We start from the raw sequence: 72,089 nt of genomic DNA on the forward strand, positions 1-72,089 counted from the left end.
AAGAGAGCCAAATCTTCATATCTCTTTTTAAAAGAAACCGGACATACTATTTTTATACAAAATACCATGACTTTGTTATTAATGACTAGGTGCCTGGCCTAAAAGCTCAAGGAAAATGTCCTGGCCCCATAGAACATGTGGCTGAGGCCAGGTGGCCCTCCACACCTGGTTATCATGCCCAAGTGAGAGCCCTCAGAGTGACATGTGAGCCCATACAAGGGCCAAGGAGAAAAGAGGCAACAAGAGAGGTGTGCTTTGGCAAAGGTGGGTGTCAGGGGGGTTTAAATTCAGGAGTGTCCCAGGAAAGTTGCTTTCCTGAGTTAGAACAGTCTGTATTATTAATATGTCCATTCTCCCCAAGTTGATTCAACACAACACTGACTTCAATCCTCGCAGGATTTTTTCATATATCAACAAGATCTTTCTAAAAAAAAGTCTGTACAGAAAAGCAAAGGAGCCATACAAGCCAAAATAATTTTGACAAAGAAGAAGAAAGTAGGAGATCCCACACTACCTGATATCAAGACCTACTATAAAACTATAATACTCAGGACATGTGATATTGGTGAAAAATTAAACACATAAGTCAACGGGCTAGAGTGAAGAATCCAGAGATAGACCAAGAAAAACATGGTCACTTGATTTTTGGCAAAATTGCAAAAGCAGTTCAATTAAAAAACAAAAAGAATAGTCCTTTGAATAAATGAGCATGGAAAAATTAGATGTTTAAGCAAAAGAAAATGGACCTCAATCTATACCTCATATTTTATTTTTACAAATTCACTTAAAATGGATTATAGACTTAAACACAAACTATAAAACTATAAAACTTTTAGAAGAAAATCTTTGTGACCTTGAGTTAGCCAGAGTTCTTAGAAATGACACCACAAACATCATTTATAAAAGGAAAAATTGATAAAATGGACTTGATCAAAATAAAAATGTTTACTTCTGGAATACATTGTTTAAAGAGTGAGAAGAAATCCAAAGACTAGGAGAAAACAATGGGCTTGGATCCAGAACATATAAAGAACTCTCAAAACTCAACAATAAGAAAACAAACAGCTCAATAAAAAAAAAAAAAAAAAAAATGGGCAAAAGATTTAAGCAGACCCTTTATCAAAGAAGATATACATGTGTAGATAAGAAATGCGTACATGAAAGGATGCTCAGCATCATTAGTCACTAGAGAAAAGGGAATTAGAACTGCGATGAGATACAAGTACATCTCTATTAAAATGGCCATTTATTTTAACAGCCAATAGCAAGTACTGGCAAGGAGCAGAGCAACTATAACTCTCACGTATAACCTACTAGACAACCTACTTATTCCTAACAGGGGTAGGAATGCACAATGATACAACCACTTTGGGAGATGGTTTGGCATGCACTTACCCTATGACACAATTCGACCCTCAGGCATTTACCCAAGAAAAGTGAAATATATCTAATAAAATATATCGACACACACATGCACAAAGCCTGTGTGTGAACGTTTACCGTAATTTTATTTATAACTGCCAGAAGCTGGAAGGACCCCAGATGTCTCTCAACTGGAGAATGGATAAACAAATCTGTGCATTGGATCACAACTAAGCAATTGAAAGGAAGGAACTAGGGACACATACACAACACGGATGACCCTCAAATGCATGAAGCTGAGTGAAGAAGGAAGCTAGACTCAGAGGGCAGTTGGTTCCATTTATGTGACTTTGCATAAAAGGTACGACTACAGGCATGGACCACAGAGCAGGGGTGGCCAGAGGCAGGGGTGGGGCATGGGCTGGTGGGGGGGGTTGACCACAAAGCGGGTGCAGAGGAGAATGCGGGGAGGTGCTGGAGCTCTTCTTTGCCTGCAGGTAGTGGTGGTTACATGACTCTATGTATTTGCCATAACTTATAGAACCATATACTCCCCCAAGTTTTATTATATGCAGTAATAGTATCTACTGTATACTCCATAATAATAGTACCTATTCCGTATCCTTGTTGTTTTTTTTTAATGTTTTTATTAATTTATTTTTGAGACAGAGAGAGACAGAGCATGAGCAGGGGAGGGACAGAAAGAGAGGGAGACCCAGAATCTGAAGCAGGTTCCAGGCTCTGAGCTGACAGCACAGAGCCCGACGCAGGGCTCGAACTCAGGGAGTGTGAGATCATGACCTGAGCTGAAGTCGGACACTCAACCGACTGAGCCACCCAGGCGCCCCCCGTATCCTTGTTTTATAATAGCACCTACTTCATACCTACTCCATACTCAGAAGAGGAAATCTAATGAAATAACACACATACCAGACCCACATTCTTTGGGTCTTCATTTTGGTTTCTTGGTTTTAGGCGAAGACAAATGCTTAGCATAGGCCTGGTGCATAGCAAGCGCTAGGAAAAGCTTTACTAACGCTATCAAGAAGCAGTATCGTGCTGTGGTTAAGAGTGTGACCACATTTGAACCGAGAGCACTGGTGTCTCAATCCCATTTTGTCACTAATTACCTATTTGACCTTGGTAAATTACTTCATTCCTATGCACCTGGATCTCTTCATTGGTAAAATGGGGATATTAATGGTACCCACTTTCAAGGCATGGTAGGTGGAATAATGGCCACCAAAGAGGACCACAAGCACATCCCCACACCTGTGAAGTTGTTACCTTACATGGCAAAGGGGGATTCAGTTTTCAGATGGAATTACATTTGTTCATCAGTTGACCTTAAGATAAGGACATGATGCTGACTTAACCAGTGGGCCCCATGTAAATCACAAGGGCCCTCAAACGTGGAGAAGGGAGACAGAGAAGGAAAGTCAGAGGGAGATGTGACTATAGAAGAATGGCCAGAGTGCGACATCAAGCTGGCTTTGAGCATGCAGGAGGGTCCATGAGCTAAGAAATGTGGGTGGCCCCAGGAAGCTGGAGACGGCAAAGGAATGGATTCTCCTCTAGAGCCTCTAGAAAGGAATGCAGCCTTGCCCACACCTAATTTTAATGAGACCTTTTTGGACTTCTGACCTACAGAACATTTGTGTTATTTTAAGGTACAGTTGTGATTAGCTACAGCAGCCAAAGAAAACAAAGGTTAATAAATATAAAGTACTTCAAATAGCACTGGGCATTAGATAGGAGTTCAATAACCCATCCTCACTTGATCGCAATGACATTGCTGATTATCACTCCTTCTATTGTCAGTTCCAACATTTCTGTTTATGCTGCACCAAGACACATGGCTCAAAACTACATCTCTTTGACACCATGTTGGACCTTGGAGATACAAAATGAAAAATAAATACTCTCTGGCCCTGACTCTCAGGTCAGGAGTTCACCGTCTACAAAGAAACCCCCTGCAAATAAGTCACTTTTTGCTACAAAGTGGCAAGTGTAACAAAGAAAGAAATCTAAGCGCTTTGCTCTCTGGCATTCCCGCTTCCTCTCTCCCCAGCAGCGCTGTTAGAGGAGGTGTGCTGGCTGAGTGGAGATTAATCCTGCCTGGCTTTCCCAAAATGTGAAGCAAAAGAAACTCTCTATGGTCTTCTGATATGATGAATAGTTGTGCTTCTCGTGGGGATTCGGCGCTGTGTGGGAGAGCTGAGGCAAGCAGAACTCATAGCTGAAATGGAAACTTCAAGGCAAGCTTGAAATTTGTTGCAACAAGTGCTTTTAGGAAGGTCAGGAAGGTTAAGAATGGGCCAGGAGACCATCATGGGACACTTTGTTTCAATTATTTATTTTAAAGCTCCATTGTACCATCTCCTCTCCCAAATGAGGCATAATAAAGAAAGATAGGACATGCTCTGTGCCGAAAGTGGTTCGGGCAGTAAATGTCCAGAAGGGAACTAGATCAAGTCTGGCTGGAGGGGCCACTCCATGCTTCATGGTATGTTGAGTTACCTTCGTAAGGCAGGACTGTCTAAGTGCGCACGTGCATCTCCACACCTATGCACACTCGCTCATACACACACATACACGCCACCACCACCCTTGGTCCCTCCCACATCTCTGACGTTTACAGCCTCGTGGGGAGAAAAGAAGGAACGAGAAGTGAAGGATGTCTTACAGCTATTTGCGGTCATTCATTCATTCAACCAACATTCATTCATTAAGCACCAGCTTTGTCATGCCAGGGACGATCGAGGTGCTAGAGACAGACACGGAAACAAGACAGTGTCTGCCTGTGAGGGGCTCTCCATGTAGCAGGAAGGGCGAAGAAGAAAGCTGGTGATCGCAACGCCAAGCCGCCAAGGCGAAAACAGCAGTTACTACAGGAGCTCAGGATGAAGACACATAACAACCTGAAGAGGTCAGAGAAATGTCCCAAGGAAGTGCCCTTGGAGGACCAGAGCTGTTGGATAACCAGTCATAGGCCCAGCCACAAGGAAAGGAGCATGCGCTTTAAAGAAAGCCAAGGTAGAACTAAGGGCTCACCCCCCTCCCATCTCCAACATCCACCCAGAGCTCCGTCCAGGAGTTCACATCCTCCCATAATAACATGGCAGATCACATCACACACAACTGGCCCAGCTCATAGACGTAATGCCACGTGCAGCCTGTGGCCTGGCGAACACGTGGGCGGATAGAGCCCAACGCGCTGTGCCTACCATTTGCAGATGCACGAGGCTGCTCCCAGATGCACGAGGCTGCTCCCAGATGCACGAGGCTGCTCTGGGCCGGGGCCAGAGGACCATCTCAGGATGAACCCTCACTCTGCCACCTGATAGCGGGAGGGGCTCGCGTGGGTTGCTTCGCTTCCCAAGTCTCAGTTTCCTCGTGTCTAAAATGGGAAAGAGAGGACTATTGTGAAGACAAAGCAAGATGCACACAGACACAGATACGGCAGGAATTCCGTAGTAATACTCAGCAAACGTTAATGGAGAATATCCACGAGCCGCTCCAGTAAGATCCAGAGATGCAGCCGTGGACAGACAGACTAGGTTTCTCTTCTCATTCCTGCCCACGACTGTCTTCCTTTGATGGAAGAGCTAAGGACTCCAGGCTCCATCTGCTTTCTAGAACTGCAGCAAGAAGCTGAGTGACCACTGGGTGCCAGCTACTTACTGCCTTTGTCACCCTGTGGTGAGTTCTGTGTGAAAGTCTGCCTCTAGTGCAAAGAGCATTGGGCAGGTGGCTCTGGTCTCAGCTCAGCCCCTGACCTGCCACCAAGGGTCGCCCAGCCTCTGGGCTGTGGTGTCCTCCTCTGTCAAGGAGGAAGTCAGACACAATGGTCTCTACAGCCCTTTCTTGTTCTTGGAGTACTGACAGAGAAGGCTCCGTGTGCCCATATCGGAAGAGGCAGAGACTGACCAGCCATGACCTCAGCCCTCAAGGGGCTCACAGTCTGATGGGGAAAGCTGGGAACACACAGCACAAGACAATATGTGCTCTGTGCAGAGTATAGGGGAGCCTTGGGAGCTAGGTGTCACCTTTGGGTTCAGAGAAGATCACCACATGATGGGTGGTCTGGGAGAGCTTCCCGTAAGAAGTGGACTTGAGATTCTATTTTGATCCTAGGTTTAGGGTCTAGGGTCAGGGCAGTGGGGCATTCGGCAAATTCCCAGCCACCAAACCATTTTCATTCATGTGACAAATGTGTGTTGAACACGTGCTTATGCTCCCCTTCTGGGAAAAGTGGAAAATTCTGTGGTCCCTCGGTCTTCTGGACAAATACAAATACTGAAATCCCAATTTCAGTCCTACTGTGTTCCCATTTGGGCCTCCATAACCTGACCTCTCTTTCTGTATAAAAACTTTCCAGTGTGTTTGCCACTATCCTCACGTTTACTTCGAGGGGGATCTGGCGTGCCATTCTGTCTGCTTCTTTGTGGGTCTCTCCCCCAGCACGAGCGTCTCTTTGCAAGCAGCGACATTTCTCACTCATGTTTTTATCCCCAGAATCTAGCAACATGCTCTGGAGTCAACACACTTGTGCTGCAGAGAGAGTTCCAGAAAATGCACCCAAATTCTCACATTCGCCCTCATCCCATGACCTCTTTTTCATTAAGAAAGGGGAAGAAAAAAAAAAGGGAAAAAAAAGAAAAAAAAGTTAGAGAGAGGGAGGAAGGCAAACCATAAGAGACTCTTAAATACTGAGACCAAACTGAGGGTTGATGGGGGGTGGGGAAGAGGGGAAAGTGGGTGATGGGCATAGAGGAGGGCACCTGTTGGGATGAGCACTGGGTGTTGTATGGAAACCAATTTGACAATAAATTATATTCAATATAAAAAAAAGAAAGATCTAACTTGGGTTGTCTATCATCTTCCCCTTCTTTTCTAAAAGACATTTTTGGCCCTTTAGTTGAGCTCCTGGAGGCACCTATACAGGCCAGGAAAATCAAAGTAAAAATTTAAGAAACGGGAGCAAATAGATGCTTACATTGGAGAAATAGCTATCAGGAAGACTGGCAAAGGGGAGGCCCCAGAAGATGGGAAGAAGGGGGACAGAGGCAAGACCCGCATGGCCGGGATTTCAGGAGGTTTTGGTGGAGAGCTGGGAACGAGTATTGAAGAAAATAGGGGCTTGGGGGCCACTGCAAAGTTCGGGAGATATTGGAAGTGATGGAAATAGTAAAAGAGGGTTTTAAAAAATATTGCCAAGATTTATGAATTGGATCTCCTGTAATATTCTTCAGGAGATGCCAGTAGAGGCTGAAATAGCTTTTTAGAAATGTTGGTTGTTATACAGGGTTTCATTGATGGTGATACTATGCAAAATCTTGGCCATGGGACCCACTGCCTGTCTCTGGGTAGCATGTATTTAGAGATTTGGTTCATGAATGAGCCATGCTAGGTTGTCTGATGCACAGCAGGATTAGGTTAAGCAGACCACTGAAGCTTATTCTATACTGTTAGGCGGTGTTTAAGAACTTGAGCTCTGGAGCCAATTTTCCTGGGATCCAGTGCTTACAAGCTGGGTAACTCAGACAAGTTGCTTAGCTTTCCCGAGCCTCTGTGTCATCATTTATTCAGGGGCTAATACCAGTATCTACAGGACAGGGTTAGAATGCAGATTATAGGAGTTAATCCATGCAAAACTCTTTGGACAAGTCCTGAAATACAGTAAGCACTTAATAAATGTTAAGTTGTATTGTTTGTGTATGGTTGTCATTATGATTCCACTACAGTCTACATAAACACAAGGCCCTGTAAGTGTCTTGAGTTTCTTGCTCACCAGTCAAGCCACAGATTTGTCCCCTGTACCAATGTAGACCACCCTTCTGGGCCTAGGTCAGAACTCATTTACTTGTAAGTACCTTAGCAGGATTTTCTAAACCGTCATTGGGTATGGATGGTCCTATCTGTCTGGTATTGTTCATCTTGCTTCTCCGATGCAGCTGCAAGTTCCTTGAAGAATACAGGAATCATACTTTTTGGGTTTCCTCTCCCTGGCCTCAAGCAGCCCAGAGGAGCACATACTGAGCTTGGAATGTTCTTTGGTTGAGTGGAATGGGCAGGGGTTGGTGAATCATTTGGTGGACATTTAGCTTTTGTGTTAACATACTCTTCATTGACCTCCCGCTCACCCTCATCTATCCTATTGTCAAACCCAAGAAATGACTAGACTGTATCATCCAGAAAGTTCTAAAATGCATCAGAGACTCTTACGTACCAAGAAAAAACAGGGTTGCTGGAGGGGAGTTGGGTAGGGGAATGGGTTAGATGGGTGACGGGAATTTAAGGAGGGCACTTGTTGGGATGAGCGCTGGGTATCATACGTAAGTGATGAATCACTTGGTTCTGCTCCTGAAACCAGTACTACACTGTATGTTAACCGACTTGAATTTAAAGATATAAATTTGAAAAATGAAATAAAATGCAGTGACAAGTGTTATGTGCTTACGACTACAGCTGTGTTTCATCTCAAACGTCCTAGGCTTAGTAGATAGTACGCAGACTTTCCTGCGTCTCTCAGAGCACCACGGCCAGCATGGTGTCTGAGAACGAGCACAGGGTTGGGAGGTAGGAAGCATGTGCTTGAGTCCTCTTCTATCATCTTTTGGTTGCAATGATGGCACTTACCACCTCCTTCTCAGCTCGAAAATGGGAATAATAAAATACCTGCCCCATGGACGCGTAGGTCAGATGAGAAGATATGACGTAGGGGAAAGTTCTTTGAAATGGTAAATACACCAATGTAGTGATTGTTCCCATTATCAAATCTAAGAATCCACCAGAGAGAGGGTGTCTCACAGAAGAGGCACAGGCCGTTGACCTCCTAGTGTGTGTTCAGCCTAATTAACATTCACCCAGAGAGATTCTGAGACTGAGGAATGAAAAGAATGGGGGATGTGGGCATGTGGGTGGGGGAAGGACAGTTGGGGATGAAAAAAGAAAAATCTAATCTTCTGATAATACCGAGGGCCCCAGCTTAAGAACACACAAGTAAACAGTGAAGCGTGGTGACCCCAGGACCAGCTGGGGGACCTCCTGAACAAAAGCTGTTAACAATACTGCTTTCTTCTGAGCAGCTCACCAGGGCCTGCTCAGGCCTGGGGCTGCTGGAAGAAGGAGCGGGGTTCCTGCCTGGAGGCCCAGCCTCATGGTCAAATGTCAGCCCATCAATACCAAGTGAGCAGAAAGGAGCCTGATGCTCAAGGCCTTTGTTTCTTTGTTTTTAATTAATTAGTCTTTTGTTCGTCAGTCTGGGTCGTAAAGAAATCTCTTTTGCAATCCTTTCAAAATCCAACTCCCCCACATGTACCCACATTAGTGAAAACAGAATAAAATCTGTGGTTTTGGCTCATTGCCTTGGCCATGTGGTCAAATAGGACTTTGAAGGGCTCCTTTTTTTTTTTTTTTTTTTAAACAAGTGTTTATTGAGTGACTGCTATTCACTCAACAAACATGAAGCGAGTGCCCTACTACACTCCTGGCCCTGTGCTTGGTGTTAGGGGCACAAAGATGAATAAAACCCAAACTTGGAACTCAATAAGCTCTGTAGGGGAGGTCAGAGACTGACCCCAGTTAGCACAGTGCCTGGTAGAAACTGCTAGCTGCCATGAGACACAGCCGGATGGGATGCCCAGTGAGCTCCCAGGAGGAAGAGAACACTGCTCTTGGGCAGGAGTAGGGAAGGCCCTATTTCATGACGGCATGTGAGTGCCGAAGTACTCAGGCGTGCATTCCCCCACGTGTTTACCACGTTAAAATAATAGCAAACTGGTGCAGAACATCCACTGGGTGTGCCAGGCTCTGTTCTCAGCACTTTCCCGCTAGAACTCACACAGTGATCTTTAACATGGGCCCTCTGGTTATCTCCACTTTGCAGATCTGAAGCCAGGCAGCCAGGCTCCAGAGCCCAGGCTCTTGACCTCAAAGCTCTGCAGACTCTGTGTTCCAGACCTACCATTTCTGGGAACCACCCGCCTCTTCCCCCGGCTCACCCTCCGACCCCCACCGCGGGCTGTCAAAAGCAGGGGACATATCTTACTGATCTTCATGTCCTCGGAGTCCAGCACTATTCCTGACACGACGTGAGCCTTCGAAAGAGCTGCCTGGAACTGGTGGACTGAACCCTCTGCCGCCAGATACTGAGGTCCCAGCAGGCCCCCGCGGTAGGGACTGGCGGGTCAGAAAAGCAGGGAGGCCAGAGCCGGGCCTGGGCTGGGGTGGGGTGGGGAAGAAGGGAAGACACAACAACGCGTTTCATAAGGCCTTGCTTGTGGCTTTTTCCCAGCGCAGGAATGAGAGCAGAGCTGGAATTTGGGAAGTGGAGGCCCCAATCCTGCATGACCCCATGCACATGCCGCTCCTCCTCTGGGCACAGACCTGCCCTCGGGTGCACTTTTGTGGCTGTGAGGGCAGGGTTTGGGCTTTAGATAATAATTGCATAGATTTGCTTAGTAAACACAGGGCAACCGTAGGATAATGACATGTTCTTACAGAGATGGGGCTTGGTAACTACTTTCAGTGGCCCCAAAGTATTATTTAACACATATTCTGGTTTATAAGACAGAAATAATGATGAATTTGCTTGGTAATTACACAGCACTTACCCACTCCATATCCTGCCAATAGCTGATACTTAGCCCGTCATTAAGGGGCTAGCAGTCGCTTTGGTAAATAGTAACTTCTTCTTCTTATTGGTCTCTAGGCCCATAAAGCATTATTAAAACACCATTAGTGACATTTCTCCAAAGACTACATACACAAGTCTGTGTGAGAAGCCAACTTTCCTTGAGCTAAATGCTTTATTTTTATCTTTCTGACAGGAGCAATAGAAAAGAATTAATTCTAACCTGAGGCTGTGCTCGCTGTAGACATCCCCTCAATGAAATGGAGTTGAAGAGGCAAATGTGCCCTGGCTGAGGGAATGGGAGCCGAGTCACCACCGTCTTCAGTATGAAGGTTGCTCTTTAACTCACCCAAATCGTTGCTCCAGTTGAGAAGGAGCCCCAGGTCTGGCGCCACAACCCCGGTGGGGGGCTGGGTCAGCAAACTGAGAGCCAGGGCAAACCACAGCCTTTCAATGGGTCCCGTTGGTTGCATCCTCAAGGCTTCTCCTTGGATGGGGCCTGAGAGGCTCATGGGGATGTGGGGCTTGGGGGGGGGGGTTCTGGGACTCTGGGAGAGGGGGCACCTTGGTTCTCAGGCCATTTGGGGTACACGTGGAGAAGGAACATACACACACTGGATACCAAACAAGGGAGATGCAAGTCCAGGACCAGCCTCCTTGTCCTTGGAAAGGGCTCTTGGGAAGGCTGCCTGACATATTTTGTCCGGAAGGCAGTAATTTGGGGGGCTATGGCGCAGCTGTAACTGCCCTTGGCTTAGCCACTTGCATCAGAAGAAATCAACCCTCTGTAATCAATAGGGGGCTTAAACAGGGTGGTCAACCATGATGGCTGGTGGGCAGAATAGGGAGTGGGCCCTCTAGAGCAAACAGAGCCCTCATTACCATTCCATTCCAACCCATCTCGTTTCTGGAGGGTACGATTCAACACCAAATATGAACTCAATTCCAGATCCCAACTGCCAAGGCAAGTGGCCAGTTGCAATGGTCTGTTTCTGCTGTAATGAACTCCAGGACTCTGACTTTGGCTTTGGGAGTGACTTCAGTTACCATGGAAGCCAGTGGGGAGTAGTTGGGAAAAACTTAGGGTTAAAGCCAGAAGACCTGGGTTCAGATCCCAGCCCTGCTCCTTACTGGCCCGAGAAATCTTTGGCAGTCACCTCTCTGAGCTTCAGTTTCTTTGTGTGTGAAGCAATCTGCAAAGGCTATAAACTCCATTAGGCCAGAAACCATTTTATTCACCATTGACTTCCCTGGGCCCAGCCCAATGCCTAACACTTTCTAAATATATAATCAACATATTTCACCAAATAAGATTGGGGAAATGCATCACACAAAGAGAAGGAAATAAAAACAATTATTTAAATAGTCCAGAAGATTCTATTTGATAATCCACTGAATGCACACGTGTCCCAGGATGATCTTAAAAACAAAGATGTGAAACTATTCTTCTCTCCCTTTCTGGTTGTGAAAAACTTGCTGCATTAGATGCATAAATGGCTGTATTTTGATATTGCACTTTGGGAAATGTTCTCTCCCTAAATAATAGGCAATATGTTCGTTTATCCATTCCACATAATTCACAAGTATTCCTGTATTTGGTCACAATCACAAAACCTTTTAAACTGTACTTTATGGATGATTTATAGGAGTTTCCAGGGAAATTTTGATTACACCCAGTTTTTGCCTTAGACTTAACCTTGAAGCTTACCCCATAGCATTTGGATTATCTCACAGGGTCATTGTAAGTGAGCCAGCAATGTAAGTATTGTGAACCAGAAGCACTAGACAAAAATAGCTGTTATCCTGCTCTGTGCTCTCTTGGTATGGCTACTTAGCTCGGCAAAAGTCAAGAGACTTGATTACAACCCACACCTTTTGATTTCCAGGCTTGAGCACTGGCACCTACATCACAATTTCACAATAAAACCCGTCGGGTAATTGTTAGGTGCTCACCAAAGTACTAGATACATAGGGTGGTATAAGAAAAATAGAAGGCATACGGCACTGACCAGCAAAAGCTCAATGATTCACACAGACTCAACAAGTGTTTGGCTGGCCCCAAATCACAGCAAATCTTGGCATCCCATCTGAACCTGGAGGCAGCCACTGGGGGGCCTGAGATGGAGAAGCACTCATACATACAGGTAGAACTGGCCCCAGTCCTTGCCACTAAGGCCCGTTTCTTCCCTGCTCCAAACTAATAACTGCTGTAACTATTTCCCCCTGATTCAAAGCTGCCTCGTTTCCATTTGATTTCACAGGGTTTCAAACAAGGAAAGGAAACACAATGTGATTCCTGCCCCCCATGTACTACCTATCGCCCCGATTACAGTGATTACTTCATAGGCAAACACGAATGTGTCCCAAGTGGTCCAATCAGGCCTATCCCCAGGATCACTTTTTCCACGCGGGAGTTAACATGGTAACATGCAAGACTGGAGCCCATTCAGTGCCTACCTGAAACTCGGGCCAATGTAAAAGACAGAGTCTAGACCTGAAGAAATAGACTAAGACCAGGTCCTGGAAAACTCATTTGAATGCCTAGATCCAAGTGTACCTATCTTTGAAGTCAAGTGGTCCTGGATTTTAAGTTACGTTATTCAATAAATGTAGTTTTTTGCTTCAAGCAAGTTGGATTGGGCTTCACTTAACCTCCATGGAAAGAGTCCTGACAAATTAGATGGTCATAAAGAAGGGGAGGCTGTACAGAAATGGAGAATGACATGAGCAAAGACTTAGAGGCAGGGTTATAGGTTTGGGGGCATCTCAAGCATATTCATCAAGACCATAGAAGATAAACGGGGAGGGGCGCACATATAATGAAAAACACTAAGTGATAGTGACTTGGGCTTCACCTGAACTTCTGAGAACCCAAATCCAGAGGCAAAAGGAGGAAAATACATGCCTGGACCCAAAGGCATCTCATAAGCTGGCTGGTCCAGTTACCGTTCTCATTCAGGGAAATCCCTATCGTATGCCAGATGCTGCACATCTGTGGTTCGCATTGTTCCTTTAAAGAATAGCATAGATTCTTCCCCGGGCAAGCCACACATTTTCATTAGCTGTGGTCAGGAGGGAAGCGTGCTCCTTCAGACAAGTTTCAGCTGACAGACTGCTCTGGGGCACGTCTTTCAGGGAAGCTGATTCATCTTCTCTGTCGGCTGGCTGGGGGGGATGCACACCTGTGTCCTGGGATGACTTCAGAGAGAGGGGAGACAAAAGACCACTTTGGGCTCCAGCTGCCTCTGCAGACACTCCTGCAGTGGGGTGGACACAAGTGCAGCCATGCCTGGTGGGCAGTCAGCACCGGGGCTGTTTATGTTCAGCTCCTGGGAACCACCCCCCCCCCTCCCAATGGGGACTCTTCCCCTGAGTTCTGTCCCAGCCCTCAGCTTGGGTCGGGGGGAGACTGACTGACATCTGGGCTTGATTCGATCCCCCACTTATCCACCTCTCAGCCATCCACACGCTACTCGTTCTTCAACTATTGCAGAAAGCAAGCTGTTCAGAGATGCTTTGATGGTGGAGTCCCAAACAGGGCTGGAGGTGAAGTCACAGCAGGCCCACATTTAATCTAGAAGAATTCCGCTAGATGTGGTTGGCGAGAGGGAGAAAAGAGAGACCAAAAGAGAACAATATGTTATGGACATGACTTGACCTTCCAACCCACTTAGACGGCACCTGCTCCAGAGTGACTTTGAGAAAGCGTGTCATCTGTGCTCTCTGTGTTCATACGCCTCTCATCACCCACAGCCTTGCTTTGCTGACCACAGTTGTCAGAGTAAGTAGAGCTGGCTGCTGTAACAAACAATACCAAATCCAACAGGCATAACACAATGGAAGTCACAGGGTGAAGTGTGTCTGGAGGTGCTCCTTAGTGACTGTCCTCTAAGCAGTGATGATCAGCACCTTCCATCTGTGACACTGCCATATTAAACACTCCAGAGGGAGATGACAGCTGCTGCTGGCTGGATTCCCCAGAAGCAGACTCTGAGGGTGAGATTAGAATGCACGATGTTTATCAGGGAGGGAGGGCTCCTGGGATCAACACTTGTGGAAGGGAGGCAAGATTGGGCAGAGGGAGAAGATGAGCTGCATTGCAGCCCCAAAATAGTCTCCGGGAGCCCAGTGGAGAATTCTGGAACTGGGTGGCCTCCCAGAGATGCCCTGCGTCGGGGCAAGGTGGTTATGCTGTGAAGCCTCGGTGTTACCAGTCGGTGAATGCAGATGAGACCACCCTTCCGCAGCACTCCCAGCAGCTGAGGAATTAAATTTTCACTGCTAAAGAGGGAAGTGGGTGGTGCGTCAGAGCAACCACTGCAGGGGGACTAGAGCAGATGTCCGTGAACTTGTGGTAAATATTTTTTTCCCCAGGTTTTCCCCCTTCTAGTGTTTTTAATTTTAATTCCAGTATAATGTACAGTGTTCTATTAGCCCCAGGTGTACATTAGTGATTCAACACTTCCAAACCACAGCTGGTGCTCATCGCAAGTGCCCTCCTTAATCCCCATCACCTATTTCACCCAACCCCCCACCCCACCCCCTGTGTGGTAACAATCAGTTTGTTCTCTATGGTTAAGAGTCTGTTTCTTGGCTTGTCTCTCTCTCTCTCTCCTCTTACTTGTTTTGTTTCTTAAATTCCACAGGTGAGTGAAATCGTATAGTATTTGTCTCTTTCTGACTTACTTCACTAGCATAATACCCTGTAGCTCCATCCACGTCATTGCAAATAGCAAGATTTCACTCTTTTTCTGGCTGAGTAATATTCCATTATATATATAATGGAATATATATATATATATATATATATATATATATATATATTTCTTTATTCAGCTATCGATGGACACTTGGGCTATTTCCATAATTTGGCTAGTGTAAATATCACTGCTAAACATAGGGGTGCATGTATTCCTTTGAATTAGTGTTTCTGAATTGGGGGGGGGTGGTGGTAAATACCCAGTAGCATATTTACTGGATCATAGGGTAGTTTTATTTTTAACTTTTCAAGGGATCTCCATATGGAGATTCTGTTTTCCACAATGGCTGCACCAGTTTGCCTTCCCACCTACAGTGAAAAATGTTCCTTTTTCTCCACCTCCTTGCTAATGCTTGTTTCTTGTGTTGTTGATTTTAGCTATTCTGACAAGTGTGCCGTGATATCTCACTGTGGTTTTGATTTGCACTTCCCTGATGATGAGTGATGTGGAGCATCTTTTCATGTGTCTGTTGGCCACCTGTTTGTCTTCTTTGGAGAAATGTCTGTTCATTTCTTCTGCCCATTTTTTAATTGGGTTATTTCTTTTGGGGTGTTGATTTGTATAAGTTCTTTATATATTTTGGATACTAACCCTTTATCAAATATTTCATTAGCAAATATCTTCTTCCATTCAGTAGGTTGCCTTTTAGTTTTGTTGATTGTTTCCTTCACCGTGCAGAAGCTTTTGATGTGATGTAGTCTCAATAGTTTATTTTTGCTTTTGTTTCCCTTGCCTCAAGAGACACATCTAGAAAAATGTCGCTACAACCAATGTCAGAGATCTTTCTGCCTGTGCTCTTTTCTAGGATTTTTATGGTTCCAGGTGTTTAATCCATTTTGAATTTACTTTTGTATATGGTGTAGGAAAGCGGTCCAGTTTCATTCTTTTGCATGTGGCTGACCAGTTTTCCCAACACCATTTGTTGAAGACAATTTTTCACATTGGATATTCTTCCTTTTGGTACATATTTTAGGTTTTGCAGGCCATGTGGTCTCTGTCACAACTACTTGTGTCTGCTCTTGTAGCATGAAAACAGCCAGAGGCAATGTGTAAACAAATGAGTGTGGCTGTGTTCCAATAAAACTTTATTTACAAAAACAGGCAGCAGGCCAGACTGGCTTGGGGCCATAATTTGTCAACCCCTGGGCTATCGAATGACAGAAGTATTTAAAATCCAACACTGACAATGACGTAGATCACTCCTGTCCATATTCCATTGGCCAGGACTCAGTCACATGGCCCAATTTCACTGCAAAAGGCTAGGAAATGCAGTCTTCCTGTGAGTCCCAGGAGAAAATCAATGAAATTTGTGAGCATCCAGCCAGACTCTGCCAGTGTGATTCTTGTGTTGAAAGCCATTTTTTAAACATGATACAGACCCGAAATATATTAAAGCGTTCTACATATCTATTACTAAGTAAAGTAGTATCCACTGTACTTCAAAGGAGACTTGGGAGATTTTCAAGAGTTCTTTTCATGGTGTGTGAATTTTGCTCCACGCACCCACTTGGGAACCTAATCCGCCTGTGAACTGTGATTCTACGTCAAGTGAAATGGTGAAGGGCCAAAGAGGCAGGATCTAGATAGACCCAGGTTTAGAGCTCAGTGCTGCCACTAACCAGCTCTGGGTAGCCGGTCTCATTTCCTTCTTGATCCTCAGAGTCTCTTGTTCTAAAACGAGATGCTAATAGGGCCCGCTCCATGTGGTTTTTGCAAGGACAAAAGTGCCACTTAGCAGCTGGCACATAGTAAGTACTCAACAAATGGGAAAGACCATCATCAGTTCTTCATTAAGAAAGGGGGCATATAATATAGGCGATCAAAGTCTGCTGGGTGACGAGAGGCAAGTTTGTGCGTCTCCCCAAACCTGTTATTACATTTGTAAAATAATCAGACAGTCCCCCTAGATGTGAAGTTGGGATGAGTAGGAATTTCTGTGACTCTGACAATTAAAAATAAATACAAAATGGTAGTAATACTTACCTGACAGGGTTGTTGTTGGGAAGATAAAGCTTACGTCCATAAGAATGCCTTGAGGGCAGAAATATGCCAGGCAATATAGTAGGTTCTGGGGAAACAGGCATGAATAAGTTGTTTTATTGGTTATCTATTGCCACAGAACTCATTAATTTAAAACAACAGTTTAAGTGCCACAATTCTGTGGGTTGGCCAGGTGGTTCTTTGACTAGTTTCGCTTGGGCTCACTTACGCAGCTTCACTTAGCTGGTGGCTTGGTTGTGGATTGTGCTCAGCAGGGACATCTGGGAAGGCTGTGTTCCATGAGAGCAAGCACAAGCCTGGAACAAGCTTCTGATTACATCATGATTGCTGACATCGCATTGGCCACCACAAGTCACATGGCCATCATGTGAAAGGGAACCACATGAGGGCATGGATACCAGAGGAGGAATTCATCTGGGACCGTTATTGTAAAAATTTACCACAAGTACCTTATATGCTCTTAAGAAAGCTGCCATGAAATGTCCATCTTGCTCCAGTAGACTCATTATTTTCCACAGCCCATCCTCCCTGACATCTCTAAAGGAAGCATTGGTAAAAGAACCACCTAGTGAGCTTGCATAAAATTGCATAAGTCAGAGAAAGACAAATACATGACTTCACTCATGTGAGGACTTTAAGAGACAAAACAGACGGACATAAGGGAAAGGCAATAAAAATAATATAAAAACAGGGAGGGGGACAAAACAGAAGAGACTCATAAATATGGAGAACAAACAGAGGGTTACTGAAGGGGGTGTGGGAGGGGGGATGGGCTAAATGGGAAGGGGCATTAAGGAATCTACTCCTGAAATCATTGTTGCACTATATGCTAATTTGATGTAAATTAAAAAAAAAAATTGCATAAGTCAGACTCTCCACCTAGAACATCAGGCATCATAATGTCTATCTCACACCATCAGATCACTCCTATTCAGATCCCATTGGCCAGAACTCAGTCACATGACCCAATACAACTGCCAAGGAGGCTGGGAAATGTGGTCGTCCTGTAAGTCCCAGAACTGAGAAATGGCTCAGCTTTCACAGAGACTCTTACACTGATGTTACTTCTGCCTCCACAGGTTCCTTCACACTCTGGGAAGCTCATAGTAGGATCTTCCTTTACCTGTTGGCATGGCTTGGCTGACAGTGTAGCAACTAGGAGGACGTAGTAGGATCTATGGAGGTTGGACAGTTGCCCAGGCCTCAAGTAGGTTGGGTTCAGGAACATCCAGACATTATACCATGGCCCCAAAGTCCTGGACATGAGCCCCTCAAACAGACACTGGGTGGGACAGCCCTGGAGAGTGTGTCTCTCCTTACGTTCTGGGAAAACAGTGTAGGAAGATAATTGGCTTCACTGTTTTTCTATAAAGGTAGCATGTCATGGAGTCAACTAGGACTTGTCTCCTCTTACCATTACAAAGGACGAGGACCCTTGGTTCTTGGGGGTAACCCCTACGTCTCCAGGGAGTATCCCACATGGAGTTTCTCCTCCACTTATTCTCTACTTCTCTTGTCTCTCTGCGGACCTATAATTCTCTCTTTTTAAGCCATCCCCTGTATAGTATCTCTGCTCTGCTGTTTCCTAGACATGCCAACCCTCCTTAAAGATTAGGGGGGAGGGGTATCTCACAGAATGATGGAATTGAGGGATATGAAGGAAGGCAAGATAATGAAGAGATAGCCAAGCTAAGAAGACTCAAGGGACAGAGAGAAAAGATATTTAATTGGTAGTACCAACAAAATTCGGTGATGTGGGGCTCTTGGCCTATTTCCTACCCAAGGCCAGCTTCATAATTTGCAGGCCTCAGTGTAAAATAAAAATGTGGGATCCTACTTAAAATGCAGGAAGAAAATTGCCATCAAAGGTACTAATTGTTGTTTTTTTCTCTTCTTCTACAGTCTCTCTTAGGATTTTTCATGGTACTTTTTATTTTCTATTTATTGTCATTCTAAGTAAAGAAAAATTAAAAATTATAAATTAGTAGCATGAATGTACCATTCACCTTTATACTGCTCACTGTCAATTTTAAAGTTTTTATTTATTTATCTATTTTTGAGAAAGATACAGAGAGCAAGGGGGGGAGGGGCAGAGAGAGAAGGAGACAGAATCCTAAGTAGGCTCAATGCTGTCAGCCCAGAGCCAATGCAGGACTCAAACTCCCGAACCATAAGATCATGACCTGAGGTGAAATCAAGAGTTGATCACTTAACCAACTGAGCCACCCAGGTGCAATGTCAGGTTGTTGTTTTTTTAATTTTCAAAAATGTTTTATTTCTTTTTGAGAAAGAGACAGAGAGACAGAGTACAAGAGGGGGAGGGACAGAGAGACAGGGAGACACTGAATCTGAAGCAGGCTCCAGGCTCTGAGCTGCAGCACAGAGCCCAATGTGGGGCTAGAACTCATGAACCGTGAGACATGACCTGAGCCAAAGTTGGATGCTTAACCTACTGAGTCACCCAAGCGCCCCCAATGTCAATTTTAAATGCAAATAGAAGAGCATTTAACTCCTATGCATAACCATCAAAGGTGCACAATTCATGCCTCTTACTTGCATACGTACCTCGTACCTCGTTTTTACCACAACAGTAGAAATGCTGCACCAAACTAACTCAGTTACTTTCATTTCTTAAATCACCCATCCTCTACCCAGAATTATGAGTAAGGAAGGAACAGAAGGAAAAGGAATGATAGGTTGCCTATGTTTTCCTTTCCTTCTGTACCTTCATTTTCAGCTTAAGTAAGGATCTGATAGGGTTCCTTGGTTATTTGTGGTTCTTAGAATATCATTGTTTTCCTTCTGTGTTCTAAGAAAGTTGTTTTAAGTGGAAGGTATGGCTTCTGGGGGTTGTCGGTGCCCTCATTTGGCCAATCATAGATGTGCTCACCTTGTGCACCTACATTGTGCTCACTTTGAGAGTCTCACTGAACTCCTACTCACCATGAATCTACTAAAATTTGTGCTGGGGACATGACAACTACTATATGTGAATAGGGGGACAAGGAATGGCAGACATGCAAACTGGGTGTATTTCTTCTGCTCACACACGTGCTTCATTGTCCAATCCAACTTCACTTAATTATTGGGAATTTCAAAATGGCAATAGGAGAGCATTAAACCAAGCTCAGGAGGGCTCATCCTTCTAAGCAAAGAGCTCTGCACATGCCCACGAAGCTGAAATAGGCATTTGGAATTTTCACAGGCACCTCTATCTAAATGCATCCCAAACTGATGTCTTGATCTACCCACTACCACCGCCATCAAATATTCTCCTCATCTCCTCTTCCCATCTCAATGAATGGTTCCACTCTCCACTGTCTTGCTGAAGTCACGCACCTGGTAGACACCTTCCTCTCCCTCACTACCAGCCCCTCTCCTCTACCACATCCAATGCATTGACAAATCCTATTGATTTTCACCTCCAAAATACACCCCCAATCTGTCCACTTGTATTTATCTCCACTACTCCTAGTGTAAGCCACCATCAACTCTTACTTGGACAACTGTAATTACCTCTTAGTTGGTGTCCCTGCTTCCATTCCTGCCCCTTACAATTCATTTTCCACATGGCTTTCAGAGTGATCAACATAAAATGTGAAAATGAAAGTGTGTCAACCCCTGCTGCTGAAATCCATTCCTTAACTGGCTCCTTCTGGTCCTTGAGATCAGAAGTTCAAGCGTTCAAGTGTTCCTTCCTCAGAGAGGCCTTCTTGGGCCCCCAGTATAAAGTAGGCCTGCCCTACACCTCCCCCATTCTTCTCTCTCAGAGAGCCTGTTCTTTCCCTTTGCCATGCTTATCACCACTCGAAACTATATATTTGTGGGTGTTTCTCGAGCCAGCGTATAAATTCAAAGAAGAAAATACTCTGTTTCATTCACCACCTTATATACCCAGCAACAAGCACAGTACTTGATCCTTGGTGGGAACTCAAACCTTTTTTTTAAGGAATGAATGAATAGACTCATGAGGTCAAGGAGAAGGAAGAGCCTAGGCTACCTCCCAGACCTCTGGCTAAAGAGGACAGGGAGCTAGTGGTGGCACACAGAAGAAGGAGCGGTTCTGAGGGGAAAATAATCAATTTGGCAAGAGAATGAGCTGATGTAGGTGAAATTGCCTTATAAGCTATAGATATCATAAATGCGCAGTAGGAAGTAACAGAAGGCAGTTCCTGTTGGTGTGAATTGAGGTGAACATATCATCAAAACCAGTGTACTTTAAGAGTAAATGGGACACTAGAAATAATTATGTTTGGGTAATAGGATAAGCCAAGACTAGCCAGGCAACAGGATGTATGGTCACCCTAGGAACAGATTATAAAGACAAAGACACAGGTCTATGTTATAAGGCCCAAGAGCAAGAGTGCCCTGCTTTGGCCAAGTGCCAATCCCCTAGTTCACTCTACTAGGAGCAGGGGAAGAAGACCACTTCACAGACATGGTTTCCAGGTAGTACAAGAAGCCAGGTAGATTTGATCTAAAAGAAATCAGTCATAAGATGTTAAGGCATTCCAACTTAACTGGCAAGGCATGATGGCACATTAAATAGGTGGTAGTTGAATGTTTGCAGGCTCCAAGCTGGGAAAGGTAGTCAGGGAAGACTTCCTAGAAGAGTTGCTCCTTGAGAGATTGGTAGACTTTGGACGGAGGCAGACGAACTGGAAGAGTGTTTCAGGAGAAGGGAACACATGAGCAAAGGGCAGGAGGCAGGAAAAATGAAGTTAAGTTGGTCATTCTCATTCATCCTTTGATATTATCACCCCTCACCACCATGTAGCCCATAGTTCCTTATTGTGGAGTCTTTTCTCCAGTAACAATCTGTTCGAGGATTTGAAACCTTGATCCTCATCATCATCCTGTCCCGTGTGGGTGAGCAACCAGAGCAGCTGACCGTAACTGGTGTCATCTACGGGGTCCGGGGGTCCGGACCTGGGACTGACTAATTAATGAAGCCATTTTAGGAGAAGCTGTTTTTTGACCAAGATGTCTATAACAGAGTTTTTCCAATCATGCGTGAGTGGGTCAACCAGTAACTTTTTTTTTTTAGTAATATAAAATAGAGTGGAAGAGAACATTCCAGAATTTATTACAAAAGTAAGGGTAAATATTGCTTTGTAAAACTTTTGTTTCAGTCACATTCACATGGATGTATGGGTCATGCTCACAAATATTTAAGAACACTGCCTGAGTCAGAGCCTTTTTATTACCTCCTCCTCCCGAAGAAATGGCTCCTTGGGAGAAAGCGAGCTGGAGGTCCGTGATGGTAACTGGATGCTTTCCTAAGATTCAAAATGCAGACAGAAGAGAATGCTCCAGCTTTTGGATTTTGCATTCTAAAAAGGAGCCAGAAAAGCATGTCATGGTAAATTATAAAGTGCTTCTGTTACCTTCCTTTCCTTCTCCACCTCCTACCCTCCTTCTATCCATTAATAGGTTCATCAGTGTGGACCAGACAAAACAGAGACGACACAGGCTGCCATGTAATACTGACGCATGGAGTGGACACAGTGACTGATCATGACCCTTAACCGTCTCTCTAAGATACAAAATGACCAGACCTCCCTCCTGTCCATGAACAGATCAACGCTAAGCCTCAGACAGCCATGCCAAGCCTTTGGGTTTCCCAGGTTGCTCAGGGTGAGCCAGAGACTGATAAGCAAGCTAAGCAAATTCCCAGGGTTCCAGCTACTAGGTCAAGTTCCTAAGAGCCAACGGATCCTGCTGTACTCTTCCCCACCCATGGAACATTGCAGCTCGGGTCACTGCACAGGCCGCTGAACAAATGCCCAGTTGGCCCGTGAGCCACGCCTTGATCGCTTCACTGTGGGAGGTCAGTTTCCTTTTCCCCCAAGAATCCAACATTGAACTTCCCAGTCCGTCTTTTCTCATTATATAAGCCAGCTGTTTCCTGCAGCCGCCTGCTGGGATGAGAACACTGGCCCCAGGACCGGTCTCTCCCGCAGGCCGTGGCTACGGCCTCTGTCCTCTTGGATCTCCGTTTCCTCATCTGCAAAATGGGACAGCCCTCCCTTGCCTTCCCACAGGGCCGTGGGGAGGATCTGGTGGCCTCATTGCCACTTCCTTCCCCTTCTGCGAGCGAGGTGGTGGTCGTATCATAAGCCACTGCTCCTGTCTGCCGTCTTGGGGGAGCCCGAGGGGTGGGGGTGAGAGAGAGGCTGGGGTTGGTGCTCACGCGAAACGCTGACCCAGGGATACCTCCATCGTACTTGGCCCCCGGCCCACCCACAACTTCCCCAGCAATCTTGCCGCTGCCGCACCTTAAAACCACCCAGCAAGAAAAGGGGGAAAGTATTTCTCTCAGTGAAGCCCTCAGGTCCTCCCTCTGAAACCAGAGCTTCGGGGAGAGCAGCGAGTGAGCGGTGACTCAGTGTTTAGTCTGTGGCATTTCGTGTGCGGACGGACTCCGGAGGGTCTAGCTAAGCTCCCAGCGGCTCTAGGAGGGGTCCATGTGGGAACGAAGCACACTCAGAGGGCGGCTGAGCCCGGCACAGCCGAGGCTGAGGGGAGACACCCGTCCAGAGTGAGTGAGGACAGAAAGGTTAAAAGGTAGCCCTGAGTGGGCGAGTTGGGGTCAGGCAGGGGATGGTCTGGGGCCAATCAAGATAGACATCCAGGCGGAAGCTTCTGGAGCCAACGTGAGGCAGCTTGGCAGCCAGAGAGTTTCTTCCCCCCCATGGATCCCTGGCAGGGAATGTCAACAGCGCGGGGTCTCGTCAGGGCCCCACGCGTGACCGAAGCAGGGGAAGAGCTGCCGGCCCACCTCAGGCTTCCGGTCAGACCCCCCACCTCGAGCCCAGTGAGCAGGCAGGGATGGTGCCCCCACATCGCAGCCGCTCCAGACGAGGAGAAACTCACATGAGAAACATCTGCTCCTCTTCATGGGAGTAAAATGGCCTCTGTGTGTGCTTGTCTGTTTCCTCCTCATGCCTCCCCTCTTCGATCTCTCTTTCCTCTTGACTTTTGTAAACATAAAGTGTGGTGCCAGGGCTCGCAAACCAAATCCCAGAGATATTGGGGTGGGTTTGACGTGTCATTTGCTACCGCGAAGGCCTGCTTGCCGGGGGAGACATGTCTGCGAGGAGAGGGAGGGAAGGAACGGGGGGCAGGGAGCACGTCGGAGGTGTGAAAGGAATCCAGGGAACGGGGACGAGCTAGGCTCACACCTTGGAGATGTCACCACCTTCTCAGCCCATGTGCTTAGTGACAGCTGTGGAAGCTTTGCTTGGTCCCGTCCTTATGTGGAAACCTCCTCAGCCCCAGGCCATGCCTTCCACCTGCACCTTATTTCATCCAAAGCCTACTGCCAGGACTCAGCAAGTCATAAATAACGGTAAAATAAAGAACATCCAGTGGACGTTAAATAGTTCAATAAATCAGGCTAACTAGACTTCTTCCTGCTCTCACTGGAGGGACTGGTCACAGCAAAAGCAGCTGTTCCCCACTGGCCACTAGCCACTCCCTGCATGGCCACGCCATGCATTTGGACTAATAACTCGATCAGTTTGGAGCACCCATAATTATTTCCTTCTAACGTTATTGCAAAGTCTAGCTACTCTCTCAGGCTCTGCCTTTTATCTCCTGGCTTCCCATTTCCCAGTTATAGGAGACCAGATATACTCCTGCTGATGACCCGAATGTCTTCTGAGGAATGTCCTTCTGACTCAGAGACTGAAATGTGAAAAGAGAGTGGTGTCCTGAACACAGAGGTCACTCGCTTACTGGTCTGGATAGGGGGAGATATGACGAGGAACAAAATAGTCCTTGTGTCATAGCAAGAGAGAAGGTGCTTAATCCCCTTCCTTCAGAGCATATCATTTTATCACTGCCTGACATCATAGTTTATGTTTTATATGTATCTTCTTGCTGTTCCACTACAAGGTAAGCTCCGTGAGGGCAGAGACCTTGACTTTTAGGGTTGATTGCTCACTGCTGTATTCCAGTGCCCCAGACATTGCCTGACACATAGTAGGCATTTGGTAACTATTTATCCAATGGATGAATGGTTGAATGGACCTCTCTGATCAGATTGGATCATGCATGACAAGTAAAATGTCTAACCACATGCACACAATGAGCACAGATATGCACGTGCACCCACACACAGGGGGTAGTGAGGGTTTGTGAGTGAGTATGATAATGATTCTATTAATTCAGACAGTCATGGCAAAAAGCCAAGCTTTTCTGTGCCAGGGATTGTGCTAAGAGTTTATGAGCATTGACTCAGTCAATACTCCCAATGTCTTGTCCTATTTTAAAGCTGATAGAACTTTCAGAGAGATTAAATGACTTGGCAAAGTCAAGACTTAGTTAAGAGCAGACCTGGGACTTGAAATCAGGTCCATCTGCCTATAATGTCCCTACCTCTTAACCGTGATACTTCCTCAAAATCATCTTTTCAGTCAGACACTCATTGTGTTCAGCAAAACACTATTAGATGATTATTATTTGACTTCTCATGGTTGCCTTATCTCCACTACTAAATTAGAACTTCCTAGTGAGGGACTATATCTTATTTATTACATTCCAAACAAGACCTCGTACTCTGACCTGCACATAGCAGAAACACAATGCGTGTCTATTCCATTAGTTAATTAATATAACCATTGGGTACATAACAAAAGAGAAGTCAACCACAGATGACACCCAAAGAAAGAAAGAAATGATAAGATGAAAGTGTCAAAATGGCCCTACCTGGTGGGAAACCTCTGGTTTCTAGGGTCAAGTTTTATTCCTCTTTATATTTTCAATTGTTCACAAAAGTCTTGGCATCATCTTTGATGCATGAATTAAGAAAAACTGGTTCACAACCTGTGAATTTCAGAGTAATGGAATTAAAGAGTCTTGAGGGGTGTTTTATCTAGATATTCAAAGGCTTTGATGGATAAGCACCTATTATGATGCACAACATACAGAAAATACTCAAACACCTTGTTGAATGAATCAGAATGGTATCTGACATAGAGAGAGGATTCAATAACTGGTTGCCAAAATGTACGATTAAATGATTTTTGCTGGTCTAATAAAAATGTCTCCATTTATCTAGTCAGGCACATTTTTGCATTTATTATTTCAGTTAATCCTCATATCAACTCTATGGATCAATAATAATATAGGAAACTAAGGGAATGGCCTGGGAAAGAGGGCCTTCACAATTCCATCTAGGCCTTGTCTGATGTATCACCTGTATTTTACAGGTAAAGAAACTGAGCCTCAGAAAAGTTAAGTAATTTGCTTAAGGTCCCACAGATATAAGGGGTGGATATAGGAATTGAACTGCTTGACTCCGAAAGTTTAGCCATGATGCTTGGTCCTGTCCTGTCGGTTCCTTCTGGCAGAAGTGCTATGTCCTGGCATCATAATAGTCCTGGGAAACCCCTAAGCCAGCTACTGGAAAGAACTTCAGATACATGGCAGTGGCTTAAGGTGGCCCTCAGTCTTCTGACTTCCCCAGTGTTCCACAGCCAGAGTCCTCCCTGCTCTCCCTCCTTGGCAGTAACAACTTCAAAGCATGGGAAAGAACACACAACAATTGAGGGCTCTTGGCCCAGTGAGGTGTCCAGTATCCAAGTTCTTTGCTTTTGTTATGTAATTTAGGTCTCTCGAAAACATATGAAGTGGATATTGATCTTATTCCCATTTTATGGAGGAAAATACTGAGGCTTAGGGAGGTTAAGATATATGTCTAAGTTCACACAGCTGGTAAGTGGCAGAGCTGAGTTCAAACTCAGGTCATCTGGCTTCCCAAACTCTTAAGCACCATGACTGCTTTATTTACATTTATGGTGTTTAGAAACTACCAGTTAAGACATTACTGTTGATATAATAATTATAATCATGGCAATCATGTAGTTACTTATTGTTTGCAAGGCATTTCAAAGTGTATTCTTCATCTGATCCCTCTGCTAGTGTTATGGAATGAGTAAAATGCCACATTTTACTGATAAGAACCTGAGGCTAATGCAGGGAAACAACTAAAGAACTGGGAATTTGAACCCAGGCCTGGATGATTCCAACAACTGGATAACACCAACACCCTCCTGGTATCCCTGTCCTTACCCTTAAATTTCCTGGCATTCTTATTTTGATGTTGCCCTTGCCCTTGAAGTTGTACTACACACCTCATCTGCTCTCCATGTCTTGTACTGTATATTTCTTGGGAACTACAGTCAGGAAGATTACAGGGAAATACAAAGACTTGATGTTGATGCCTCAACCCTCTACCTTCTACTGCACCGATCAGCCCTGGTTGTCTGCCCTGTCCCACAAAATTATTAGGGCTCTGCTCTCACAAGGACTTTAAAATAGATGGACGCTGGGGCGCCTGGGTGGCGCAGTCAGTTAAGCGTCCGACTTCAGCCAGGTCACGATCTCGCGGTCCGTGAGTTCGAGCCCCGCGTCAGGCTCTGGGCTGATGGCTCGGAGCCTGGAGCCTATTTCCGATTCTGTGTCTCCCTCTCTCTCTGCCCCTCCCCCGTTCATGCTCTGTCTCTCTCTGTCCCAAAAATAAATAAAAAACGTTGAAAAAAAAATGTTTAAAAATAAATAAATAAATAAATAGATGGACGTTGGAAGGATGCTCCTGTTCCACCAGAATGCATTTGGTTAGAAAAAATGTGATATGGGGTACCGTCTCATTAACGAGCAGAATGGCTTCATCAAGTAGGATCTGAAATCATCCCTTTAAGCAACTACTAACCAACAGAAATAGAGGTAAATATATGTGCAGAGTAAGAAGTGCAGATGTTAAGTGGAATGCCCTTTAGCATGTAGGTTTAGACCCTTTCAAATTATGTTACAAAATCTATAAAAACCTGTTGGAAAATGAGTAATTCAAAGAGATGCCTCTGGGTGTTTTCCAGAATAAGCAAGTTTTGTTGTTATCATTAGAATCAACATTGTCAGAGCGAGTCTTACACATTAATTGAACTAGCAAATGCTTCTGAGTATAATTTTAGCAATCAACGAATTATATTAATAACCCTTAATGTCTGTATGAATTTATGGCATGCAATATTTTTTCACATATAATGTACTGTTTTGTCCTTACCCCAACCATTGAGATCTTTCCATTTAGATAGAAGAAAACGAAGGTTCAGATCTGAGATCCCCTGAATTCAAATTCATTGTTTTTATTTTTCTATTACTCTTAAATATAATAATAATAATAATAATAGAAATTAAGGGAATGGCCCGGGAAAAGCGATATTCTTTCCCACCCTTACAGTTCTGCCTGGGTCTTGCCTGATGTATTGTTCTTCTTGTATTTGACTAAGGATGATGAAAAATGAGTTAAATAGATGTGATTCCTCCCTTCTGGATGATTACATTTCGATAAGGCAATAGTGATGCCCATCTAAAGAGTATGTATTTCTTCATTCATCAAATACAAGGACATGGGGCTTTGCTGGCACCTAAGGAGGTCTTGTGAAAATTACAAAAAGGCTCTTCACCTTCTGAGAGGATGTGACCCCAGATAAAGACACAACTACCAACCAGCAGAGCACTGGTCAAAATTTTAGCCCCCACTTGTCCCTCAAGCTAGATACCTTTGTCTAGTGTACAAATTTCACAACCAGAGGCAGAGACTCACATTCTAGAGGAGGAGGAGAATATATATATAAATAGATCATTACAGTGATGCAACAAATTTCATTTAAAAATTTTTGAAAAAGACACTACAAGAGAATAAACTAGGAGTTCCATTCAGAATTTTACTTTCATACTCTTGCTGAGGTTTGAGAAAGCCCAACTAGTGATGTCCTTTTTTCCCTTCCTCAGAACCAATTGGAAGATAAAATTTAGAAATAAGCTGTTATCAGAGACTTTAGGTTGATGGATAAGTAGACTTCTTCGTACTAAAACCCCAGAATCAGACTAATTTACCCATCTGGTCAGTTGCAAACAGTTTCAGATTTTCACTGCATACCACCCACCTGGACCCACCCTGGGGCCTAGCCATGCCAAACTCAATTTTTGGAGAAGGCCAGCAGAATGTGTGCTTCCTGCAAAGTGAATTATATGCCAGAGAAAGAGGGAAGAAAAGGTGGTGACTCTCATTCCCAGTCACCTATCCTAAATTCACAATTTCAAACATTTGAAAGGCTGGGAGCTCTAACAGAGCTTCTCCTCCATGGAAAGAAACACCAGATGTGAGGAAGAACTCCCAGTCTACCCACTTCCCATTTAATGAACAGAATGATGTATTCATTCCTATTCCCAGAACCGGACCACAAGCAGGGGCCATAGCTGTGCCACTTTCCATTTTATCTCTGTGGTACCTAGTGGGAACTCATTAAACATCTGTTGAAAAAAATGTGTTGACTGAAATGATCAGAAAGTCTTCCAGAAAGGAAATAACATCTGGGTTGAGCCTTAAAGAATCAGTAACCAAGAAACATCAGTGATTAAGGGGATTTGGAAGTCGTTCAATAGGGTCACAAGATTTTGTGAAAAGGGGAAGATTGGAGGCAGCACGGGAGAAAGCGGGTCATAAAATGCCTTGTGTGCCAATCAAGCAAGTATTGGAATACAAAGAAAAATAAACAAGGATGAACCATAGATGAATGTAGTAATATCTGGGTTCACATGATAGTAGATGTGACCTTATGGGTATGCCTCCTCCAGACCTCCTATTCAAATACCCATGGAGATGCTCCAAAAGGTAAAAACATCTTCAACAGGGTGAGAAAGATAAGGAAGCATAGTAAAGTGCATGGTTTCTGGAAGCGATACATATGGTAAAAATTTTGAGAAGAAACTAGAGCAAGGTAGGGAGTCAGAAGTGCTAAGTTGTTGGATGGTGGGGGTGGAGCAGGTCGTAACTCTTTCCAGAGTGTTTAGGGTAAGCCTGCCTGAGGAGGTGGCATTTGAGGAAAGATCTGAAGGAGCCGTGGGAATGAGTATCTAGGGGAAGTGTGCCAGGCAGAGGAACAGCCAGGGCCAAGGGCCTCCGGCAGGGTGCACCTAGACATTCCAGGAACAACACAAGGTCCAGGGTGGTTGGCGTGGAGAGGGCAAGGGGCAGGTGGGAGGAGATGAAGAAACGGGGCAAAAAGGGATGTCACCACAGAGGCCTTGAGGACACTTGAAAGACCTTTGACTCTTCCCGTGCAGAAAACTGGAGACTTTGGGGTTTTAGTAGATAAGGGTGTGATGTGACTAAGTCTCTAAAAGGGTCACTCGGATGCTGTATTGAGGCGAGACCATGGGGGGACCAAGGATGGGAGCAGGGAACCAGTGTAGGGAGCTATCACAGTAATCCAGCTCAGAGAAGGCGGTGGTTTGGACCACGGTGAAAGATGGGAGATGGGCTTATTCTGAACCTATTTTGAAGGGACAGTCAGCAGGATCTCCTGATGGATTGCTTAGAGGTGTGACCGCAGGGTCAAGGATGATAACACCATTTGTGGCCTGAAAAACCAGAGGGGTAGAATTGCTGTCAAATGACTAAGTTTGGGAAGACTTTGAGGGAACAGGTTTAGGGGATAAAAATGTAGTGAAGTTTTGACACGCTGAGTTTGAGACATCCATCAAACATACAAATGGAGATGTTGGGTCTACAGCTGGACATTTGAGTAAGGAGTTCAGGTGAGAGATGCCTGGGATGGAAGTTTCAGTTTCAGAGTTTTCAGCATGTGAGTGGCATTGAGAACCATGAAGCTGGATGGGATTATCAGGGGAATGAGTGTAATCCAGAAGACCAAGTCCAATTCTCAGAGCTCTCCAACAGTAGCAGAGGAGGGAATAGCAGGGGAAACAGGGAGGGAGAAGCCAGAGAAACAGTAAAACCAAGAAGGTGGTACTCTGGAAGCCAAGGGAGGAAGTAAATCGAGAAGGAGAAAGTGATCATCTATGTAACATGCAGCTAATAGGCCAAGTAAGATAAGGACTAAGAAATGACCCTTGGATATGGTCTCAGGTTAGGCAATGGGGACCCCAACCACAGTACTTTCAGTGGAACAATGGGGCAGATCAGAATGGCCTTAAGAGAAAGTGGGAGAAGAGGAAGTGGACACAGAGTATAGACACCTCTTAGAAGGAATATAGCTGCAAAGGGAATCAAAGAGTAGAAAGGCTTTGGAAGAGCAGAATCATGGGAAGTTCATTTGTTTTTAAGACGTAAGGGATAACAGCACATGTGCATGTTTGCGGATTTGATCTAGCAAAGAGCAAAGATTGATAAAGTAGGGAAAGAGGAGAGAATCATTGGAGATACTGTCGAGTGATTGGTTTTAGATTAAAGCCTGCGTAGCACATTTAGTGTAAAGAAAGGGCTGGCAAAGAAGGTGGGACGGACACTTCTATGGCATGGACAGCAGGGCAGGTTGGTCATGGAGTAAAGGGCTGGGGGTGAATGGGGACACTAGCTAAATATATTACGGTATTTCTGAATAACCAGTGTACGTATTTAAATTGAAAGTCCAAAACTATAATAAAAACTAAGATGTATATGGCTTTACAAAAATATACAATATTGACGGTGATGACAAGAAGAAGCTGGCTCTATAACTCAAATTTAAACTTTAAAAAAATTAGGAAATACGTGGTAAAGGGAGGCAGAAGGTGAAAAGATAAACAAAACTCCTCATGGATTCAGGGATTAAAAGCAATGGACCCTCAACTCTGATAATTAGAGAAATATGGATTTCAAGCATATTTTATAATTTCAGAGATAACAAAATCTGTAGTAGAATGTAAAATAAGTATTTGAAATTTGGATGCCCTAAAATCCAAGAAGTCTGATCACTTTTCCCTATAAGCCACATGGGACAGGCCAAAGCCACGCCCAGAATGAGGCCCCAGGAGTTTGAAGGCTCTGCCGGAGAAGCAGGAAGTAAGTAGCTAAGCAGCTTACTTCACTTTTATGTTTCCTTCCAGGGGATTTGAATTATTTGTGAGATTTGCAAATTTGAAGGCAAGCAAAACCCCCCACATATCCATTGAGCAAACAAGGACAGGTTCTGTCACCTGTAGCCATCATCAGTGTCATATAGATTATAATCTTGGGGCATCTGCTGAGTTTGGCTGCAGGAAGGTCTCTGCTCCTTCTTAAAGACAGTAAGAAGCCCACATTCCTCTTCTCTGCATTCTCAGAGAGCCCTGCTCCACCCACCCTCCCTTCCTCTCCTTCTCCCCAACTGCTACCCTTCCCTACACACACACACACACACACACACACACACACAGAGCCCCACTCCTTCCCAACACACAAGCAGCTGGGTTCTCATGATTGGAATGATACGAGGTCTATTTATTTTGGGTTAAGAAGAAAATGTTTATAATTCACAAAGTCAATGAATGGTTTCCTAGCAACTTCTTGTACAACTATTGTGAAATAATATTCCCTTTCTTTCTCTCTCTCTCTCTCTCTCTCCTTTTCTCCCTCTCATATCCTCTTCCTGACCACCAAGGATTCTTTTTTTTTCTGTTTTAAATAACAGAACACATTGAGGGTTTTATAAAAACTGGGAATCTTTCTGTAGGAAATACATGTAAATATGTACATATTCGCTCACAATTCAATTGTGATGTACTCAATTCCATTCACGATTCAAGGAGTTCATGGAATTCCTGAAACCTACCCGGTTAATAACCCTGTCCTACACACAGGTAGCATAACATTCATTTTCCATCCCTCTCATCCAGACAAGGAAAAAACAAAACAACAGCACGTGGTTATCCCTGCAAAAATATGATGGACTCCACTCACTTCAGAATATTTCTTCCACCCTTCCCCAACATTATTCATTCAAACCCCAAAGCATCAGTGCTCCTGCCCAGAGGGATCTGATCTGCCTGCTTCTGCCTGCATTCTCCCAGCCAGCAAGCATTTGGGAAATGGGAACATACCTTATGATGGCCTGAGGAGAATGCCATTAACATAGGCAACTCGAAAGCCTTCCAAACCCAATAAAAATGGCATCAGTGGTCTCCTCACCCGGCTCCATTTCACAGGCTCATCACCACTGGGTGTTGACCATCTGTGAGTGCCCAAGAGCCAAGGCCAAGTGCAGAGGCTGTACTGCCCTGGACCCTTAACAGAGCCCAAAGTTGACTTCATTGCGTCATGAGGCCCCAGGGGCCTTTTAAATGTCAGCTTAGATCCTTGGTCACATCAGTGTCACCAAGTTGGAACATCTTGATCAAATCCTTTACAAAATGAAAAACACATTGAATAAAAGAAGATATTAACAATTGTCTTGCCCTGAATATTCTTCTTTAGTTCTCCTCAGAAACAACCTTCTGAAATATCACTTCAAGGAGCCAATATGGCATGAGGATTAAACAGGTAGCCTCTAGAGTCAGAGTAACCTGGTTGGAAACCCATTGCCACCACATATCGGCTGTGTGACTTTGGACATGTTTTTTATCTCTCTGTGCCTCAGTTCCGTCTGTAAAAGGAGACCAATAATGTTGGAAAAAACCTCTGGTATAGGGTTGTCATGTGGATTAAATGAGTCACTATGTAGAAGACACTTGAAACAACATCTGGCGATAGGAAGTGCTCAATAAATATAAGCCGCCACCACTCTTCCCATTTTACAGATTAGAAACTAAAGCTCAGAGGGCAAAGTGACTCTCTCAAGATCACACCCCTAAGCTACATCTCTAGCAAGTGATTCTAAGGACTGGGGTCACAGCCAATCTGTGATGCTTCCAATCTTCCTTGAACACCAAACCCTTCAAAACGATCGCCTTTTTAAAATCAGTCTTTGTGATACTGCATCATTCCTGTGATAGTACTGCCTAAAATGCAAACCTGCGTCTTACTATAAGGAAACATCACACAACCCAAATTGAGGGCCATTCTTTAAAAACAACTGGCCCATACTCTTGAAATATGTTAAGGTCATGAAAGACAAAACGTGAGGGCTATTCCATATTGAAGGAAACTAAAGAGACATAACAATCAAGTTTAACACACAGTCCTGGATTGGACCCAGAACCAGAAAAAAAATTTTTTTTTGCTACTAAGGATGTTATTAGGTCAATTGGCTAAATTTGAATAAGGTATGCAGGTTAGATATAGCATTATATCAACATAAATCGCCTGATTTTGGTCATTGTAAGAGAATGTCCTTGTCACTTAAGAAAATATACATTGAAGTATTTCAAGATAAAAGGACACTGTGTCCACAACTCCCTTTCAAGCAGTTCAGAAAAAAAAAATATATATATATATATATACACATATACATATATATACATACATACACACACGCACACACATGGGGCGTGGGGGGAGAATGACAAAATAAATGTGGCAAAATGGCAACATTTGGGGAATCTAGAAGAATATGAGGGAATCTTTGTGCTATTCTTGCAACTTTTCTCTAGATCTGGAATTACTTCAAAATAAAAACATTTTGGAAAAAGAAACACAAAGAACCAATCTTCTCCCTGCCAGTGATTGCCCCTGAGCATACAAAGTGTGGGGTAGAATTTCTCTGCGGCCTCACCTACAGATACAGCTTCATTCCAGCGAAGACTTCCTTGTTGATGTTAACACAGTTGATTTGTTTTTCCAAGAGAAGATACTCCACCACCACCCATTGGACCCTTATAAAAAGAGAGACATTTCAAAATTAGAAGGCATTATTCTCTCTTGTCCAAGAGGATGTAGCAATTTCTCACTCCTTTTCCCCACTCCTGAAAACTGTCCATGGTTACACTCATCACTCGACACCCACTGACAAAACCCTTTTTTGTCTGCCAGATTTTCACAGGCTTCTAAAGAATGCGGCGAATTTGCCCTGCCTGACTGTGGTTCATTTGTGCAAAATTCCTCAACCCCCTTTTCCATTCACACTTTCATCGTCCGTGCCCTTTTGTCCCATAGGCCCCTTAAAAACAGCACCACAGAGTGAGTGGATGGTCAGGGCCAGGGGGGAGGCCGCAGGCCGCTGAGTCAGCAACGGTAAGCACCTACTGGCTACTGCCAACTGAGCCAGCCGGGAAGGAGGCAAGCCTGGCCCGCCCTCACAGAGCTTCCACTGGGCAAGGGAAGTGGAACCAAAGTTTGGGGGGTGTTGCCGAAGGGAGATGCAAGGTGCTGGGGGCGGGGGGGAGCTGTAGAAAGGGAGCCGACTTATCCTGCCCAGGTCAAGGGAAATCCTGTGCCATGGATCAGGGGGAGTTGGGTGGGGAGTGGGGAGCAAAAAGAGTGTTTTCCACTCATAAGAATAAACACCTGTACTTTTTTTGGAAACAAAACAGCACCAGGGGTAGAAAAAGGAGTGAGTGATTCTTCCTTATCTTTTCACCCACGGGGATACCTATTCTCAAACTCCGTGTGCACTTCCCCTCCTACCTCCCTGCCACCTGGGGTCACCTGGCCACACCCAAAGCTGGATGGCCAGTGGAAGGAGAGCACTTTGACTGGCACTCACCAATCATGATTCATCCCAGGGCTGGGTAAGGGCTCAGCCTCTCCAGAACAGCACAGCCACCATAACGCAAAGCCAAGCTGTTCTCCCGGTGGTGGGTAAGGTAGCCCTGGGGCTGCTGGGTAGGAAACCAAAGGTATCTGCCTCGTCCTAAGCCAATGTCTCCAGCCTTCCCTCACAACTCAGACAATCCGGTTTTGCATACAGCCTCAGTGCAGTGGTCCTCCAACCTAAACACGCATCATTATCACTCGGAGACAGAAGCTTCTGTGCTTGGCATCCTTCCAGATTTTGCCCTACGTACCACTTTATCAGCTATTCATTTGTATCTTTTATAATGAAATGGTATCATAAGTATAGCCCTTTCTTAAGTTCTGTTAGGTCATTCTAGTGAACTATCAACTGGGAGAAGGCACAGGGGTCATGGGAACCCCCACTGGTGGCTGGCATTGAAGAAAGGGCAGCCTTGGTGGGGAGCTTGCCCTTCGACTAATGGATCTGATGCTAACTCTGGGTGGTTAGGGACAGAATTGAATTGAATTGTGGGACACACACTTGTCAGAGATCTGGTGTAGGAATGCACTCATTTAATCCTTATATATATCACATTATCATCATTGTCCCCAGTTTAGAGACGAGGAACAGACTGACAGGGTCCCACATTCCCATGGTCACATAGGAAGCAGTGGAGTCCAAACCGAAACTCAGATGGGGGTCTCTAGAACCTGAGCTCTAAATCCAGGTGACAGCTGAACACAAGGCCAGGGTACCATGCACCTGTTGCGTATGTGAACGATGCTCCGGTGTTGCACCACATGGAGCCCCGTAATCACCTCCCCAGTCCGGGTTAGACTCGTTCGGTCATGAATCACCTGGGGCATTTGTTAAAAATAGGGATTCCCAAGGCCCTTCCCCTGAGGACTCTGATTCAGTACGTTTGGGGTGAGCCCTGGGAACTTTTATTTTTAACAGGCTCCCCAGACGGTTCTGACCACCTGGCAAGTTTGGCAAACGTGGTGCTGTGCCACTGTTAGCAGCCTCCTTCCCCAGCTGCACGGGAGGGCCAAAGAACCTGCCTTGCTGCCACCCAGTATTTGTCTGAGTACCTGACACGTCCCTATACAGAGATCCTAAGAGCTGGATATGGTCTCCTCCAGTCTCCACACCGTGGCTCAGTCTTCCACGTGGAGGAATTTTAACCAATTAGGCAGTACGAAACCAACGCGACACGGCCAAAGCCAAGCCCATCCACAGCCCCACTCCTGCTTCCTGCTCTTCCTCCTGTGTTCTCCAAGTCAGCAAATGACCCACCATCCACCTAGACGTCAGGGCCACGAATCTGTGGCACATCCTTCCTGCACTTTCTCCTTCACTCCTCCACTCCTGGTCACCGTTTTCTAGCCATTTCTTCCTCCTTTGTGATACAAACCAGCTCGTCCTCTTCTTCCTTCCGCTGGAGGACACCCCACTCTATTTTTCCCCAGACCTGCTTACTCACCAGGCTTTCTGTCCTCGTCCTTCACACCCACCCCATACATGCACCCTCTGGAGGCAGACTGTATACTCCAAAGATGATTACGACAACATCTCCCATTTCACATGCTCTTCTAGAATCTTCTCACTATTCCAAAAGAGGTAGGGTCTAATGTTCCTTCTCTTGAGCATAGGTACATTTTTGTGACTATTTCAATCAAGAGAGTATGCAGAAGCGATGTTACCTGACTTCTGAGGCGACTTCCTGGTGGTGACTCAGATACCCCTTTGCCCACTGTGACTGACACTCACTCTTGAGACCTTCAGTCTCCACCTGTGCCTCCGTGTCGGCAATCAACTGCCCTGAGACTGCCGAGCCAGGAAAGAAGCCCAAATTTGCCCACACTCAGAGACCACATGGAACGGCCCCGAGGCTACGTGAAGAGAGATGCCTGACAGGCTCTCAGGGGCTCCAGCCCCTTCGGCCACCATTTGGCTGCAACCACGTGAAAGACCCCAAATCAGAATTGACCAGCTGAGCCCCTTCCCAAATTCCTGACCCAAAGGAATTATGAGAGATGACAAAATCATTGTGGTTTGAAGCCAGAAAGTTTCTGGAGTGGCTTTTGCATGCAGCAGCTGCTAACTGGAACCCTCTTTAATGGACACACAGTGGCCAGAACTATATGAAGCCAGAGAGCAAACTATTTGTTACCACTCAGCATGGATATTGAGAGGAAGTGCTTTTGACAGGGGGATTTCCTCCTCGTTGAATCCTGTCTTAAAAAAAAAAAAACAAAAAAACAAAAAAACAACTTGGGCTTGTGCTTTGTCTGGATTTGGGCAGATCTGGGTTCAAAGAAACCACTTTGGCTGGGTTGGTTAGACACCACCCTTCTTGGAAACTGCACTGCATTGAAAGAATAAAGAGAGGCCATGGATGAGGAGGGAGAGGAAAAACACACCAGGCAGAGGCAGTAGTGGGGGGGGTCCCTATCTAAGGCAAGAAAAAGAGCAATATGTACTCAGGACTGCAAGAAGGCGAGGGGCCCTTAGACAAGTGCCCACCTTGGAAAACCCTGTTCCAGGGGCTTAAACAATTCAAGGTTTATTTTTCTCATTATATTAGAATCGTGTCCATGAGACGCCCATATGATCTTGGCACTGGACAACATCTGTGCCCACCAGCCAGTCTTCAACTGCCCAAACTCGCAACTGTTTAGGGGCTTTTTCCCAAGTCAGAGCAGGTCACTCTGCCCTCGGGTAGGAGAACCGAAGTGTGCGTTCCACACTGGCTCCCACAGTCCCCTCGAAGGGTGAAGCTCCAGGTGCCCATGAGGGATTGTACTTCATGGCTCACCCTTTATTGCCTTTCTCCCCATCCTTGTCTCCTGTCGCCTCTCCCTTTTCAGCATTTCCTGGGATCACTTACCAAATAAATGACTTGCATTCTGTGAAGCTAATGCGGCAGAAGCAAGATGGGGAATGGCAGGTGCCGATGCTGGAAAAGTAGGCAGGGACCAGAGAGGCAGGGACTTGCTTGAGGACACACAGAAGTTAGAGGCAGCGCTGGAATCGGCCTTGGCCGATTGGGCAGCACATCTATCCATTTCAGGCTGCCCTAAGCTCACTAAGAAGCCAAGAAACAAAATCACAATTTATAATCTTGGTATTTCTTCCTGCAGATGACCTCACCTGAATTCTTACCTCTCATGGCTTCCTCCCACCAAGTAGCACCCACCACAGAGCATTTCTCTGATGCTGAAACCATCAGCAGACCAAAAAGCAACAAAAACAAAGACTCAGTAGGAGCTGGGAGCGCCTTACAAGTATACCCACATCAGTCAGCTCAACGTCAAAGAAACACCCCAAGTCAGACTCTGCCCAGTGTATGCCTCCTCCATGTGCTAGCTGTGTGGCCAAGGACAATTTTCATAACTTCTCTGTGCTTCCTCTGTAAGTACAGATACACTCATAATGCTACCTCGCTGGGTCATTTCACAATAAAATGTACAACATGAACAGGTGCCTAGGTCACGCCTGACCACCGTATATGCTTGGGTAATAGCCAGCCCCTCTCATTCCTCCTACACATTCGCTTTTTCCGAACAGAATGAAAGATCAAGTAGAGGTGTATTGGCCAAATAATGGACTCCATTTGCCTGGCGTTTCTTAGCCTACTAGCTTCACCTGATTATTTCTAGGAGGCTAATACCTCATTACAATAACACTGCACTCTAATACCAGTGGGCCCATAAACAGAGGCCCCACTAAAATAAAACCATTATAATCATGGCTCAGATTTAATCACTGGCTAGTGGGCTCCCCAGTGGTTTGACCAAGAGCCAGGCAATAGTCAAATAATCAAACTGCAGATGCTGGGATAGCAAATCAGCTCAAATTTAAACAGTGGCAGAGACCCAAACTACAGTGGGGAGAAAAGGGGGATGGGGAGGGGGGGAGACGCAGGCTTACACAACGTCGGAATTTCCCTTCCACGGCCTCCCAAGTTAATTGGCCCGTAAAATAACTGGGCTTGTTAATGAATAATAGGCTCGTTCCTGAGAGGCATCTAGGTCAGGCAGTCACTCTGGGCCTGCTGGCTGTTGAGGCTGCTCTTAGAGGTGAAAGGGAGCCCTCTTGAAGACAGAGGCATTATGATCTCCATCCTACTGGTTGCTCACGGGCACTCCGCTGCTTGGAAAGAGGACCCTGAGCCATAGAACCAATAATGGGAGGGAAGGAGAGGCAGGTCAGTTTTAGCGGGCTGAAGCTTACACAGTTTGAGTGCCCACTAAAGAAAAATAAGACTGGGCACCTGGGCAGCTCAGTCAGTTAAGCGTCCAACTCTTGATTTTGGCTCAGGTCAGGATCTCACGGTTTGTGAGATCGAGCCCCGCATCAGGCTCTGTGCTGATGGTGTGGAACCTGCTTGGGATTCTCCCTCTCCCTCTCTCTCTCTCTCTCAAAATGAATGAACATTAAAAAAAAAAGAAGAGACAAATAAGACAAACTATGCATATAAAACATGTTCGACCATTCAATACCACCTTGCATGAAAGAGTGGTCATGCCAACCAACCAACCCAAGGAGAAGTTTGAGGGAGGGGAACTGGAATGGGAAGAGTTAGCAGTCTTAGCCCACTGCAGCTCAAACACCTTACAAAAACGTAGGGCCACGTGGGCGTCAAGCTAGAGCTGCTCCTCGGCGGGTGAGAGGTCTGAACCTTCATTAGCTTCACGGTATGCCCACTGCAGTAGGGAACTAAGACCACCAACTCCTGAGTGTTTCCCGTTTTGCTTCCCGCTGTCATCCCATCAGCCCATGAATGCTGGTGCTACCTAACTTCAGAGATGGGCTGCCACTAAAAGCATGGCGAGTGGAGCCCATCCCGGGGTGAGTGTCTGAGGGCACACCAGACTCTTTCCAAACCCGAAATGCCAAGTGCTTTTGATTTCTCGGCGGGCAGTGCTCTCCATGAGAAACTGTGTATTTAAACACTAGGTGCTTCACGAAATAGGTAGACATATTGTTTCAAGGAACCCAGACGTTCGAAGAGAATTGCCATTCAGACCCTCCCCAGGCAGGCTGACCGTGGCAGGAAGCATTGTGGCTAAGAGGAAATTCAGCAGATTTGGGTTCAAGTTCTGGCTCAGTCACTTGCGAGCTCTGTGACCTTAGGTAACTTACTTAACCACCTTCAACATTGATTACTTCTTTTCTTAAATGTTTTATTTATTTATTTTAAGAGAAAGAGAGAGAGAATATCCCAAGCAGGCTCTGTGCGGTCAACACAGAGCCCAACATTGATTACCTCTTATGTAAAACTGAGGTAATGATAATATGTTTCACAGAAGTGGAAAAGGCTAATGAAGGTAAGTCACATAAGTCACTTAACCTCATTTCTGACACATAATCATAGGAGACCAAGATTCCCTGGGATTAAGAATAAATCTACTGTCCCTTCCCATTATAGAAGGAATGTCTATTCAACCCCGCCCCTGCCCAAATCCATACCTTGAAGTCCCAACTGCCAGTGGGACTGTATTTGGAGACAGGACTTCTATGAAGGTAATTAAGGTTCCATGAGGTCATGAGGGTGGGTCCCTGCTCCAATGTGATCAGTTCCCTTATAAGAAGAGACACCAGAGAGCTCTCCAGCATGTAAGGACACAGGAAGGAGGCAGTCATCCATAAGCCAGGAAGAGGACCTTCGTCAGACACAGATACTGCCAGACTTTGGCCTAGGACTTCCAGCCTTCAGAACTGCAAGGAAAGAAATGTCCGCTGTGAAACCACCCAGACTGTGGTGTTTTGTTACGACAGCCTGAGCACATTAACACACTTTCACATCAGTCCTCTGCAGCCAACATTGAACTTTCTTTTTGCAAATGTGATCAGTCCAGAAGGAAAGCACCATCCAGAAACATTGAGGCTGGTCCTTCCAGACTGGGTTCTCAGGGGCTCAAGAAGGAAACAGACATGCATGAATAACTTCAAGTGATGGCCTTCTTGCCAGGATCCTTGGAAATGTGAGAAATGGAGGGAGAAATCGACACACTGTACATCAAGAGTACAATAACCTCATCTTGTTCTCCTTTGAGATGGCTTCAGGGTGATGGCAAATGTTGCCCACTGAGGCTCAGAAAGCAACTTAAGTGAGGGGACCCATCCTCCCTAAACTGAGCCTTCATTTGTTCTTCCTATAGTGAACACAGATTTTTATTGTTCAGGATCCCTTCCATCCTGCCCACTCCAACTCCTAGCTCTGGGGACTGCCAGTCCCCTGCTCCAGCTCCAGGATGACCAGTCAGAACACCTTATTTACCTCTCCAGCCACAGTGATTGCACAAGAGGGGGGCATTTGGCCTGAGCCGAGCGAGTCAGTCTTCATCGAGACTTTTCAGCTAAAGCAATCTGGGAAGATGGCTTCCTATTACGGGATTGCTTGAGAGGATGTGAAGTCAGGGTTTTTGGTGGTCGTCTTCCTCCATCACAAGGAGTTAACCTGTCTGTAGGAGAGAATAGGAACAATGCAGAGAGGGAGGAAAAAGCGTAAAGCGATGAAAAAATAGAGTACACTCTGAAGATGCCTGAGGCCTGGATCCAGCTATGCCTGAAACCTGTGGACTTCCCAGTCACGCAAGCCAACAGCTTGCAAGTCAATCAGCTTATGTTTTCCTTAAGCTGATTCGACTTGGTTGGGTTGATTTGTTGGTGGTGGTGGTGGTGGTTTGTCACTTGTATCAAAGTCTTAATACATTTCCCATGATGCCCAACCTGACTAGAAATCGTTGGCACCATCTGGTCAGGTGGGTCACTTTCGGGCAGCAAATTTCCCACAGCCCTTCACACTCAGCGGGGGCAAGACTCCCTTGCAGCCTCCTCTTACGACTTTTCGGTCCTCAGCCACCAAGTGGCTCGGGTGGCATCACATCCGCAGCTACCCACACCGCAGCATTTGAAGCAGGAGGGACAGAGCGGAGGCCGCGGGGCTGGTGTCTACTCCAGGCACCTTAAAACCTGCAAATCCAGTTTTCTGAGGGAAAGTTAGTGGAGTGCCAGCCGAGCAGGGGCAGCACGGAGCAGTTACAGCTTTCCTGTCGCCCAGACGGACGGCTTCCAAAGCTGGTACCACACGTCCAGCGTGTGCTCTGGGGAGAGATGCAGTTCGTCTGCATCTTTGTCTTTGTGCCACGGGGAGGGCGGGGCAGGAAGAGCCAGCCCCTCCATCCACAGGACACAGAGACGTGAAGTCAGCTTGCATCCGAAGACCATCCTGGCCGTGTGACATGTGACCAGGGCACCAACTTCCGAGGAAAGCACAGCCCCACGTGTTCATTGGATAGTCCAGGGTCTACCAAACAGACCTGCTCCTGTCACCACCCCAGCCCTGTGGGTGACAGCACATCCGGGAAGTAAGAATCCACAGCTTGATGGCATTTCCTTCCCTTCGGACCCGTGAGGGGCTCTCACAGGAGTCGGCTCCCACCAAGTCTGAGGACAGGAGGAGGGGACAGGGCAGGATTGAGTCTCTTCCGTGTGTTTCATGGAGAGAATGAGGTTAAGTGACACCAACTGCTTCCTCAAAGCCACATTGTCAGCCCCATGCCTCACTTTCCCTTCCTCAGCCTCTCCCAGCTGTACCTCATCTTGGCCTCTGGGCCCATCCACCCACAGAACTCATGAAGACTTAAGCAATCCTGTGGCAGCCTGCCTGACCAGCCGGGACTGAGGCAGAAATTTCTTCAGCACACACACAAGCAACCACCTAAACACACACACATCCTTACACGTATGCCTATACACACGAACATACGCTCACATGTTCCCATGCACGTACGTATACACTATACATTCACGCATACAGGCTCGTGACAAGCACACACGCAAACGTCCATGCAAATAAATACGCAGCAGAAAATCACACCCACACATTCACCTAGGGTGGCCTATCGTACCCTGGCACATTTTTTAGTCAAGTTCATAAAACTGAGGCCTTTTTCCTCCATTGAGCTGAGTCACTGAGCCCGTAAATCCCTCCCCTCTACCCCCCATTCCAGTTATTTCATCCAGGATGAAGATCTGAGTTTTTCTTCACTTACAGCCTCTCACAGATGCTCCAAAGATATAGCTCTGTCAATCTGTCACTAACATATGTGGAAATGAAACAGAGAGGAGCCAGTGGAAAGACCACGGACTCACTTGCGCCAAAAGCCCAACACCGAGAGCACACAAATAAAAAACCATAGTCCACAGGGGCGCCTGTGTGGCTTAGTGGGCTAAGCATCCAACTTCGGCTCAGGTCATGATCTCGCGGTCAGCGAGTTCGAGCCACGTGTCGGGCTCTGTGCTGACAGCTCGGAGCCTGGAGCCTGCTTCAGATTCTGTGCCTCCCTCTTTCCCTGCCCCTTCCCCTGCTTGCATTCTGTCTCTCTCTCTCTCTCTCTCAAAAATAAATATTAAGAAAATTTTAAAAAACCATAGTCCATATTTACCAAAATAGATGATAAATTCCAAATGAATATTAACAGATCGCTCTCAGCACTCTAATAACCGAAATACAAGCATCATGAAGTAAGGCATCTATTATTGTAATTCACTCCATTAACATTCAAAACTAGTTATTGTGTTATTTGAATACTCACTCTTTGCCAATGTAGTATTGGCTTCATTACAGAGAATCAGAGCAAAATAGATGGATGAATATGATGACGCCTATAAATACATTAACAGAAGAGGAGATTCCAGAGACGGACCCACACAGAGGGAGAAATTTAATGGTAAAGGTGACAATTTATTTTTTTAATTAAATATTTTTTTAATGCTTTTGTTTATTTTTGAGAAAGAGAGAGAGAGACAGAGGACCAGCAGGAAAGGGGCAGAGAGAGAGGGAGACACAGAATCAGAAGCAGGCTCCAGGCTCTGAGCTGTCAGCACAGAGCCCGACATGAACTGCGAGATCATGACCTGAACCAAAGTCGGATGCTTAACCCACGGAGCCACCCAGGTGCCCCAGTGACCGTTTAAATCAGAAAGGAGAAAGGAAAGACCATCAGTATGTGGCCCTGACACAACAGTTCATTTACAGGGGAAAAATAAAATTAGATCCTGCCCCACGTCATTCAAAACAATAGATCCCAGATGCATGAAGCTTCAGTATAAAAACCCAAACCAAGAAGCTGACTCGTAACTACAGAGAACAAACTGAGGGTTACTAGAGGGGAGGTGGGCGGGGCGGCGCCTTAACTAGGTGCTGGGGATTAAGGAGGGCACTTGTGATGAGCGGCGGGTGTTGTTGGAAGTGTTGAATCACTACATTGTACACCTGAAACTAATATTACACTGTGACTAACTACCTGGAATTTAAATAACTTAAAAAAAAAAAAACCACCAAAACTACAGAGCATGCCCAACTGCAAATGAATTCAGATAACATGACGGGGCTTGCCAATTAGCACAGTAACACTGAGTCCACATTTTGAGCCATAATACTTTGGGCCCCGCTTCCAGCATTATGCTGGGGTTTCGGTATGCTAGGAGAGAACACGGTAGAACATTCTTACAAGCTTTGGACGGAGAGACGGTCTTCCTAAGCAAGAGGGAAATCTCGAAGCTGCAGAAGGAAGACTGACAGATGTGGCTGAATCAGAATTTAAGATTCTAGGGGTGCCTGGTGGCTCAGTTGGTTGAGCGTCTGACTTCGGCTCAGGTCATGATCTCGAAGTCTGTGAGTTCGAGCCCCGCATCAGGCTCTGTGCTGACAGCTCAAAGCCTGGAGCCTGTTTCGGATTCTGTGTCTCCCTCTCTTTCTGACCCTCCCCTGTTCATGCTCTGTCTCTCTGTCTCAAAAATAAATAAATGTTAAAAAAAATTTTTTTAAAAAAAAAGAATTTAAGGTTCCATCAAATGACCACCAAGTGAAAGTTCAAATGTGAAGCGCTACATTTTTTCAATAGAAATATCATCAGTGTGTTCGATTACATCATTTATTATACAGCCTTAAGTAGTGGTTACCAAAAATGATGCAAAGTTGTATATAGAGGTTTGGTAAAATTTCCAAGACACAGAGCTAAGGGTCCAAAACAAGTTACAGAGCTGACTAGATAGACAGATAGATCCCATTCATGTTTAAAAAGTGTGTGTGGTTTGGCCATAAGAGACTCTTAAAAACCGAGAATAAACTGAGGGTTGATGGGGGATAGGAGGGAGCGAAGGGTGGGTGATGGGCATTGAGGAGGGCATCTGTTGGGATGAGCACTGGGTGTTGTATGGAAACGAATTTGACAATAAATTTCATATTTAAAAAAAAAGTGTGTGTGAGGGGCGCCTGGGTGGCTCAGTCGGTTAAGCGTCCAACTTTGGCTCAGGTCATGAACTCACGGTTTGTGAGTTTGAGCCCCGCGTCGGGCTCTGTACTGCCAGCTCAGAGCCTGGAGCCTGCTTCAGATTCTGTGTCTCCCTCTCTCTCTGCCCCTCCTCCACCACACTCTGTCTGTCTCTCTCTCAAAAATAAATAAACATTTAAAAAGTTTTTTTAAGTGTATGTGAAAATTATTATAAAACTTCATGGAGACTCCTTTTTAAATTTTATTTATTCTTGTTTATTTTAGAGAGAGAGAAAACCTTAAGCAAACCATGCTCAGCGTGGAGCCCGACGTGGGGCTCGATCCCACATCCCTGGGATCACGACCTGAGCCGAAAACAAGAGTTGGACGCTCAACTGACTGACACACCCAGGCGCCCCAGCGGGGACTGTTATCAATAGAGAACAGACTGAGGGTTGCTGGAGGGAGTGGGTGGAAGATGGACTGGATGGATGATAGGTATAAGGAGGGCACTTGTGATGGGCACTGGGTGTTGCACGTAAGTAAGAATTACTGAATTCTACTCCTGAAACCAATATTGCACTGTGTGTTGGCTAACTAAAGTTAAACAAAAAAAAAAAAAAAAAAAAACAACTTTATGGAAAATGGACTGTATTCATCCATAATGAACTGTTCGTGCTGGTATCTCTGGGCAGGAGGCTGGCATCAGAGGGTGAGGGATGGATTTCACTTTCTAGTCCATAAGCTTCTGAATTACTGAGTTCTTACAAAAAGAACGGATGCATGCATTTCATTGTGTCACAGGTAAGAGACAAAGAAAATCATAACATTTGGAATCGGGCCATTGTCCTGACTCCCATGTATTTTTAGCTTTGTCGCCTGTGGCAATTGGCTCCATCAAAATGAGGCAATAACCGCCTGCCTCATAATAATGATTTGAGCACTGACTAAGATAAATTACAGCTACCCTTTATTGAGCGCCCACTGTATACCGGGCTTTATAAATGCACTGTTACCTTTTCAATATACTATCGGCTAATTTTAGTGATTTGCATATAAGGAAACTAAGGCCCAGAGAGGTGAACTAACTTACCCAGGATCACAGAGCTGTTACGTAGCAGAGCTGGGGGGAAACCTAGATTGTTCTGATTCTAAGATCAAGCCCGTTCACCCATGTTCGCCACTCGAGCTCCTTTTGTTTGCTCTCCCAGAAGGGTTCTGGCACTGGCTTAGGCAACACCCAGGGATCGACCAGCTCTAGCACAGCCCCCAGGCTGGACCCTGCAGAAAGGGGACCAGGAATTCCTGACTCATAGCCACAGCCGATTGCTCACAGGCCGTGTCTGGAAGCGCCCATCTCCCACTTCCTCTGAAATAGATAACAGCTATTTTAGCCTCAAATGCCCCTGGCATAAACACATGAACAGTAATAAATCTGAACTGAAAAAAAAAAAAAAAAAAAAAAGAACCTCCTAAAATAGCAGCCAGGGACCTGCATTATAAAACTCTCCACCCCTCTACAGCCTGCTAGAACCCTCACTCTGAGGACCCCACCCCCCCCCTCCACCAAGGAAAGGGAAGGAAGAAGAGATCAGGAGACAGGTACCACAGTCAGTAGGGACTAACTAGAAATAATCAGTGGCAGAGGCTAAACATATGTTAAGGACTAGGAATGGCTAATTGGGTATTCTAACTTTTCAGAGTATACACAGTCTGACTTCTCTCTATGAACCTGAAATTGTAGGTGAAGTCAGATATACCTACAAATACTAGCTAAGCCCTTCAAGGACTTACCATGTGCCAGCAACTGTTTTAGGAATCTTCACAAATTAACGCATTTAATCCTCCGCAACAACTCAATTTTTACCCCAATTTTCCAGATGAGGAAGCTGAGACACAGAGAAGGCAGGTATATTCCCAAAGCTAGTAAGTGACAGGCCCAGAACCACTTCAAACCGCCTCCCACATGCTTGACGTGGGGAAATTGTTTGCACTGAAATCAAAGAAGGAGCTGGAAGTCTGGATTTATGCAGTGCAGAGAGGTTAGCCTCAAGACGAAAAAGACCTTGAGGATATCAAGATACTCAGAAGTCTGGAGAGAAGAGAGTTGGATTGGCCAGTGAATGGAATGAGGTTTCAAGCTGATCTTATCTGGATCAGAAGGTTCAGAGACCCAGCTGTCACCTGGGTTATGTTTCCGAAGGATGTTACCCTTCCTCTCCTCCAGATCGCCCTTGGGGGTGAAGAAGTCCTACTGTGTGCCTGGCCTGGCATCCTCTGGTCCTTGGCCACTGGGGTTCTCCCTCCCAGTTCCCCTCCCAGGTGTCCCACTTCTGCCATACCACTGTCCTTGCTTCGTATCACTGGGACTTCGTATCATTCTAACTCTGCCCCACGACCTCCAGGACAAAATACGTCTAGAACTATAATCACAGAGGTCAAATGAAGGATACACAGCCCGGCTATATTGTTGGTATCGCCTGAATGGAGGGCATGGCTGGTACTCCCTGGCTAATTGGTTCCATCAGCTTTCCCTGATGTCTAGCCCAGTGCCATCCAACGGAACTTCCCGCGATGAAGAAGATGTCCTGTATCTGCTCTGTCCAATAGGAAGCCACAAGCCATGTGTGGCTACTGAGGAGCTGAAACGTGGCTAGTGCAACTGAACAAGTACATTTTAAATTTGTACTTAATTTGAATGCCAAGAGCTATATATGCCTAGTGGCTACTGTTTGGGACAGCACATCTCTAAACCATGGGGAAGAGCCAGACACCATGGCAGCAAGAAGGGGAAAAGAAGCCTAATGTCACTGGAGTCTGTATTTGTTTCCTATTGCTGCTATAATAAATTACCAGAATGTAGTGGCTTCACGCAACACAGCTCTATTATCTTATAATTCTGGTCGTCAGAAACTCAACACATATTTATTTCACTGGGCTAAAACCATGGTGTCACAGGGCTGCATCCCTTCCGGAGGCTCTAGGGAAGAATCTTTTCTTCATTCCTTGGCCCACAGCCCCCTTCCTTTATCTTCACAGCTGGCATTATCAACACATCACCTTCCCTCTTACAGGGATGCTGTGATTACGTTGGGTCCACACAGATAATCCAAGAGAAGCTGCTCATCTCAAAATCCTTAACTTAATCACATTTGCAAAGTTCTTTTTTGCCATGTAAGGTAATATATTCCGAGATTCAGGGAATTAGGATGTGGACATCTCTGGGAGCGGAAAGTCATTATTCTGCCTACCACAGAGCACCAAACTGGGACAGTGAGAAATGGACTTCCAGATCTGCCTCTAAAGCCTGTCTCTGGGGCCTGATCCAGAGGTTTACCCCATTGGGGCTGGAATTGGAAAAGAATACAGGGTACCTGGATCAACTCCAGGGAGTGCAATTTGCTCCTTTTATGTAAAGGAGACGCCATGGAGTTTTTGCAGCGCACAACCTGAGCAATTGTACATGGGGCTCTGGGAGAAAGCTTCTATCCAGCAGACAGGCCATCACAAAAGGAGAGAGAGAGAGGAAAGGTAAGCACACATACTCAATTCCTTTTCCTGGTTTGGTGAATCAATAAGGCCTTCTTCATCCCTTGGGGAAAGATTCAGTGAACAAAAGGTAGGAAATGCATTACTTCCAAGTACTTTCCGCCTCTCCTGGAAAGTGGGGTGAAAGTTCCTCATAGAAACATTAGGATAGGAAAAGAAATTTCCACTAAGGGGCTGTCTAGCTCAAAGTATCCAGATCCTAGTTGGCTGGAGATTCCTCCCCACACCGCAAGACATATCCAATACCTCCCCACCCCAAATGCTCTTGGACTGACGCAGCCACAAGACTGATAAGACCAAATGTCCCTCACTGGCAAGGATCGCCCTTTACGACAAGCTCACAAAAATGTCCTGTGACACTTGGCCTTTCCCCACTGTGGAGGACTCAGTGAAATCAGCATTTTTTACAGTTCTCTCTGCCTTTGGCCAGTTAACTGAATCCCAGCTCCCTTAAAGAAGAGCGTTTGTCATTTTAGCCTAAATTTTCCCCCTGAAATTCCCAGAATTTCTCTGGCTCCTTCCCCACAGTTGGGCAAGCTCTAACTACCACGGGGGAGTTCTCTGGGAGTCCTCGGGGAGGGCTCATGGGTACTCAGCAATGTCCCCTCGCAGCCACAAGGTAGCCTCATCGGACACTTTCTCTGCTGCTCCAGCAATGACATCTCGTGGCCCCTCCCAGCGTCCAGGTGCATCCGGGCCTCTCCAACTTCTCTGATGGTGTGGCAGGCTGGGCCTGCTCCCAGCTTGACCGCTCTTTGTCCCAGCCCCTCCCACAAAGGCTACCACCTGAGCTGCCTCGAGTGTCCAGGGTCTGACGAGAGCCACCGGCATCATTCCCTTAACGTCGCCTCCTACTTTGTCACCATGGCCCCTTTCTGGGGCTCTGTCTTAAATAGCAATGAGTGTCAGGAAAGCAGTGAAACACAGAGCTATGTGTGTGACTTGAGGGCGACGGGAGGGTAACTTTAATCAGGTGGGCGTGACGTCTCCTCTGAGGAATAAGATTTGATTCCTCCCTTAACCTGAAGGAGGAGACGAAGCAGCCTGCAAGAGTGCCCCAGGCAGAGACCCCCAAGGCCAGAGCAGGCTGGCTTCCGTCTGAGGAACAGAAAAAAAGAGCAGGGTAACTGGCACTAAGGGAGTGAGGACAGAGGGCCCAGAGACAAAGTGGGTAAATGCAAGAAAAGAAAGTGGTCAGGTCATCAGGGCTTTGTCGGCCACAGCCAGACATTTGAGTGACTCCTAAGTTGGGGGGTCTCGGAAACTCAGTAGTTGGGGTACCATTTACTGAGGTGGACAAGTGGGAGAATAGAGGAATGGGTCTGTGAAGGATTGTGAGGTGGAGTCAGACTTCCCATCCAATGGAGCCAGTAGGACTGACTGCCGCGAGCTTGACGCTTGGGACCGTTGTCCCAGCGAGAAAGGTGATTTGAGCAGGGTGGCCCACAGTCTCTCTTGTGGCTGCAAAATCAGAACGAAACTCATAGACACACTGACAGACGGCATTCCCACTCCATTAGCCCCACCCTCGCTAAGTCAGCTAACAAACTACTCTGTCCGAAATATTAAAGCAGCCACGATTTAAATCAGGTGGTTTTGTGCTCCCGCTGAAAACCTTCTGCTGAGCTCCCATTACAATTAAAGGAGAAAAAAAAAATCATGCCCCCTTTCCAGGTGTTGAGGCAGCACTAGCTGCCTCTCAGGCACATCCCCGAATCTCAGTGGCCAAACCCAATAGAAGTTTACTTCTGGCTTATATGCTTTAGACTGTGTGCCCCGCAAAGACATATGTGGAAGACATAAGCCCCAGTGTGATGGTGCAAGGAAGTGGGGCCTTTAGGAGGTAATTAGGTTCAGATGAGGGGTGAGGGTGGCGCCCCTGTGATGGGATTAGTCTCCTTCTAAGAAGAAGAGACTAGAGCTCTCTCTCTCGCTTGCTTTCTCCTTCCTCTGCCACAAGAGGATACAGCAAGAAGACAGCCTTCTGCAAGAGGGCTAGCACCTGACCTTGGACTTCCCAGCCTCCAGAACAGTGAGAAATAGATGCCTTGGCTAAAGCCACCCAGTATGGTATTCCATGATAGCAGCCCAAGCAGACTAAGACAATCAGCGCAGTCCAAACAGGTGATCCTGGTGAATGGTCAGCAGGCCTCCAAGTAGTGACTCAAGAATTCAGGTCCCTGTCATCTATGCCTCCACCATCCCAAACATGTGGCTTCTAATGTCACCATATTGGAGAAAGAACAGCAAGCACTGCACCACTGGAGGTGCCATTGGCCAGAGCTCAGTCACATGACCACACCTGCCTGCAAAGAAGGCTGGGAAATGTAGTCTAGCTGTGTGGCCAGGGGGGTGAGGAGGACAACATCTAATGGGCTCTGCCCTCCACGCTTCCAGAGTCCCTCACAATCTGGCTCTTGTCTACATCTCCAACCTCATCTGCCACAATTCTCCCCTCACCTACTATGCCTCAGCCTTCTTTCTGTTTCTTGAATACCCAAACCCAAGCCTTCCAAGCCTTTTCCTGCCTCAGGACCTTTGTACTGGCTGTTCATCTACCTCTCACTGGCCGATTCTTCCCATCATGCTCACTTTCATTCAGAAATTACCTGCCAGACGCCACAAGATTCCAGCTTCCAGTCAAGTCCCAGTCCTTGATTGGGACTTTGATTGTCTTAATTACATTTGCAGCATCCAAAACTATATTATTTATTTGCTTATTTATTGTGTCTTCCTCTATTAAAATGGAAACATCAAGAGTCCAGGAACTTTGTGTTGTTCTCCGCTGCACTCTCCAGCACACATAGGGGCTCAACAAGTATGTGTTGAACAAAAGGATCAATATCACCAGGATTGCATCTCTATCAGGGATCCCCTCGGCACTTTCAAGGCAGCCTGGAGCAGGGCTTAAAGTGTGAGTTTTGCAACCACGCAGCCTGGAATCAAATCTCATTTCCACATGGTCTGGGACAATAAATTGACAAGCCTCTTAGCCGTAAATCGTAATTATACCGACTTCAGTTTTTGTGAAGATTAGCAGTAATGTCTCTTAGATGCCTGAGACGTTATAGGTGCTCAGATAGGTGGTAAGTGTTGAGAGAAATAAACGGCTATTTTAACTAACTTTTGAAGAGATTCCACTCCATGCCAGCCACTGGGCTGATGACTGGGATGAGCGATCGTGGTGATCATATCATGATCATAAGAGAGGGACTCCTCCTATTCCTACTGTGCAAATGAATAGGGTTGCCAAATAAAAACATAGGATACTTAGTTTAATTTGATTTTCAGACAAATGAATGATTTTTCAGCATAAATGTGTTCCATGCAATATAGGAGACATACCTATGCTTTAAAAAATTGAAACACAATGGTACAACTGAGTTTTACGTTGAAATCTGTATTGCATAATAGATGTCAGGCATGGCCTAGTAAACAAAGGTAATAAAACCGAATCCCCGTCCCTTGAGGAATAATGATGTCCCAGCTGCGAGCATTCTGGATCAGTCTTTTGGGGGGAAATTTGGCAATGACTATCAAGGGTCTTAAAGACATTCTCATTCCTGGGGCACTTGGGTCGCTCAGTCGGTTAAGCATGACTCTCCGTTACAATCTCACAGTTTGTGAGTTTGAGCCCCGCGTCAGGCTCTGCACTTTGGATTCTCTCTCCCTTTCTCTCTGCCCGTCCCCTACTCATGCTCTCTCTCTCTCTCTCTCTCTCTTTCTCTAAATATAAATAAATTTACAAAAAAAAATTGTGAAATATATTAAGGACTTAGAAACTCAGCCAAAAATGAATTTCTGACATATTAGCGGATTTTCTAAGTCCTTAATATATTTCACAATTTTTTTTGGCAAAGCAGGTTACACTTGCAAAACATCTGTTGTTTCATCAAGAAAAATAAAAAAGAATGATCAGGACTAATATCCTTACGGTAGTAATTGGGAACTGTTATCAATTGAAGTGTGTCCTCCCCCCAAAAAATTCTGCTGGAGACCTAACCCCCAGGACCTCAGAATGTGATAGTACTTGGACATAGAGTCTTTGCAGAGGCAAACGAGGTAAAATGAAATCATTAGGGTGGACTGTTATTCAATATGACTGGAGTCCTTATAAAAAGGGAAGGTTGGGACACAGAGACAGACACACAAGAGGGAAAATGATAGAAAGAGGCACAGGAAGAAGGTGGCCAACTATAAGCCAAAGAGAGAGGGGACAGGTCATTCCCTCACAGCCCCCGGAAGGACCCAACCTTGCTGATATTCTGATTTTGGACTTCTGTTTAAGCCATTCACTTCGTGGTATCTTGTTACGACGGCCGTAGCAAACTCACACAGGAACATCTTAGCTCATTTTCAAATTGGGGTATGAAACTAATCATGAGTTTCTTTTTCCTGTTTTTTTTTTTTTTTTTTTTTAATTTGGCACACGATTTGAAACCCATCTACCTTTTGGGTTAAATGAATCGTGGTACAATAGAAAACACAGCAGCCATAGTTATGCACAAAGTATTACTATGGCAAGATATTCCCATCTATTGTTAAATGAAAAACATCGGGGGTCAAGCTGCCAAGATTCAAATACTGGCTCCATCACTTATCGCTGTGCCACCATATTTAACCTCTCTGTGATTCCGTTTCCTCATCCCTCATTTGGGGATGATTGTATTAATACTTACCTCTTAGTATTATTTTGAGGATTAAGTAAGCCAGAACAAAAAAAAGATTAGAATAATGCCTGCACATAGAAGGTCCTCTATAAATATCAGCTATTAGAATTAGTACAGTTTGATTCCATATTTGTAAAAATCACTTATTTAAATGATATAAATGGTGTCAGGGATAGAGATAGAGATGATAGAGAGTGAGATATGGAGATGATAGAGCGAGAGAGAGAGATGACAGAAGAGAAATAGAGATGATAGAGAGATAAATGTCCTAGGTAAATAACAGCTATTAATTCTGGAGGTGGGATGACAGGTGATTTCTATCTTCTTTTTTTTTCTTTATATTTTTTAGCTGCTACAAGAAGCATGTGTTACTTACATAGCACATTTTAGTGAATATTTTCGTTATTTTAGAAATGTTGTGTCTTTTGACATTCCTAAAATTATACTGCATCACAGTGATACAGAAGGAGTTGATCAACAGCCAGTTAACAAAAGAGCATTTCATCCCTGTGGCCTGAGCTTGGGCTTTTGGTGGCAGAGAGAGAGACCAGCAAGTTTGCCATTGGCAGAGCTTGGCAGTTCTTGTTTTGGGACGGTCAGCCTGAGGAGGAGGACTGTGGGCGAAAAGGGGAAGGGGTCACGGACCGCAGCCCAGGAACAGAGGGAAGAGCTAACCTCTGCCAACAGGTGGCGTTTTGATGATTGCTTCCTCTGTATACGATGTGTGCCTACATTATATGACGCGTGCCTCACGTATCTACTCACGTATGTTCGTTCTACTTACGCGTTCAAGAAACATTTATGAAGCGTCTACCGCACGCCAGGTCCTATGTTAAGGATAAAAAAGACAATTCAGATGTAGTCCGTGCCCTCAAAAAGCTCACAGTCCAATGCCGAAGACAGACGACAGATGCCACACCATGAACGGTGACAATACACACCAACAGCCACAGCAACGATCCACGCGGGAATGCAAAGGCCCTCAAGAAGGCCAATTGAGCCACAGGAGCTGTGGCCAGCATCTCATCTCAAGGACTCCCGCAGAGCCTGTCTGGTTGATTCGGAGTTGTTACACCCCATACCAGATCCCCTGCACCCCTAACCCAGGGGCAGGGTCAAACACTGCCCTTGACATTTTGTTCTTTGTATTTATACAACCAGCTGCGGAGATGAACCCGGACACCTGAGAATAAAAAACATTCCAGTCCCACCAAATGCAAGCATTCCACTTTCGGACACAGGTATACCCCTGTTGGCTTAATAACAGGCATCGTAAAAGATCCCGGCCGGTGTTGAGAGATACGTCAATGTTCCAGTAACAAGCAATCATAACTGGATAGCATTCGATAAACTCACTCCTGAATCTCAGGCCTCGGGCCAAGAAACCGCCACTGTTTCCTGTTATGGTCTCCGGGGCCTTGCCTTCCTCCTCAACGCTGAGCCGTCTCCTTTTAAAAGCTCACTCTGTGGGCTGTTCTTTGCAACAGGTGCTGCCTGTTATCCTCAGGATGCCAGAAAGACCCAGGGCGAGGCTCTGAGGCGGAGGTAGGTCGGAAAAGGAAAAACAAATCTGAACCTGGGAAGGAAGGAGGAGATGAACGAGTCCTTCTCGTTGCCACCGATGCCACTGCCACCATCACCGTCATCAGCCTGCCCTTGAGGAGGTTTTATTGAGCACCAACTCTGTGCTCAGCATTACTGGGCCTGTGGCATGAGCAGCACAGAGGAACTCACGTGGAACTCCCATGCTCCTGGAAGAGAGACAATAAAAAGTTCTCAGAAATTTCCAGATGATGATGAATGTTAGGACAGAGATAAAACAGGGGCACCTGGGTGGCTCCGTCAGTTAAGGTCTGACTCTTGGTTTTGGCTCAGGTCATGATCTCACAGTTGGTGGGATTCTCTCTCTCCCTCAAAATAAATAAACATTTGGGGCGCCTGGGTGGCGCAGTCGGTTAAGCGTCCGACTTCAGCCAGGTCACGATCTCGCGGTCCGTGAGTTCGAGCCCCGCGTCAGGCTCTGGGCTGATGGCTCGGAGCCTGGAGCCTGTTTCCGATTCTGTGTCTCCCTCTCTCTCTGCCCCTCCCCCGTTCATGCTCTGTCTCTCTCTGTCCCAACAATAAATAAAAAACGTTGAAAAATAAATAAATAAATAAATAAATAAACATTTTTAAAAAAGAAAAGAAAAGAGCTACAACTAGGTGATGTGCTAGCGAGGAGCTTGGGTGAGAAGAAAGCTTACTAAGGTGATGAGAGGGTGTATCATTGGAGGTTAGAGCCTGGTGATAAGAAAAAGCCACGAGGCCAAGAACCGGTGAGGAGAGTTCTCAGCACAGAGGGAGCTGCATGTGCAAAGGCTCTGAGGTAGGAATGGGCGTGGCCTGTTTGAGGAGCCGAAAGATTGGTGAGCTTGCACAGCAGACGATAAACTGCTGGGAGAGGGTAGGAGATGGAGTGGGAGACACACAAAGGGCCGGATGAGGTGGGGCTTGTAAACCATGACCAGGAGATTGGATTTTGTTCATAGCTTTATTGAGCACCTATTGTATGCCGGGCGTTTTACGGACACCATCTCTTGAAGTCCTCCCATAGTGGACGTAATGACCACCACATGATAGACGACGATGGTATGACACAGAGAGATTACAAGATGTGTTTTATCTTGGCAGAGTTAGAACTGATATCCACATTTGTCGGACTCCAAAGCCCGCACAGCTAACCACTACACCATGCTTGGTAAAAAGATAGGACTTTAGCGGTGACAGTCCCTCCACGGGATCCCCTCTCCTCTCTCCTCTTCACACCCCCCAACTTCCTGTCCCCCCCTCACTTCCCCTGCTCTTCCCCCTCAGACTCCTGTAGTATAGGAATAACTGGAGGGCCGGGGCAACACAGCCTCCCCCAAGCCTGACACGACTCTCAGAGCCCAGGACCCAGCACCAACGACCAGTCCTCGTGCTTCCTCCCATGCAGTGCAGGAGCTCCCCTGGGGTAACTCTCTCTGCTTCTCGGGGCCCCTCTCTCCCCTCCCCCCAGGGCAGAAGGGCTGACAACGTGATTGGAGAGGTTGAAAGGAAGCCCCTTTCCCTTCCCTCTCCTCCTCTCTCACTTCTTCCTTCCCCTTCCTCTTAAGACCATGTTGCCCCCCCACAGCACATCCGCTGTGCCCTCCCACATCATGGCAGGCTCTGACCTCACTGGGGTAGGTGGGCCAGGGCTGGCTGCCTGTGGCTAGTGGGCAAATTCGTCCATTGCAGGGTTAGCATCAGAACACCCACGAGTCCGCCATCTGACCCACAGCTAGCTCACCTCGTGCGTTCTGAGGAGCAAATGGCATAGAGGAGCCATTAGTGTTCAAGGGTGCAATGCCTTTATTAAACAGCCAGTGCATGCCACCATCATCCACAGGCCTCCGCTTAGGTCCCCTGAGCGTGGTTGGCACAGCAGGAACAGTTGAGTTAATAATCTGAGCTCTGCTTACCTCCCTGAGTTGCTGTGGGAACCAGCTGGAACAACATAGTGAACAACAAGGTGGTCCATATTCAGAGACCTGGATAATTGGAGCATGAAATTGCACTCATAGCCAAGGTGGCTTGTTCAGAAACAGACACATGAATCTCTTCTCATTCTGAGACTTTAATGGAAACTCTCAAGAAGAGGGGATATCATCCGATTTTGAAGTGGGTAGATTATCAAACTGGAGCTGCTGGAAGAAAAAATTGTCCCAACAGGCAGCCTGATTGAGAAGCAGATCCAAGGGGTAGAGAAAATAAGACGAGGGCCTGATGACATTTTCTGAACTCCTGGATCTAGCCATACCTGAAGCACAAAACTTTTCCAATGCAAATAAATTATCTTTATTTTGCTGAAGCCAGTTGGAGAGATAACCTGTTACTGAAAGTTTCAACTAATTGAGCATTTAATTTAATAATGTAGTCCAAGTGCTTCAAGCCATGCCTGGCACACCGTAGCTACTCAATATCTCAAGGCCATTATTCTCAAGCCCGTATGAATCCACCTCGGTAATAAGGCCTGAACTGAAGGTCTTAAGGAGGCTTAAGTTAAGTCTATATCATAGAAAGCAAAGGGCACTTTAGCCCTCTTCTACAGCTTCTTGCCTCCTACAAGGAGCCTGTGAGGCATCTCTGACATTGGAGCCTCTGGCTGCCAGCCAAGCACTGTCTGACACACTAAAGTTCTGCCATCCTCGGGACACTGAAGGAAAGGTCTGATCCCTTCTTATGCCTCAAAGCAGATCCAGTGACTTCCTTCCTCAGTTACATCTAAGTCAGAGTTCCTTAACCTTGGCACAATTAACACTCTGGGCCACATAACTCTTTATTATAGAGGACTTCCTGTGCTTGTAGAACATCCCTGGCCTCCACCTCCTGGATATCAGTAGTGCCCCTAGGATTGCAACAACCAAAATGTCCCCAGACCTTGACAAATGTCCCCTGGTGGGGGGGGGGGGCGGGGGGGAGTCATCCATCTGAAAATCACTGACCTAGACCAAAGCCATGAATGTTCATTTCATTGAGTAACCTTGGTATTGAAATGTACAACCCAAAGACTCCACAATTTTCAAAGCACAAGCAGTGTGAGGTTAGGAGAATTTAGTGGACAGCTTGGACAGCAAATTACATGATAGTGGCGAGAACCACTCCGTGGGCAAAAAATACAACAAAGCTTGTGAAGCATTGTCATTGTCATCATCATCTCCATCATCATCATCACCATCATCATCACCATCATCACCATGACCATGACCATCACCATCATCACCACCATCACCATCACCATCAGCATCACCATCAGCAGCATCATCACCATCATCATCACCATCAGCATCACCATCCTCATCACCATCACCATCACCATCATCACCATCACCATCACCATCAGCATCACCATCATTATCATCATCACCATCATCATCACCATCAGCATCATCACCATCATCATCACCATCACCATCACCATCAGCATCACCATCAGCATCATCATCACCATCATCATCACCATCAGCATCACCATCATCATCACCATCACCATCACCATCAGCATCATCATCACCATCATCATCATCACCACCATCAGCATCACCACCATCATCATCACCATCATCATCATCACCATCATCATCATCATCACCACCATCACTACCACCAGCATCATCACCATCATCATCACCATCACCATCACCATCATATCATCACAAACCAGCATGTATTGTGTGCTAGCAAGCACTTTTCACTTATTATCTTTTATAATCCTCATTGAACAGCCCCATAAGAGGCACAAATATTAAGACATAAAGCACAGATGGGTAAACAGAGGCATAGGGAAGTTAAGTAACCTGGCGGAAGTCACACAGACAGCAAGGGGCAAAGGGCTTGTCTGGGATTCAAACATAGGTAGTCTGACTTCCCAGCCCAAATTTTTAACCATGATGCCATATTTAGATTTTGTCTGAGATCCATCAACTGAGTGCTAAATTTATTTGATAATAATCATAGGTGACATCTAAAGAATTCCTGAGACATAGCCTAGATAGATAGATAGATAGATAGATTATTGATAGATGATAGATAGATAGATGGACAGAAAGACAGATGATAGAATCAGAACTATGGAGCCAGAAAAGGTGTTCGGTATCATTAAGATCTGTGAGTCCCATCTGGAGTCCTGGTATTCCAACACTGCTTACACTGATTAGAAGCCCTATTTGGCTACCAGGGCCATCATAAAAATTCCTAAAATGTGATTTCCTTATACAATCAGAAATACTTCCATATCTGAATCATAGATAGCAGAAAAGAAAATTAGTTACTATTTAACAAATAGTCTGCCCTGAAGATAGTATCTTTCAAAACACAGGGAGGAAAGGAATCAGAAAAAAGTCCCAGGCACTGAAAAGTGTGAGACCCTGCTTCAGTCTGATCTTGTTGCTTCTAATGAAGGTGGGAAATTATGTGAGCCAACGTAGACAAAACCATAAAAAGAAAAATTCAATTTTCCTAAATTCATAGTCCTGTCATAGTCCTGAGGACACTATCAGAGGAAGATGTACACATACAAGTGTATTTTTTTTTCCAGTTATGCGTGGACTGAACTTTCCAAAGGACTTCTTATTATGGCCAGCTAGTTGGCCAACCTTTCTAGAAAGGGAAACATTCCCATAGAGCCTCATAAGATGATCATGTGACCAGCAGGTGGCTCTGGAGAAGACAAAAGAACAGAATCACCAGCCTCCTGTATCCTGCCCGGACTAAGCGGGAGTCGGAAGAAAGGCTGGCTTGTCCAGTTCACACAGACATCGATGCAACACACACACATTTGCAGATGGAAACTATAAACCCCAACAGTTTGCCCATTTACTGATCTCCCTTACAGGGAGACTATAACCTCCTCTTTGCATCTCTAGTGCCCAGCACATTTCTTGCCATACACTCTATGAATGCTGGTTGAGCCATACAGTAAGCACTCCATAAATGTTGGTTGAATTAATTCATTTGAACAGACTAAGGTGTTACTCAACAATGATTAACACAGACTTACAGAGGACTTACGGACCCACAATTCAAATCCTGACTCTCACTGGAAAACTTTGTGACCCCGTCTAGGCCTCCTTGACTTATCTGTAAAATGAGTAAATTTGAAAAGTAAAAACTCTATGTCGTGTTGGTGGAAAAGTAAGTCATTACGGACATTTCAGAAAGCAATCGGCCAGCCCTAAGTGAAATGAAATGTGTATATATCCCGCTGCGTGCATGTATCCCAGAGAAACCCTGGCCTGTGGTAATGGGTGACACTGTTGAGAGGTGGTATGGGGGGGGGGGGGAACAAAGTGAAACTGTGATGAATACGGTCTGTGGGAAGCAAGGCCGCAGAAAGAAGCAAGAAACTAGACATCCCTAGAGCAGCGTGGACAGATTTCAATGCAGTGTTAATATGCAAAACAGGCAAGCAGCCAGAAACACATAGAAAGACCTACGCAAACTAATAATAATAAATAGAATGGAAGCAACCTGAATTTCCAGCAACAGGAAACCGGTGGAACAGCAGGCAACTGAAAAATCACCACCGCAAAGAAAGACCAGAAACCAATGTTAATAATGGTTACTCTTAATGGGTATGGGGGCCGGAAACAGGCTCGAGGGGGAGGGATGCAAGGGAGAAACCTTCGAGCGGAATTTGTAATTTACTTTTGCCTGTTCAACTATGCAGTTTACGTAGTCAAAAAGTAAACCAAAGAGAGAAGGGGTGGGTGGGAGACAAACCTCAAAACTGAAAGCAAGCTTTTGAACACAACGTCCTAACTGTTCCTCCTGGAGTGGACTTTATTCAAAGAACCGCACAACAACCCAGGAATTTTGCAAAGAAGTCTTAAGCTTCACTCAGTATCTTTATCGTCAGTCGTAACATTTGTGCTTTTAAAAAAACCATAGTCTTGGGTGAGAAACTAAGGAAAGAGTAAGATTTCTAGCACAGTGCCATCTGTGAACATTAGAAACACATACACCGATGCCACCTGACAAGGACGCACCCCTATTTGAAGATGGAATTAGAGGGAGTGCCTTCTTGGGGAGAGGGAAGGTCACAGGTGTTGGGAGAAAGCGGGAGATAGAGGGCGAGAGTCTTTGTGGGACTAATGGTGACAATGTGCTGTGACTGGAGTGACTTACAAGGTTCTCAGAGCTGAGGGAAAAGGTAGTAGGGACATAAAACAAATGAAATGAATGGTCGGACTTGAGTAAATGTCTGGAATAATTTCTCCTTGCTCTTATCTAAATTTTAAAGAAAGAAAATTTGAGAAGGAAATGAGCTACCTGATGTCATTCTTTTGCTTCCAGAACCCAGAACGTCTGGCTTATGACAGGTGCTCATTAAATGTACATGGAGTCGATGCACATACAATATGAAGTGCGCTTGACTGCCACACGAAAGAGAATTAGAAGTAGGCAGTCCAGGACAAGGATGGTGGATCCCTGGTCGTTAGGGTCACAGACATTTATCTTTCTGCTCCACTGACCCCCATCTTACAGCTTTTGTCCTCAAGGTCACTTCATGGTCCAATACAAATGCCAGAGTGCCGGTCATTTCATCTACATCCCAGGCTAGACGAGGGGGGAGATGTGGAAGACCAAAGAGAAAGAAGAATAGCTTGTCCCCTCCCTTTTAAGGAAACTTTCTGGAAGTACTAAAGAGTACTCGCCATTACATTTCATTTTATATAACTTAGTCACTTGGTCGCACCCAGATATAAGGGCCCAGTAAGGGAAGCTGGAAAATATTGTCCCTTATTTTGGATGATGTGCCCAGCTGGAAATTGGGGTTTGTTACTGAGGAAAGATAGTGATAGTTAACAGGTGTTGGGTAGACAGCCAATAGTCTCTGCCACTGGAGAAGGAAACGATTTTGGTTAGCAAAACCGAGTAATCCTATACCCTTAGGACTTAGTAAAGGTTAGCAGTTGATTGGGAGGCATACGGCTTAGTGGTAAAAGAAGGCAGACTCCAGAGTCTGAGTTCAAATCCACATTGAGGATATGAACTTGAATAATTTCTTAGCCTCTTCCTACGCTTCAGATTCTTTTAATCAAAAAGTCTCTCTTAGGATGCGCTTGTCAGGATTAAGATGAGCTACGTGAGCAAAGAACCTAGGGCAGAGTATGTCTAAATAGATACAGGAAGTGGGGTTTGGACAATGGACCCCAGCCATCATCTTGTAGTCCCACCTCTCGGACACCCAATAGGCTGTGGTCCAGATAACACCTGTTACCACTGACCCTATACGTTTTGTAATCATGACTATGACCAATCATGATGATTAATCATAATAGCAGCAATTGTAATCATCCATCCACTGCACTTGGCAGGATAGGAGACCCATCCCCCGCACATTAGATCTTCACTGTATCATCTATAAAACACCAAGACGACACCCACCAGTGGCTGATACGGCTAGTGAATGAGATCCTGTGTGTTGAGTGCCTGGCGCATAGTAGGTATTCAGCAATCCTTGCGCTTAATTCCTATACTCGACCGCATAGCCCTAGGTGTGCAACAAATATCAAAGATTTATGTATTGACCACTTTGTAGATTTGAGCATTAAATGTATATTTATATGTGTCTCGAGTATATATGTATGTATTAAATATTTACCAGAAATAAATGTCTAAAACGAAGCGATTCTTGCCAGAGCTACTAGTCACCCTCGCAGATGACTTTTCCTGGTGTCCCCTACTGCGAGATCTGAGTGTGGCTTGTTTGCCTGTAGCCTGGCCCTCGCACCAGTAACTCAAACCTCTTTCGATCAATGGCCTGTGTCTGGATGTGCTCCAGAAACCCCGCATCAGGAAATAGGCTCCAAATGAGGGCTTTTTAGTTCTTTCTGGTATTGGCCTGGATTCAGAGCGAAGGGGATAGGGGGCAGAAGGAAAGAACTACACAAAGGTGCCAGACGGTGCCCAGAGTGCTGGACGCACCAGGGGGATCCCATGCCCCACAAATGCTGAGATTTGTGCCGTCGTGCCCAGGCACAGTCCTGGGTGAGTGGGATTCTCAGGACTCCATCTCACTTCCTTTGCAATGTCGAGTGGGGAAGGACAGCGAGGCTGGGAGAGCGTTGATGTCTGGTGTGGGTGGGCAAGACAGAGACAGGTGAGCTCTCCCGATGGTGGTCTCCAGAAGGGCCTCAGACATCCCTTGTCTACATTTGAGGTTGACAGAGGGCAGGCCGTGTCACAAAATAAATGGTACAAAAGGGGACCACCTCGGTGTAGATATTAGAAAGCGTATTTTACCAAATAGGGAAGATAAAGTTCTGCCATGCTCAGGCCTCGCAAGCAAACGGGACAGGACTGTGTCTGGCGGGCTCCTGCTCCCATTCAATCCATCTATCCAGAGTCCTCTGAGCCAAGGACTAAACAGGATCCACCTGGCTCTTCTTTCCTCGGAAGAGATCTGAACCTCGACTTTCACCCAGCAGCGACATCCCATGTGATGTTCTCAAGGCTTAGGTGACCCGGGTTCAAGTCACTTTACCTCCCCAAGGGGCCTCAGTTACTTCATCTAAATGGGGATAATAAGAGCCTCCTGTGGATTAAATGAAATGACATAGGATGATCTGTCATTTGTTGTGGGTCATTTTTTTGGCTTCCCTACATCTGAAACTTCTAGGTCTACAACCCAGTCCAGAGAAAGCAGGCGCACCTGCCCAGGATTTCAAATCTCAGAGTGAGTATCCACAGAAGCAGGGAAGGAGGAGGGTCCATTTTGGCCATTCTGACCCGGACCGTCTCATTTTCTAGGGCAGCCAAGCCCTGTGGCCAGAGGTCAGACCCGGCTGAGGTAGCAAAGCAGCCAGGAAGGTGGTGGAGGTCTCCTCAGCAAACTGGCTCTGTGGCCCGATTCTGGCTGAGGTCTGGCCACTCGCTTCCTTTATATTCCCAAGCCTTTAGTTTCCCAAGCCTTGTTTCCCAGACCTTCTGGAGATTCTGGGAGTCATCTCCCATCCTCTTCTGCTGAGATCAACTGGGGCTCCTCTCTGGTGTTTGCCGCTCAGGGCGTGGTCCGGCCCAGCAGTGGGAAGGACCCACCACAGTGCCTGGCCAGGAGCAGGTGCACAGGGCGTGCTCAGCTCCCTCGGAACTGGTGTCCTGTTTGTACGAGTTTGCTAGGGCGGCCACGGCAAAGTACCGCAAATTTAGGGGCTTAACACAGCAGCCACATGTTATCGCACAGCTCTGCAGTTCAGACATCTGGCTTGACGTGGCTGACCTCTCTGCTCAGGGGCTCACAAGGCCGTAATCAAGGTGCTGACAGAGCCGCATTCCTTTCTGGAAGCTCTAGGGAAGAACCCACTTCCGAACTCATTCGCAGTGTTGACAGAACTCAGTTCCTTGCAGCAACAGGACTGGGATTCCCGTTTCCTTGACCTGCGGCCCCTCCATCTTCAAGCCAGCCATGGCTGGCCACTGAATCCTTCTCGTACTTGGAACCTCTGTGGCTGTCCCTTACTTAGCCTCCCTCGGCTGCCGTGAAGAGTTCCTGTGATCGCACCTGGCCCACCTGGGTCTTCTCCCTATCTTAAGGTCAACTGATTCTCACCCGAATTACACGTGCCAGGTAGGTAGCCCATTAGGGCTGGAATCTCGTGGGGGCCCCAAACGTGCCCACCATAGCCTCCTTCCCAAAGCCACTCTGCGATGCGTGAAATGCCCCTCCTTGCTAAGCAGGTCGATGTCACCTAGAAAATGTCTTGAAGTGGGGTCGGATGTATGTTTTAGAACGACAACTCCAGAGTCTGCGTGCCTGCGTGCAGGAGTGAGAAGGGGCAAAGCAGTTGGGGAGTTCGGCTCCTGAGAGAGAAGGTGAGGGTGAAAGCCAAGGTGATGGTGGTGGTGGTGGAAGGAGAGGCAGCCTGGAGACAGAGAGGGGGAGGAGGAGGGGGGAGGGGAGGGGAAGGGAAGCAGGGCTGGCTCCTCCCAGGTTTCCATCCTGTGCATCCGGTGCCATTAAGCAAAATGGGAAACCAGCGAGGACGGGAAGCAGGTTTCCTGCGCGGGAGGAAGGGATTCTGATTTGAACGCAATGAACTGGAGAGGCCTGAAGTGTATCAAAGTGAACATGCATCCCCAAGCGCTGCGAGGATGCAGGCGAAACCTGAGAACACCGCAGCTGAAGCAAAAAGAAAAAAAAAAAAAAAAAGAGCGAAAGCAAGTGAGAGGGGAGGAGGAAGCCGGAGAAAGTGCAGTCGAAGGAGGAAGGATGAGACACATGGCGAACATATGACCACTCTGCCTGGGAGTCAGATGCTGCTGGCTGTGGCCGCGCAGCTCCGCCGCGCGATTTAGGCTCCCATCTGCGGCAGCACCCTGCGCGGCCGCCTCTTCCCAGAGCACAAGGCTCGTGTGCTTCCGTGCGAAGCTACAGCCCAGCATGCACCTGCTGTCCCGATTTTGCGGGAATAAATGCTGCTTTGGGGCTCCGTGGAGCTCCAGATGGCACTCCGGGATTCCTGCCCACACGCCTTATGCTTCCCAGCCCCAAGAGGGTCGTTGCCACCTGAATGCCCCTCCACTGCCGCCCACCTTCTCCAAATGTCCCGCGCTTCTTTGCCTCGCTCTCCTTCGCCCTTCCTCTCTTGCCTCGTGCCGCTGCCCCATGACACGATGGAAGGATCATGGGCTCTGGTATCCGACAGACCTAGGTTACTACCTTACTTAATAACCCAGCTCTGTGGCTTTGAGCAAGTTACTTAGCCTCTCTGAGACCGAGGTTCTTCACACATGGAACGGAACCCGTAACACCTGTCTCAACGGGCCTGTCACATTAACTGCCTAGTCCCTTGTCTGACACAAAGATGAAACCCAGTCGATGTCAGTCCCCCTCCTCCAGCCTGGCACGCGGGCCTGCGGGTCTCTTGGCAGAGGCAAGAAGGCACTGTCAGAGGCACCACGGGGACTGGTGAGCGCGAGCTGTATAGTGAGGGGAACGAGCCGTCATCTGTCTTTGCCACATCTTATTGCTAGAACCTTGGGCTTGTTATCTGGCCGACCGCTCTGAGCCTTGGTTTCCTTGTCTAGAAAACAGGGACAATGGCAGCATGTGCCTCTGCTGGGCACCTCCCACCCGCCCCTCCAGAGACACCCTCCGTCTTGCCCCACTTTGCTCAAGGTGACCAGTGGCAACTATGCCAACCGAGATCCCCGCCAGCGTGGTCATTTCTGAGCTTCCTCCCCATAGGGTCACGGTCGAGCAGAATTCCGCACACCAGCTCCAATCCCAGCAAGGACTCTAAACGCTTCTGCCCCCTGCATCTTGGTACCGGAGTTGCAAGAAGAACATGACACAACCAAGTACCGAACAGAACAATGCTTTCCATACACAGAGAAGAGACAGAACAAGGTCAGCTTCAATAGTGGGCATGGGTCCCCAGGGCTGGTAGGTCTCTCCCAGTGGCCAATGCAAGGAAGTCGGCCTCTGGGCACCCTTCTGTGCCACGGCAGAAGACAACTCTCCTCTCCCCATGGAGGACAGATCATTAACAGTGGGGTTGGCCAAGCACCATATGACATGCATGCTTTGGACAAAAGAGTATCCGTCCTGCCTGAAACAGGGGAAGATATTCCCACACAAGGGGATAAGCCTGGCACGGGCCATAGAGGGTCCTTATCTCCCGGGAAGGCCTGAGAAGGCCTGTTCTTGCATGGCCAAGTGGGGCTGGAAAAACTGCACAGGAGACAGCCTTTTCCAGTGGTCACCTCTGGCCAGCCGCTTTGCCTGATGACAGCTCCTGTCACGGAGGCCTTCCTGACATAGCTGTGTCCTTCTAGAGCCCAGGACCCGCCCCATCCTCTCTCCTTCTTCATTACCCCTGGGTACTGAAGTTCCCTGGCGTCTGCCCTACTCCCTAACCATACCCCCAGAAACTGTCCTTTTATGAAAATCTCCTCAAGTTATCCTATTTCGTGCCAGAACCCTGCTGGTGAGAAACGAGTGAATAGATGCCAAGGGCTTAGAACATTTCCTGGCATAAACACTAAATATGTGTTAGCTCTTATTGGGTCATTTCATCAGGTTTTCATGAGAATTCAATGAGATCATTTTTATAAAGTGCTCAGTAGCCTGTCTGACACAGAGGAAGACCTCAAGTAATGATGGTACCAGGAGAGCATTTACTGCTCCCGTTTGGACAGAGGAGGGCGGATGTCCCTCCCTCTTGACAGAAGGGAATATTGGTAAGAGGGGCACACGCTGTCCTTACCTTTTCTCCTCTCTCCCATGGGGCGCAGCAATTATCTGCCTGGTCAGACCGGAAAAGGGGCATAGGGCAAGCTCCCCTGGGGCCATTTGGGGTCACTCTTTTCTTACCATCTGCCCACAGGAATTTCAGTTTCTTCCCCTGGTCCCAGGTGATACATCCTGCATGGGGGAGGCTGTGTCCATCCAGTTTCTCCACCTCTCCCTGCCTCCCTTAAAGACAGAAAGAGCAAAAGCCCCAATATGGCCGAGGGCCCAAGCCATAGCCTCTAATTTTTCTTTATCAGCAATAAAGCTAGTAATCAAGCTAACTACCTAGGTGGGTTTCTCCATAGACTCAGAGCTGAGAGTAGAAAAAGTGAGATTATTCGCTACCTTATCAATCTCAAACTGGAAGTTAATTTTGTCTCATGATTATTATTATGATTCTACTAGAAGGTAATTTGCAAGCAGGAAAGAATCAGCGTTCGTTGGTGGCTTTGTGGGGAAAAAGGCCACATGCGCCTACTTTGCAAAGCTCGTCCGACCTGGGCCTTCCATGCAGCACACTTCACAGTTCTTGGAGTTGGGGCTGAAGATGGTATGTGCTCAAACTTAACTTTCCCTAATATGGTCAACACTGTGGGGATTTGTCATCCTATCTGGCTACCTAACATATTTAAGGCATGTGCTATGTCCAAAGACGTCCCCATCTTGTGAGGCATGATGCAACGTAGAGGTTACTAGAGAGACCGGGTAATCACTTCCACTGCTATCAGAGTGCAGGCATGCAACATCGTCCCCACCAAATCCATGCTTAGCTTTGACCCAGGTACAGACCCCACAGAGGGTCTATTCTAGGAAAGGTGGTGGCAGCTACCTCCAATTTTCAGAAGCAGTCACCGTGACAGATACTGTGTTAATAGTGGCCTGTCCCCAGCATTACCCTGTCAGATGTTGGCAGTGCAGGGGGCAATGTCTATGACCACTGGGGCTGGCTGGGGGGGGGGGGTCCCCTCCTGACAAGTTCTACAACAGAATTCTGTTTCTGCACCTATAGTCTCAAAGTCTGGCCTTCCTGAAGGTTCTGTGTTTACTGAATAACCTTCAATAATTTCCATTTCTGCATAAAAGAACCAGAACTTGGTCTGAAGTGTCTGAAGCTAAAAACTCTGACTAATACAGCCATTGAAATGACAGCCCTTTGGACCATGAACAATGTGAGGGCAGAAGCCAAGTTTGTCTTCATCACCACTATTCTACTAAGAGTTTCTTTTGGCTTTTGAGTCCATGTTATGCTCAGAGACTGTATCAGTCAAGAATCCTTCAGTTGCAAGGGACAGAAATCCAAATCAAACTAATTAAGCCAAAAACCAAAACCCAAAGCAAAAAACAGGGACTAAGTCTCATAATTGTAAAGTCCTGGGTTAGTGTTTGCTTCAGGGACAGCTGGACCCAAGAGTTCAAATAAAGCTACAATACACATTTAATTTACCTTCTTAGTTCTGTTTTGTTCTCTCTTGGCTTCATTCTCAGGTCATCTTTCTTACCACCTGGTGATAAAACTGGCTGCCATTAGTATCTCTAGGTTTCCATGAGTCCCATGGTCATTCCAAAAAGAAAAGAAAGAAGGAAAAGAATACAAGTCACTCTACCCCAACATGCACACTTAACCACCCACATGGTACTGCTGGGCTCTGTTTTGGAGTGAACCCAGGACCAATCATTGGGTCCAGGAGAAAAAGAAATCCAACCAGTTAGGGTGGGTGAAGAGCTCATTCCTCCTTCAGGGTAGAAGGTGACGCCCGCCTGGAGCCACCTTGCATTGGGAGTGGTTGATCCCCACAGAAAGTGGTGCAGGACCAACAAAAAGAGCAGATTTGTATTATAGAGCTTTCAGTGACAGAATATTATTCAACAAAAGCTACTAGAATGGAAACTAAACGGGCTCGTCTAAGACTGATACATTTCTCTGTGTCCCTCTCTCTGTCTCTCTCCCTCCCTCCCTTTCATTGTCCCCTCCCCCCATGCACATCTCACATATGCATACAAGGCAGCGATTTCAAACAGTCCCTGTGCCACTAACAGAGGAAAAGGACCGTGAGGATCAATCCCAGAATTGCTCAGAGGACAGAGCTAAAGTCTCTTGTTACATCAAGAGGAAAAGAAAAATCATGAGCTGAAGCATAAACTTCCAAATTGTAAGGACCATGATTGCTGGGCAGCGAAAACCTCATCATTCTCAACTAGACCATAATCTTCAGGAAGCTTTCAATAAATAACCTGCTACTTTGACATGAATAAAGTTGAGAAGAAGTGAGCTGTGCTGCGACAGTAAAGGCTGAAAGAGAAAAACAAAAGTTGTTTCTGATGTCCCTTGGTGTCGCTCTCTTATCCAGACACTGAAATTGAAGAACCACAATGAGCCAAGTATCATATTCTCAAAAAATCTGCCAGACATTCCTGCCATTTCAGCTTTATTGAATTACTATGGAGTGCAAGCTTAGAAATATAAATCAAGGGGAAGCAGGAAGTGCGTTTATTTCATTAACCCATCTAGCCTTCATCTGAGGCCTGCCGGTGCCTCTGTTGTAAACAGCCTTGCAACCTCACCCTGCAAATACGTTGCATTTTGTTTTCCAACGGCAGCAAACCAATGATAGGCTATCGCTTTGTTCCTGCTCTCCTCAGAAGCGTTTTCTGCCCAATTTAGTTGCCCAGATGGAGCGCAGAGCTTTAAGATGAGAACATCTCTGTGTCCTTTTGTTTGTCATTTCTTGGTCTCCCAGGCGCTCGTTGGCCAGACTTGCTTTTCACATCCATTCCAACCGACCAGCCACAAAGGGGAAGAACTGGTTCCCAAGATGGGCCACAAACATCTGGAGGACACGCATGAGCCCAGATGACCTTTGGCACAAAACGTAGTGCTGTGTAGAGGGGTTGCACATGCAAAATGCTTAATAGATGGCAGGGGTAATGAAGGCAGAGATTTTTTGGTCAAAGCAAGCAACTTTGCATTTTCAGATGACAGAGCAGACTTGGGACGGGAATCCCCGTAGTCAGATTGACTGAGTTCAGGTTCAGACCATGCACTTACCAGCTGCATGACTTGAGCCCGTGACTTCCCTTCTCCAAGCTTCCATCTTTTCTGCGGTGTTGATGTTTACTTCCAGGGACTATCGAGAGACAGGACAAAATGAGCTTGGGGGGGACCCGTAACCTACAAGATGTCACTCACCTTGGTTGTCATTATGACACCCAGACCGAAGAGGGCAAGAGCCAGATCCTTAGACGGCTCAGCTTGAGGCAAAATTTCAGTCTCTCTTGCCACCTTTCTTGTGAGAATTCCCTTGCCTTCGCCTTCTGTCCCAAGGATTCCCAAGGGGTCTGTGCTGTTCTCCATTCTTACTCCCAGTTAGCACTTAATAAATCTTTCCTGAAACATTAATGGCTGGCTAAGGTTCAGCTGACAATAGCTTAATGTGTGATATCCTCCCAGGGATCCTGGTGCTTATTTTAATATGGGAAGAGGCCTTAACTTCCCTCCTAACCACTCAGAAGTTCCACCAGAATCCAGGGAGAGACAAACCTACAATGTCACCATCTGGGCCCTTTCCACATGCTCACGTTAAAGGTTTGGGGGAGTGAGCAAGGAGAGGGGGAAAGACAGTGAAAGAAGATCTTTAGGAGTTCCCTCTCCCTTCCCCTCTCAAAGAGAAGCCTAGTGCCCGGAACACAGTAGGTGTTCCATAAATAATCTTGAATGGATGAATCAATGATAGAATTGGTAAACGAGTCAACAAATAAATGAAGAGCTGTCCCACGCTTTCTTCACTCACTCACCGGGGAAGAAAATAAATGAAAGCTCACTTTGGCAATGGCACCTCTGAGAAGCAGCCCAACTATAATAGCAAACTCCCTGGCTAACCCTTTTTACTGAAATTACCAGCAAGCAAAATAACCAATTTGCTTTTCACTGATAGAATTTTTACTTGACTTCTTTCTGGAATGTGATATTTTAAAAAGAGAGAGAGAGAGAGAGAGAGGTTGGGGGGAGAACAGGATCTTGATAAGAGTGAAAAACATAGGGGGCCCCTGGGTGGCTCAGTTGATTAAGTGTTCAACTTCAACTCAGGTCACAATCTCACAGTTCATGAGTTCGAGCCATGGGGCCCTGTGCTGACAGCTGAGAGCCTGGAGACTGCTTCGGATTCTGTGTCTCCTTCTCTCTTTGCCCCTCCCTCACTCACAGTCTGTCTCTCTCAAAAATAAATAAATATTAAAGAAAAAAAAAGAGTGAAAAACATAGGCTTTGACGTTTGTCATATCTGAGTTTAAGACCCAGTTCTGCCATCGCCTATCTCTGTGATTGGGCAAATGGCTTAATTTCAACTTTTCTTCTATCTATGAAGGAGAAACTCCTATGAAATACCTCCTAACCCCATTGTAAAAACAAAATACAAGACAGAACAGATTATATTAAACAATTGTGCTCAGACATCAGGCAACAAGCAATGTAGAACTATGATCCCCAGTAGAAAAGAAAACACAAGGTAAACCCTCCAATTATACCAGCTTAACCTGGGGGAAATTTCTATGATAAATCTCTTCCCCAGAAGGAGGAACCCAAACAGAGATCATGAAGGCCATGGGC

At 46.1% G+C, this 72,089-nt stretch overlaps 2 long non-coding RNA genes across 2 annotated transcripts; both read right to left on the reverse strand.

Moving 5' to 3' along the window:
• Positions 1–12,646: 12,646 nt before the first annotated feature.
• LOC125919517 (uncharacterized) lies at positions 12,647–17,304 on the reverse strand. The gene is made up of 4 exons (XR_007456812.1): positions 17,211–17,304; positions 16,744–16,828; positions 13,452–13,588; positions 12,647–13,198 (listed from the first exon to the last, which is right to left on the reverse strand). It is a non-coding gene; the product is annotated as an uncharacterized LOC125919517 (long non-coding RNA).
• Positions 17,305–21,284: 3,980 nt separating this feature from the next.
• On the reverse strand, positions 21,285–39,281 carry LOC125919518 (uncharacterized). Its single transcript, XR_007456813.1, has 4 exons — positions 39,117–39,281; positions 34,242–34,341; positions 21,969–22,094; positions 21,285–21,419 (listed from the first exon to the last, which is right to left on the reverse strand). It is a non-coding gene; the product is annotated as an uncharacterized LOC125919518 (long non-coding RNA).
• Between the last annotated feature and the right edge of the window lie 32,808 nt (positions 39,282–72,089).

Source organism: Panthera uncia, chromosome B4, assembly GCF_023721935.1.
Source record: "Panthera uncia isolate 11264 chromosome B4, Puncia_PCG_1.0, whole genome shotgun sequence".
In the NCBI taxonomy this organism is placed as follows: domain Eukaryota; kingdom Metazoa; phylum Chordata; class Mammalia; order Carnivora; family Felidae; genus Panthera; species Panthera uncia.